This window comes from Armigeres subalbatus, chromosome 2 (genome assembly GCF_024139115.2).
Source record: "Armigeres subalbatus isolate Guangzhou_Male chromosome 2, GZ_Asu_2, whole genome shotgun sequence".
Lineage (NCBI taxonomy): Eukaryota > Metazoa > Arthropoda > Insecta > Diptera > Culicidae > Armigeres > Armigeres subalbatus.
This window is the reverse complement of record NC_085140.1, coordinates 307,524,231-307,596,319: the sequence shown is the minus strand read 5'-3', so window position 1 is coordinate 307,596,319 and position 72,089 is coordinate 307,524,231. Positions and strand designations below refer to the sequence as shown.

The 72,089-nt window shown below is 39.0% G+C and overlaps 1 protein-coding gene and 1 long non-coding RNA gene across 6 annotated transcripts; one reads left to right on the top strand and one right to left on the bottom strand.

Annotated features, from left to right (window-relative positions):
- Positions 1 to 57,667: 57,667 nt before the first annotated feature.
- LOC134209841 (uncharacterized) lies at positions 57,668 to 63,515 on the top strand. Its single transcript, XM_062685865.1, has 5 exons — positions 57,668 to 58,439; positions 58,516 to 59,097; positions 59,168 to 59,752; positions 60,208 to 62,681; positions 63,222 to 63,515. The coding sequence occupies exons 1-5, from the start codon at positions 57,668 to 57,670 to the stop codon at positions 63,513 to 63,515; spliced, it is 4,707 nt and encodes a 1,568-aa protein (XP_062541849.1).
- Positions 63,516 to 64,266: 751 nt separating this feature from the next.
- Positions 64,267 to 70,292, bottom strand: LOC134216701 (uncharacterized). 5 transcript variants are annotated; one of them, XR_009980782.1, is made up of 6 exons: positions 70,227 to 70,292; positions 70,028 to 70,073; positions 69,569 to 69,772; positions 69,279 to 69,479; positions 65,561 to 65,770; positions 64,267 to 64,471 (listed from the first exon to the last, which is right to left on the bottom strand). It is a non-coding gene; the product is annotated as an uncharacterized LOC134216701 (long non-coding RNA). The 5 variants fall into 5 exon arrangements; XR_009980780.1 differs by having other exon boundaries at positions 69,585 to 69,772; XR_009980781.1 differs by lacking the exon at positions 70,028 to 70,073 and having other exon boundaries at positions 69,585 to 69,772; positions 70,227 to 70,254.
- Between the last annotated feature and the right edge of the window lie 1,797 nt (positions 70,293 to 72,089).

Below are 72,089 nucleotides of genomic sequence, written 5' to 3'. Positions count from 1 at the left end.
CTCGCATATATGCTTTTGCATTTGCTCAAATGGATAATACTTATTTCTTACTCCATAACGGTTTATTCTTCGATTCGTGATATCCTAGAGGTACCTAGTGGGGTTGAGTTGAGATCAGGTAATTAATAAACATGTAACTAGTACTTTTTTTAACTATTGCTCTTATTTGACAGGCTAAGGCGTGTATAACACTTAACGGAGCCGAGAAGTGAGGGGGAAGGGCATGAACCAAGATACTCGTGGTGATTCAATGTTAGATTGCATAATTTCTGCGCGGACGAGGTTGGGATTTAGGTTTGAGGTATTACTACAGCTGCTCATCCGGGTATTTGATGTCATTGATGGTATGACGTAGCGTCGTGCTCGAGTTATGGTTCGTCCGGGAGCATCTTCCAGATGGCCAGAACTTCATGGTACACGGAACGATAAGAAAGAGACAAGAAAAAAACGAACAGTTGGTAATGTCTGTGACATAGACGCGGAGTGGACGTAGGACATTGGATAAAAAAATCGACAATAACAACCCAAACATTATTATTACCATGATGAATACAGTAGTAGGTTCTCCGATCTGCCAAGTTTATGGAGAGAAGAAGGTGGAGGTGAAAAATCATTTTCAGTGCAAAGCGAAAACAAACCGACTGGCTCTCCCATACTAAAAAATCAAGATGGCTGAATCGTGAATTTGGCAAATTGGAACACCTAGTGGTGTATTTATCTTGATCATTACTGTCCAATGGTATCCTTATCTTCACACCTCAGGAATTTGGTCCACGGATTTTTTCTCCATGTGTTTTTGTATATACGATGTTTTCGGGGTTTGGGCATGAACAATCAAAATCCCGGCCCCTTTAAAATGCACGGGGACCAAAATCCGGCGGAAAATTTTCCCGAGGTGTAAAGGCCACCTTAAGGCTACCTTACACCTCGGGAAAATTTTCCGCCGGATTTTTGCCCCCGTGTATTTTAAAGGGGGCCGGGATTTTGATTTTCCGTGCCCAAATCCCAAAAACATCGCATATGCAAAAATGCATGGGGAAAAAATCCGCGGACCAAATTCCCGAGGCGTGAGGCTACCTTTACACTTCAAAAATTTGGTCCGCGGATTTTTTCCCCATGCATTTTTGCATATGCGATGTTTTCGGGATTTGGGCACGAAAAATCAAAATCCCGGCCCCATTTAAAATGCACGGGGACCAAAATCCGGAGGAAAATTTTCCCGAGGTGTAAGGCAGCCTTAAGGTAGCCTTCAAGGCCGGTTTTGAGCATTAGAAGGCTAAGGCCGGTCCCAATGCTGAAGTTGCAGTTTCAGTTTGGTTCTGCTTGATGTTATAAAATTTATAACTGTCAAAATAGAACTACAACTTGGTGCCCGCTGCCGGTTGTAAACGAAATGCAACTTGGTTTTATTTTTTCATAAAACAAAAATAGAACAAACTAACATTTTTCGCGGTAGTTTTTACCTCATACCTTTACCATATAGCATACGAACAACAATGAGTTTGTCCATAATCTCAAACAAACAAACATAATTAAATAAATTTGAAACTCAGTTTCATTCAAGTTTCAAATCAGGTTTTATTTGCAACAAACCAGTCGAGCAGTTTCAAATCAGTTTCAAAAAGTGCTCGAAAAATAAAACTGCAACTCTGCGTTGCGAATTGCTAGTTTCAGTTCTAGTTTGATTTCCAAACACGCCATACAAAACCCAACAACATTGCGACCGGCCTAAGAAGAAATAGTTCTATCACTCAAAATAATTATCACTTTAATTCCACTATAAAAAGTCATGTAGATTTTAAAAATCGAAACTTTCATCGGCCTTACTGGAATCAAATAAAACTTACTCAAATCACAAGTGCATCTTCATAAGAAATGTAGTGGAATTCATTAGAAAACATAGAAAATAATATCTATATACTCTTCTAGTGAATTCTACTCAAAATGAATGCATGAAAAATATATGAGTGGGGTTCTCAGAGCGAAATGTATGTTTATTAACAATCGCTAATGAAACATTCTGCAGAATCATTATGAGAACGATTTGCAAAAAATATGTTTGAGTGTGGATTAAATTTCTACTCCATTTTTTTGTCCTCGTCCGCTTTATTGGACGGGATATCATTCATTTCATTTATTTAGTTAACATCTAAACAGATAACACTGAATCAACAATTTGACGCCACAATGCACGGTTCGAGGCCGCATCTCTCCATCCTCGGATACGCCCCACGCTCGCCAAGTCGTTCTGCACCTGGTCTGCCCATCTCGCTCGCTGCGCTCCACGCCGTCTCGTACCTGCCGGATCGGAATCGAACACCATCTTTGCAGGGTTGCTGTCCGGCATTCTTGCAACATGTCCTGCCCATCGTACCCTTCCGGCTTTAGCTACCTTCTGGATACTGGGTTCGCCGTAGAGTTGGGCGAGCTCATGGTTCATTCTTCGCCGCCACACACCGTCTTCTTGCACACCGCCAAAGATGGTCCTAAGCACCCGTCTCTCGAATACTCCGAGTGCTTGCAAGTCCTCCATTGTCCATGTTTCATGTCCGTAGAGAACTACCGGTCTTATCAGCGCCTTATACAAGACACATTTGGTGCGATGACGAATCTTTTATGACCGCAGTTTATTGTGGAGCCCGTAGTAGGCCCGACTTCCACAGATGATGCGCCTTCGTATTTCACGACTAACGGTGTTATCAGCCGTTAGCAAGGATCCGAAGACGAATTCCTCGACCACCTCGAAGGTATCCCCGTCTATCGTAAGACTGCTTCCCAGGCGGGCCCTGTCGCGCTCGGTTCCGCCCACAAGCATGTACTTTGTCTTTGACGCATTCACCACCAGTCCAACTTTTGTTGCTTCACGTTTCAGGCGGGTGTACAGTTCTGCCATCTTTGCAAATGTTCGGCCGACAATGTCCATGTCATCCGCGAAGCAAATAAATTGACTGGATCTGTTGAAAATCGTACCCCGGCTGTTACACCCGGCTCTCCGCATGACACCTTCTAGCGCAATGTTGAACAACAGGCACGAAAGTCCATCACCTTGTCTTAGTCCCCGGCGCGATTCGAACGAACTGGAGTGTTCGCCCGAAATCTTCACACAGTTTTGCACACCATCCACCGTTGCTTTGATCAGTCTGGTAAGCTTCCCAGGAAAGCTGTTCTCGTTCATACTTTTCCATAGCTCTCGCGGTCTATACTGTCGTATGCCGCCTTGAAATCAACGAACAGATGCTGCGTTGGGACCTGGTATTCACGGCATTTTTGAAGGATTTGCCGTACAGTAAAGATCTGGTCCGTTGTCGAGCGGCCGTCAACGAAGCCGGCTTGATAACTTCCCACGAACTCGTTCACTAATGGTGACAGACGACGGAAGATGATCTGGGATATCACTTTGTAGGCGGCATTAAGGATGGTGATCGCTCGAAAGTTCTCACACTCTCCCCTTCCTTCCACTCCTCCGGTAGCTGTTCGGTTTCCCAGATTCTGACTATCAGTTTGTGCAGGCAAGTGGCCAGCTTTTCCGGGCCCATCTTGATGAGCTCAGCTCCGATACCATCCTTACCAGCTGCTTTATTGGTCTTTAGCTGTTGAATGGCATCCTTAACTTCCCTCAAGGTGGGGGCTGGTTGGTTTCCATCGTCCGCTGAACTGACGTAGTCATCTCCTCCGCTGCCTTGACTTTCACTGCCTGTACTCTCAGCGCCATTCAGATGTTCCTCGTAGTGCTGCTTCCACCTTTCGATCACCACACGTTCGTCCGTCAAGATGCTCCCATCCTTATCCCGGCACATTTCGGCTCGCGGCACGAAGCCTTTGCGGGATGCGTTGAGCTTCTGATAGAACTTGCGTGTATCTTGAGAACGGCACAGCTGTTCCATCTCCTCGCACTCCGCTTCTTCCAGGCGGCGTTTCTTCTCCTGAAAAAGGCGGGTCTGCTGTCTCCGCTTCCGTCTATAACGTTCCACGTTCTGCCGGGTACCTTGCTGCAGCGCGACCGCCCGCGCTGCGTCCTTCTCCTCCAGAATCTGTCTGCACTCTTCGTCGAACCAATCGTTCCGTCGACTTCGACCCATATACCCGACGTTGTTCTCCGCTGCGTCGTTAATGGCTGCTTTAACTGTACTCCAGCAGTCCTCAAGAGGGGCCCCATCGAGCTCACCCTCTTCCGGCAACGCTGCCTCGAGATGCTGCGCGTATGCAGTGGCGACATCAGGTTGCTTCAGTCGCTCTAGGTCGTACCGCGGCGGTCGTCGGTACCGAACATTGTTGATGACGGATAGTTTTGGGCGCAGTTTAACCATCACCAGATAGTGGTCAGAGTCGATGTTAGCGCCACGATATGTCCTGACGTCGATAATGTCGGAGAAGTGCCGTCCATCAATCAGAACGTGGTCGATTTGTGATTCTGTCTGCAGTGGTGATCTCCAGGTGTACCGATACGGGAGGCTGTGTTGGAAGTAGGTGCTGCGAATGGCCATATTCTTGGAGGCGGCGAAATCAATTAGTCGTAGGCCGTTTTCGTTCGTCAACCGGTGAGCGCTGAACTTTCCAATAGTCGGTCTAAACTCCTCCTCTTGGCCAACCTGAGCGTTCAAATCTCCTATGATGATTTTGACGTCGTGGCTTGGGCAGCTGTCGTACTCACGTTCCAGCTGCGCGTAGAATGCGTCCTTATCATCATCAGTGCTTCCGGAGTGTGGGCTATGGGCGTTGATTATGCTGAAGTTGAAGAACCGGCCTTTGATCCTCAACCTGCACATTCTTTCATTGATCGGCCACCACCCGATCACGCGCCTTTGCATATCGCCCATCACTATGAAAGCTGTTCCCAGCTCGTGTGTGTTGCCGCAGCTCTGGTAGATGGTATGATTACCTCTAAACGTTCGCACCATTGATCCCTTCCAACAAACCTCCTGCAGCGCTACGATGCCGAATCCACGGTCCTTGAGCACATCGGCGAGTATGCGTGTGCTCCCGATGAAGTTGAGAGATTTGCAGTTCCACGAACCGAGTTTCCAATATCTAGTCCCTTTTCGTCGCAGTGGTCTTCGCCGATGGTTCCGGTCCGTACTCTCTTGTTGATTGTTCGTTGCTTATGATTTTTAAAGGCTGGCTTGCAGGGCCTGACACCAAACCCCCTAAATTTCCGGAGGACCATGGTGCACAGTTTCACTTAGAGTCCCTCGCTGGCACTCGGACGATGATCAGCCGCCCCTAACATGGAGAACAGACGCTGTTGTGAGCCGATCCTGACATGGAGAACAGACGCTCAATAAGATTTGCACCTCCGGAGAGGAGCAAACCCCCCCTTCCCTGTCAGCATACGACCATAGTTCCCACCGGGGTTGGTTACCCGATCTTCCCTAAGGTTGCTTGTATCCCGGCCAGCACCGCGGGGAGGTAGGAATAGGAGTTGCTGGGTAAGAGGCTAAGGACCGCGAGATGGGGTCTATTTTATTCCTTCAGGTACGCGAAGTACCAATGGTACGCTTTACCCAGCATTTGCCGTGCCACGGGATATCAACTACAGGATTATTATAGAAATAAAATTATCGAAGTTTCACTTAAAATTTAAGTACGTGGTCAAACGAAAATTCACTTAAATTTTATTTAATTTTCTAGTGAATTGAGAATAATGAGTGCCATCACTTATTAATCATTTAACTTTTACACCCGAAACTACATGAAAAATATCTGCATATGTTTTCAAGTAGCTTCTAAGTGAAAATTATTTTGAGTGTAAGAAAAAATGCCAAAAGACAAATGAGGGGGTTAGAAGCAAAGGGTTGTAAGCGACTTTTTGGACAAATTTGAGTTGACTACAACCAAAAGTGCTTTAGTTTTGGAGGTTTGCGGCAAATATTGATATAGTTTGTACGTTATTTGTAAAAATTATGAAAATTCGCAGAAAATTAGTAATTTTTTGAGCTTTCATACGGTTTGTATGGAACAAAAAATATTAGAAAACTTCGCACTCATTTTTTTCAAAACTAAGTTTTTGTCACTTACACCCCTTTGCGTTTGATCCCATCAAATGCGAAAGAGCAATAGGGTGGGATTATTGATTTCCCGTGCCAAATTCCTTTTTCATGAATATATAAGTTTGAAAAAAATCTGCGGAATATGGTTGACGCATAGGAATAAACATCAAATCTAATCAATTCACAGTACTTTTTGATCGAAATTGATTTAAATGACGCTAAAAGTAGCCTCATACCAATCTTGTCCATTGATTTTGTTCCCATGTGCTTCCGTCGCGAAAGGTAAAAAAATCTTGACCAATTTATAGACCAGATTGTATTTAATCGGACCGAGTTTCTTTTTTTTTCATAACAGAATCCCAAAAATCCTGTTCACTCACATGGGAGTGAAATTCGCAGACAAGCTCTTGATGTGTAAACTAGCCCTAAAATGCGTGGGGACCTTAAATCTATGCATTAATCCAACCAAATTTTCCCTCGGTTTGAAACTGCTTTATTAAACTCGATTTTGTTCAGTTGATTTATAAATTATTTTTTCATGATTAATTATTTTAGAGCGTCTTAGGGCCAGGGGAAATGCTACAAGGTTAAAAGACTATTATTCTTCCATTTACTTCCACTATTAACTTTTTTATGTATCAACAAGCAGATACGTATTTCGTTTCCTACTTGGAAACTTCTTCAGTGTTTGTTATCGACGTCGATAACAAACACTGAAGAAGTTTCCAAGTAGGAAACGAAATACGTATCTGCTTGTTGATACATAAAAAAGTTAATAGTGGAAGTAAATGGAAGAATAATAGTCTTTTAACCTTATTTTTTCATGCCATTTTTCATGTCTTTTTTTACAGTGGATGATTTTGAAATATTCAGAATATTTCGAAAATAATCAAATGATTGAAAAAAAAATTTAAGCAGATTTATAAAAAATGAATTATTTACATCGGAAAATTCTAACAAAAAATCCAAAATAAACGTAATTTATAAATTAGAATGTCTGTCCCTGCTCTTCATTTTATTGACGTTTATGCGTGACCTGAATTCCAGGAAATACTTGCCTACCAAGTTACTTATTTCGTTCAATCCACTGATAAAATGGGCCAAATTTTAATGCCTCCGGAATAAGCAATAAAAACATTGAAATGAAACTGTATGATAAAATTTTCCGGAGAAGCACCTGTTGTCATTAACTGTTAAAAACCTTAAGGAAAGTCGATCAATGGAAAATACAAAACAGCATGGATAGCATTCAATTAAAAGCAACACTAATAATATAACATCTCACACTATTTTTATGGGTTTCGTACACTTTTTTTATTGAGAAATGAGCCAGCCGAAGGCTGTTAATCTCTCTAATAAAGACACACAAAAACACTTTCTATGTATACGATTTTAGATTCCTGTCTAATATATTGAATTTGTTTGAATAATATTTTGGAGCTCGGAAGAATCAATGAAAAAACGGGACAAATTGAGGATTTTTTAGATCACAACGGGACAGCACAATAAGATCAAAACAACGGGACTGTCCCATAGGGCACTGCACGAAAACATCTCTTTCTCTTTCGTCCCTAATAAATTTTGACGTTTACTGGCCTTGTTGTTTTCTAACTTCTTTGCAGCGAGAAAGAGACAAAGTAGTCCGTGCAGTGCCCTATTAAATACGGTACGTATGGTCAGCCTACTTAGACCGGACTGGGAATCGAACCCAGCCACCCTCATCAGCAACTTTTGTTGGGTATATATGTTCAATATCTTTTGCCGATCAAAAGCTATATTCGTTTTTCTATCAAAATTACATTTTTTTCAAACGTTGATATCTCCGATTAGGGCAGACCAAAAAAATATGTACACGGCTTTTGAAACAGCAATTCATATTCTCAAAAAATTGGAGTTATGCTTTTTATCTCAAGTTTTACCAATTTTACTAAAGTCATATTTTCTCAAGTAAGTTGATATAACTAAATTTATATAACCTCTTCAGAAAAATATATTAAGCTCTTTTAGTGAAATGTATTCAACCGTCTAAGACGAATTAAGTACTCTCCATTTAATTCCACCAATTATTTTCGATATCTTTGCACATACGTATTTCGACCACAACTGTGTGGTCGTCTTCAGTGTCTCGTACTTGACTCGACTCGACTGACTCGACCCCCTTAATTTCTGCATCCCACACGAAGGGGTTTTTAGTTTGAAAACCACACTGGTGGTGAACGTTTGATTAATTGCAAGTGGGTAGAAGAAAATTGTATTTTGTATTTTTTTAAATGAAAATTGTTAACTTTGTTTCAATAAATTTTAGATCTGATGATGGCTGAAAAGCAGTAGGCCGAAACGTTATGCAAAATTATGCAAAGTGTGTGTTTAGTTTTCACCGAAAAATATCAACAAATTAACGATATATTACGGGAAATAATTTTCTAATTTTTTATATAATGGCCAACACTATTTTTTGATAGCACCCTAATGATTGCCTTACTATTCCGAACGATTTTGTAGAACAGCACTTTTTTCTAAAAAAATATATAGTTTTGGCGTAAAATGCATCTTTCCGCGTAAATCTGAATCCTGGACCATACTGTTCTGTTGGACAAAGTTATAGGCACTATTATAAGCTCATGAATTGATATAAGCTTGTGCAAAAAATATTGTAAAATTTAATACAAATAAATGCAAACGACATTTTACATCACAGCAGACATCAGATTTATCCATCACATTTTGAACTTTGTCTCGCCAAAAATTGATCAATTTTCTGATATATTTTTGCCTTTCTCGTATACCTTTCTAAAGGCTATAGGATCACTCCAAAACCGAACTTTTGATAGAAGGCGGGGACGTACACAATTAATCTAAAAACAAACCGGTTCTTCAAAATGTTTTTTTCTGCATTTTCATCATAACACTTTTCCTATTAATTTAGTAAACAAACGAAAATTAGCGTCATATGAATTTTTCATTATCTGATGATAATGTCAACTTAGTATTAGGGGGAATGACGGCTTTGGCAGGTTTTGTTCTATTATTGGCAGAGGGTTTTTTATGACTGACTAGACTCAAATTTGGCCTAAACATTCTTTGTATATCAAAGAATATTGTGGCCAAATTTCATAAAATTTTGTCGACAAAAACCCCCCTGCCAATAGAACAAAACCTGCCAAAGCCGTCTTTCCCCCTATATACAGATAACCAAGATTTGAAATTTTCATCCAAGAGATCGGATTTTGATTTTCACATTTTTTTAGTTTCATCGTAAATAGGAGAAAAAACGAACATAAATTAGCAAAAGTTAAACCGTCTAAGACGAATTAAGTACTGTTCATTTAATTCCACCAGTTAATTTTCGTTATCTTTGCAGATACGTATTTCGACCACAACTGTGTGGTTGTCTTCAATGTCTCGTACTTGACTCGACTCGACTCGAGTCGAGTCAAGTACGAGACATTGAAGACGACCACACAGTTGTGGTCGAAATACGTATCTGCAAAGATAACGAAAATTAACTGGTGGAATTAAATGGACAGTACTTAATTCGTCTTAGACGGTTTAATACATTCCACTAAAAGAGCTTAATATATTTTTCTTAGCAAAAGTTGTCTATTTTGGAGTGATGTGCGGTCGTACAAATGCCAACTTTGTTTTATATATACATAAGATGATATTATTATGATATTAAGGGACAATATGTTGAAAGGAGTTTTATTATTTTTTAAATATTTTACATGTTTTCACTATGATTTTACAATAATGTTGACATCTTTGTCTGCTGCAAGAGGGGATGGTTGATAACTGCTTGCATACAACGCTGCCGACGGCGTTAAACTGGCGACGTCGTTGGCATGCGCGTTGGGAGGAGGAGGAAAATTCACTTGGTTTTATTTTTGAAGAATCGGCAACACTAAATAAGCGCTATATTATGATTCGATGATTTATGAATGTGTAGATTGTGATTCAAACTTAAAATTTTATATTCTGATACTTTTTCTGGTGATCAGATAGCCAGGAGCGTGCGCACTGAAAATATACTGGAGTGTTTTCACTGGAGTAGCAGAATTTTTTGCACTATGTGAAGAACAACACTGTAGTCAGGTATGGTTTTTATATCAAAAATAAATTGCTCGATGCCTTTCTCGTGCATTTAAAATGGTTAAAAGCATGAAAGAAAAGTTAAAAATATAACGGACTAGTCGACCCGGCAGACGTTGTCCTGCATAGTAGGCGAAAATACGCGTTCTTCACTGCCCATGCAAAATTTCCATACGAATCTTGGTTTTAGTTTTCCATGATTTACTCAACTTTTCTCTCGATTTTCGCATGAGGAGATATCCTATAAACCCGTCGGAAACGATAACGAACATATTTGCTGAAGAAATGAAGAAAATCCATCCAACCGTTTTCGAGTTATGCGGATACGAACACAGACCATTTCATTTTTATATATAAGATAGGTGGATAGTTCATCTATTTATTTTATTTATTTAACAGTAAGACAGGATTCCGGCCATAACTTCTGATCCCATAGTTCGACCCGGCGAATTTTCAACCTATTGGAGGCAAATCGGTTAAGGATAAGTGCCTGAGCAATGGGTGACACTTTTTTAAGGCATATTTTGCATTCAAAAATTATATTATGGTGATAACTTTTGATCCCATAGTATTTCAATGAAAAATAATGACAATTGAAAATAATTTTCGATTAGAAATAAAACTTGTGGCGAGCAAATCATTTAAGGATAAGTGCTTAAGTGACAATTTTGTATTTTGTATTAAAAATTATATTTTGACCATAACTTCTGATCCCACAGTCAGATCCGGCCAATTTTCACTAGGAAACAATGGGACAGGGTTCCCCGTCGTCATGCAGCGAGAAAATGGGTTAGGATAAGAGCTTTAAATGTGAGCTAAACTTTTTTACGTGTTTCTGGTCTAAATAATCATATTTTGACAATAACTTCTGATCACATAGTCCGGTCCAGCCAATATTCAATAGGAACGAACATATAGCCTTTATGTATACTTACTATACGAGAAAGCCAAAAATGAAAAAAATATTCTGAAGAGCTGATTTGATTTGTAGATAAATTGTCACATATATAAAAAAAAATTATCAGAAAAAGGAACAATTTTTTAGGCGAGACAAAGTTGGCCAGGTCAGCTAGTTGTTTAATAAATTATTAATGTTAATTATCATGATTAACTGATTATGTAGTACATAATTATTATTATTTCAGGATGAAAGTTACATCCAGCATGCCAGGAGGAAACAGTTACATATACGTTGCAATCAATTAAAAGCCCCATGCTGTTCGCTGGATGGTTCATGCGGCGATCAGGGCTTGGCCCCCTCGTCTAAATATTCCAACAACGAACGCCTGCACGCAGCGCGGTCAAATTTTGAATATAAAATGCACGTTGTTATTGCCATTCCATACAGCTGCACCAACAACCGCCGTAGCTAATATAATTATTAATTAATTTTGCTGATTCTGGCAAACCGACGTCACCTCATGCCACAGTCATACATACGCTCATGTTTACCTCAAATTACATTCGGTTGAACTGTAATTGGTGGTAAAATTAATGGTACAACGCCAAACGATTTGCGAAGAGCACACGTAGCAAATAAATCCGACCGCAACCGGACCTAAATTGGAGGTGAATTAGCCAGTTTGGAGCCTGTCTTATTACTTGTATTTTGTCTTGAAATTGTCCTGCAAGATCAAATATGTGAGAAAGTGTCCTTCTGTATAAATCTATTTAGGGACAATCAGTACAACACAGCAAATAATTTGTAAAATTCAACGACGTGTAAAATTGCAGCTTATCCCATCAAACATTTATTTCGATTTAAAAGAATAGTGAAATCGATTGAATGTTACGTTTATTTGCATGCTCCAAATATGTGCGTGAAAATACATTTAAAATCACAACATATTTTTATCTGTGAAAGGCTAAAATGGTTACCACTATGGCTGCCCTAACCATCTCTTCATGTTTTTTCACGACACAATTGTTAATTTGTTGGTGATCAGCAGCAAGGATGTTTTCGATCATTTAGTAGTTTGTCAATAACTCATGCCAGTGGCTAAATTTCAAAATGTGTAACACGAACTAAATGATTGGAATTTTGTTATCATTTAGTATAAGTTACTACAACATGCGGTTCAACTCAGATATTAGTGGAATTCACACAACAAACCCTCCATATAAAGTTGTAGAAAAAATTTCGCACTAGAAGTCCACCAAAACATTTTGAAATTTAGACTCTGGAATAAGTTATTGACAAATTACTAAGTAATCGAACCCAAATTACTAAATTAGCATTAGCATTAGCATTTAGCAGTTCGCACAAATTCGTAGGTGGTACAAGCCAAGACTGTTGTATGAGAGTAGCATTACTTTCATCCGTTACCACAGATATTGATTTGGGACTAATCACTACCTCTTAGATGGAAGCAATGTACTCTCCAATAGTCGAGATCTGTCCTGGCCACGTCCTTGCGAATGCTGAGGAAGGAAGGATGGTTTGTTGGACACCTACTTAAGAAAGATGCAGAGAACTCTACGACCTAATAATTGTGCGGAACATGCGTTGAAAATTTATGTTTAATTTGACTTTATGTATCAGAGTAACTTAGAAAGAATTATCATTTTATTGAAAATAATTAAACTTATAACAACTGTATGTTGCAAACAGAAACTTGAAGTGATATTTGAAAATTGTACATTATGAAAAAGCTTAATGAATGTTGTTTCCAGCAAAGGCTAACCACTGAACGGTGTAATTTAGAAACCGTTATAAAAAGAAACGTTATTTTATTGAAAAATTGATAAACTTATAACTTATGACATTGTTGCAAACAGCAATACACTTGTACTGTTAATAGATTTCTCTGAAAATTATTCATTCATTATCAAAATGTATTAATTGGAATAATTCCAGGAATACATCCATTCAAGTTTACTTTAAAAGAAACTTAATTAGAAAACGTTAGCACGTTAATCAAGTTAACGACATGCAGCACAATTCATTTCAAAATTAATTGGACACTTTGAAACAGTCTGATCGATTTTACAAAAATACTTTTGTGTCTGGGTGAGCTACGGCACATTATAAAATGGCAGTCTGTAATTTAAATTCAAAACATAGAAGCAGAATGGCACTTTTTACAACATCGCACGGAAAAAGGCCCTTGCGAAGCTATTGGTGGCACTCTCAAACGAACAACTCTTGCCAAAGATTATGGAAATACTATCAAGACTCCTCGGGAGTTGTACGAATGGGCGAATGGGCACGTTTTCAATCAAACAAAAATATCACTGTATTACATTTTCTGTTATATCACGAATGAGCAATACCGCCACCGGGGTGGCAATGGGTCTGGGGTGAGAATGGGTCATCGCTCACCGCGAGAATGTAGTGGTCGTAGAGCAAAATTGTTCAAAAGGTCTCTTTTATTTTTGTCTTCTTGTCCTCAGATACATTCAATCCTATTCTACAAAAGCATTCTAAGTAGTTGAAACAGTGACCCATTCTCACCCCATTTGACCCATTACTGTCACCCCCAACGACGACGGTACACAACAAGAGTTTGATGAATTTTTCAAAAAAGCAAAAACTATAATTGGCACACAAAAGCTTCATTCTTTTATACCAATCGCTCATAATAAAATGCTGGCTAAAAAATATTCCAATTCAGATGAAGACCCAAAGGTCTTTTAATTGTTCGACTAAGTTTGCAAATTAATGAGTATTCAAGCAGAAATAAGAATTAAATGTAGTAACAAATAAAATTGAAGAAAAAATTTAAAAAATGCGGAAAATTTGTTATTCTTTAAATGTGCGTTTACCGTGCGAAATGTGCGAAATTACCTACCGAGCTTCATCGTTTGGAATCAAAATGTTTATCTGATAAAAAAAATCGACCTCCATTTTTTTTTTGCTAAACCAATTTTAATCTTTACATTCATTAATTTATTTTCTCGTCCATCAAAATAGTCCATCAAACATCACAATTTTGTAAATCTGGTCATTTGTGTGTAACATTGACATAAGCAAGCTAGGAAAGTATACGCCCTTTTCAAATGTTGGTCCACATTAATGTTAGATTATGCTAAATTACTTCCCAAACAAATTTGAACCTGAACCTATAATTGGCGCTGTAGGCATAAAACACGCTGATAAATTTTCACTCAATATGGACATGAAAAAAGTTTTTGTTAGAAAAACTTTTTTTCCTTAAATATGTCACAGGAACATTATTCCCAGAAAAGTTAGATAATTAAAATACCTATCTGCAGAAAAAATTTCATCGATTTCTAAGATGAGGTTTTTTTGTAATATCGATTTTAATTTTTAAAACTCATTTTTCTCAGTGTAGAAATCGGTATTTTATTTTTTGGATATCTTTCCAAAAAAACTTCTGGGAATTTCACGACAGTCCGCCATACAACACTTTTTTGTAGGTCTTGTCATTTTAGAGTTACATCGATTTATAAAAAATCCATGAAAAAAAAATTAGGCCCTCATCAAATGTTACTCTTGACAATTTTTGAAAAACTAAGTATGCAGAGTGGCTTAGAAATACCATATCTTTATGCCCACCAAGTTTCATTCGATTCTGAGATGGTGCTGCCAACCGCTGGTCGAGTTGGCGCGAAATTCGTCTTTTGGAGATTCGTGCCCCAGAAAGCATGATATAGTTTTGAGATTGAATTCTGTCGCAATTCACCTTACAGGTATTTAAAACATATTTAGGATTATTTTTGAAATTATTGCTTTTTATTACAATGATACAATGAACTCATCGATTAGGAAAGAAAGGCTAATAAGTGAATGTGTATTGCCTAAAAACGAGAAAAACCATAAGCTAATAGCTGGAACTATCTGTTTACTTTTTGTTGAATTCTGCGTAGACAGCAATAATATAACAATTTCCATTAAAAAAAAATCCCATTTGGCATCTATGTCGTGCGGGAATGTACCAAAACAAGAAAATCACAATCTGATCTGCAGAAAAATGTTATGCAAATAACCAAGAACAACAAGCACACACCCTTGTCGGACAGGACCAAGAAATTTTTCCAAATGCCAGCTGGACAACGAAAGGTGTGTAGCACCGAAAGATATCCATTGTTTGGCTCCTTGTCAAAAAATCTCGGCTTTCAGTGGAACTAACTTCCCTTTTTATGTTCTGGTTGCTAAAGGAGTTAGTTTCAATCTGGGACGGGAGAAGACAGCTGGCTTTGTATAATGTTTTGAATTCCAACCTGGGAGCATAATTCTATTCGATCCATTGAACAAACATTGAAGAACACATGTTGTTGCAATAAGTACACATATACACTATAATAGAGATTAAATACATATGTTAAATGTGAGCTAGTTTGTTTCAACTTTAATTACCTAAAAACAATACAAATGATTTTATTAAAGAATTTTGTGAAAAAATACATCAACAATTGTTATCCACAATTAAGAAATAACATGCAATGGCACCAAGCTGTGATTTGTCTTGTCTCGCCCTATTATACGTTAAAGTATTGCCGAATAAAAATAACCCACCCAAGGCTGCAGACAATGTGACAATAATTTGTTGTTGCTCGTTTTTCTATCGTCCTCCGGTTGAACGTTAAAGAGACGAAAAATAGCGCAATGATTGTTCAAGATGGAATCCGACGAAGCTATGTATATATATTAGATTAGACTATAGTGGATTTAAAGAGTGGGCGAGGAACGACGATTGAGTGAAAATTATGATTATTTGAAATGTTGCCAACGGCTATCGAGAGGAACAGATGAAATTTGGTAGACATTCATTTCAGACTATTTTCTTGTGGGTCGTTTGGATTCATTGAATTGCTATCCTGGAACCAGACATTACATTTTATCTCATTGTTTGGTTTTCAGAGTTAAAATATTTTTTATTTAGTCATTTCAGGCCATACCGAAAGGCTTCGAAAACACTTCGAAACCAGAATATTGATAGATAGCCTGTAAGACCGAAATGTACAAATATACTCAATAGTGCGGTTGAAAAACTTATCAAAACACATACAAAAATTTAAGAACTGTGAAAGTCAACATAAATTAGACAGATTGGCAATTGAAAAAAAAACAATGCGATTGAGCAGGTACAAATATGTTTAAAAAAAATCGAGTCAATCAGTACTATTTGAAGTATTTTATGTTAGTTTGAAGATTTAAAAAAATAATGGGGGGCTGTATTCGAGACGTAAAGTGTAAGCGTAAATACGTAAATTTGTAATATGTATTCAATATGTTAAGTAACGACGTAAGCTGCTGGGACCGTTACCTATGGTAAGGTTGCGAATGAATTGCAGTCATTGAGGTGAACTAGCCTAGGGCTAAAAACCTCACTAATAAAGATTAAAAAAAAAGCGTTCATCAGGCGATTGTGGCTTGCACTTCGACATAAATTCGTCTCTTAGCAACTTTCTGAAAAAAACCAAAAAAAAAATAAAAATAACCGATTGATTTTCAATAATGTGCATTTCCAATCGCTAACAGCAACAAAACCAAAATCAGAATCTTGAAAGAAAATTTCAATTCAATGCTACTGACGCCAACGTCATCCGTGCGAATCAATTTTCGCAGCGTTTCCCCCAAAGAGCGCTAGTGTTTAAGCTGTCGACAACATCTTCCTGTCTTCGTCGATCGATTATGATTTACACTTTGAAGAAAACTTGTCCCGACTCAACCATCTATTGAGTAAAATGGTGAAAACCGCAAATTGAACGTAGAATTGCGTATAGTGCGATAGCGGATACGAAATTAGATCAGAATTCAGATTCATCCATGGGATTCTCAGAAATCCTCGAAGTAGTTTCCAGAATTTCTCCAAAGAATCCCTAGATTTTCTCCAGAAAATTCCCTGAAGGAGTTTCCAGAATTCCTCCAATAAATTCCCAGAACTCCTCCATGGAATTCTCAGAATTCCTCCATTGAATTCTCAGAATTCCTACAATGAATTCCCGAAACACCTCGAAGGAATTCCCGGAATTCCTCCGAGTATTTTCCACATTTCTTTCAAGGAATTCCCCCAAGGAATTCCTAGAATTCTTCCAAAGAATTCCCAGAAAATCCCAGAATCCTTCCAAAGAATTCCCAAAGCTCCTCCATATAACGGCCAGAAATACTTTAACGATTTTTCAGAATTCCTCTCAGTAACTTCAAGAATTCCCCAAGTATCTTCAAGAATTCCTCCATAGAATTCTCTGAATTCCTTATTAGGAATTTTCAGAAATTCTCAAAGGAGTTCCCAGAATTCCTCCAAAGAATTCCCAGAATTCCTCCAATGAATTTCCGAAACTCCTCCAAGGAATTCCCAAAATTTCTAGAACTTATCCGAGTAAATTCCACAATTCTTCCAAGGAACTCCCAGAGCTCTTCTAAGAAATTCACAGAAGTGCTCCAAAGAGTTCCCATAATTACTCCGAGTAATTCCCAGAATTCCTTCATGGAATTCCCAGAATTTCTTCAAATGAACCGGTGCCAGCGAAAGTGGTACATGTTACATTAAGTAAATTTTTAAGGACACCTCACACCTCGGGAATTTGGTCCGCGGATTTTTTCCCCATGTATTTTTGCATATGCGATGTTTTCGGAAACTGGGCACGGAAAATAAAAAACCCGGCCTTCTTTAAAATACACGGGTCCAAATTCCGGCGGAAAATTTTCCCGAGGTGTAAGGCAGCCTTTAAGGCCACCTTACACCTCGGGAATTTGGTCCGCGGATTTTTTCCCCATGTATTTTTGCATATGCGATGTTTTCGGAATTTGGGCACGGAAAATAAAAATCCCGGCCCCCTTTAAAATACACGGGGACCAAATTCCGGCGGAAAATTTTCCCGAGGTGTAAGGTAGCCTTTAAGAAGACGCATTTTCCCAAAAACATCGAATAATAAATTCATATTTGCATTTTTTTGCAACTAAACTGTACCAACATGTTATGACTGATGTGCCTAAAGACAGTAGTGGAAAATAAGCGAAGTTTATGACAAATTTCAAGATGATTGGAGCAAATTGCACATGTACCACTATTAATGGGAACAAAAGGAAACAGAAATCAAAAAACGTTGACAGTAAAAGTAGTACATGTACATTTTCAAAATCATTCTAAACGGCAGAAAACTATCTTGAAATTCAAAATAGGATTAAAATCTGTTGTGAGAACAGTCATGTTGCCGAATTTTTTTTTTAAATAAGCTGATTTTAATGGGTGAAACTGTACATGTACCACTTTTTCTGGCAACGAAATGGTCATTGTGATATATACCAGAAAATAAAATGTGCATATCTCCAGATTTAGTTACCAAAAATCACTTTTTCGTTATTCCCTTACTAGATCTTTGCAAATAGAAGCCGTTCGTGTAAAAAACTCAAAATTGACAAAAATGCACCTGTCATAAGACGAGTTTATACAATCCCATTGAATTCCACCACTTAATTGTATCTCGACAGATACGTATTTCGACCTCAACAGTAAGGCCGTCTTCAGTGTCTCGTACTTGACTCGACTTCGTTCCACTAAAAAGCTCAAAATAATTTTCTTGACAAAAATGGTTTATGTACCACTTTCGCTGGCACCAGTTCAAATAAAAGGCCAGAATTCCTTCAACGAATTTTAAGAATTCCTCTGAGTAACTTTCAGAATTCCTCCTCCTTCCTTATAGGAATTCTCAGAAATCTTCAAGGTGTTTCCGGAATTCCTATAAAGAATTCTCAGATACCCTCCAAGGAAATCTCAGATTACCAAGAACTCCTAAAAAGAAATTCTCGGAATTTCTCCAATGATTTGCTAGAAATCTTTCAAGGAATTCCTAGAATTCCTCCACGGAGTTCTTAGAATTCCTTCAAGAAACTACCAGAATTTTTCCAAGAAGGTTCAATAATTCCTCTGCGAAACTTCCAAAAATCCTCCTATTAACTTCCAGCTCCTCGATTGTATTTCCAGAATTTCTCCAAGGCACTTGCATAATTACTCCAACGAACTTCCAGAGTTCTTCCAAGGAGCTTCGAGAATTCCTCCAATGAATTTCCAGAATTCCTTCTCATATGAATTCTCAGAAATCCTCAAAATAATTGATTACCAGGATTTTTCCAAGGAATTCCCAGAACTCCTTAAAATAATTTCCAGAATTCCACCAAAAAAAAACAGAATTCATTCAAGGTATTCCCAGAATAACTCCAAGAATTTGCCAGAGTTCCTTAAAAAAATCAGAACTCCTCTGAGTCACTTCCTGGATTCTCCAAGTATCTTCCAGAATTCCTTCAAGGAACTTCAAGAATACCTCCAAGAAGTTCCCAGAATTAGACCTGTGCGCCGCCGCCGCCGACACTTATTGACGTACGCCGACGCCGGTCAAGGTATCGGCGGCGCGCCATACGCCGATTGGCTCCACGCCGCCGAATTTCGTATTTCACGCCGATGATTGGCCAACACAAAAATCACAGTATGCAGTGCGTTTGCACCTACCGGACCAAGGCAACCTATCCGGGATTAATTAAATAGCTATTATACCTTTAGCAGATTTGTTTTTATCTCTGTCACTTTTACCGGCATTGGCGTATTAAATGCTAGGTCATCCAAGAACTTCTTGGCTACATACCTACAAATCAACGAGCGTAGCGATGAGCTTCTAATCTCATATGTAACTTCATGTGGAATCTTTTTAAAGGTTTGAACACAGACAAACAGACGTAGCACTAGAGTAATTACCATCGATCATGACTTCAACGTTCAATCTGAATTTGATTGATTGCGCGATTCACAGCTAGAAGCGCTAGCGTCGTAATCCTTCGAGTTTGACATTTCACTCCAGCGCCTTTTGGTGACAATGTTATACGAATCATTGTTTCGTGTAACATGCTCGCAAGATGGTGGTAGAGAAGTTGAGCGATGGATTTTTCAGAAAAATATTCAAGCTGTTACGTCTGTTTGTCTGTGGTTTGAATGTTACATTTATTAATTGGTCTAGTGCTTATATTCGCGGCTACTTGTCAACACTATAAAAGTTGGATTTGGATTCTCAGTCTGGTAGGATTTTTTAAACTTCCCTGAGCATGGAGTATCATTGTGATAGCCTCGTGACATGCGAATGCAAAAATGGTAGCTTGCCTTCTGGGGCTGGAGCACGATGGGACACGTGACCCATCAAATTGAACATTTTCTTCACTCCTCCTTATACTTGAATTGCCAGAATTGTTCTAAAAAAAACGGGTTTCATTTATTTTGATAAAATATTCCCAAAGAAATTTCTTTGTTCACCTGACATAATGTCCAAAGGACATCCTGGAGGAAGTTCTGAAGGAATAACCAAAGAAAATTCTTAGAGTTTTGAGGAATTTTTAGATTTATCCCCGCAGTGATTTCTGGATGGTTTTCTGACGGAATCCCCAGAAAAAATTCTGAGGAATTCTTGGAGGAATGTCCAACAAATTTCTTAAAGAAATTTAAGAATGTCGGCAATTTCTTCAGGAATTTTCTTGGAAATTGCTCTAGGGATTGGTACGGAGATATCCGAAATTTCGTCCTAGAGTTTTGGAAGCAAATGGCGGAAAAAATTCCGAAGGAAATACTAGATGAATATCCGAGGCAGAGTAGAGACACTTACGCGAAGCCCTTCAGAACTTCAGAGAGAATCTCCTTTCAACAGTGTAATCCAACAGACTTATAAATAAATACGCAATACTTTATTTTGATAAACAATACCCAAATAAATTTCTGGGTTTTCTTGAAATATTTTCCGAAGGAAGTCCTGGAGAAAGTTCTGAAGGAGTACCTGAAGATATTTCTTAGAGTCTTGAGAAATTTCTGGATCTATCTTCGTAGTAATTTTTGGAGGATTTTCTGAAGGAATAGCTGGAGAAAATTCAGAAGGAATTCATGGAGGAATGTCCAAAAAAATTCTTGGAGGAATTTAGGAATGTCGGTAATTCCTTTGGAATTTATATCTGATATCTGAAAATTCGTCCTAGAATTTTGGATGAAAATGGCGGAGGAAATTCCGAAAGAAATACTAGATGAATTTCGAGGGAATGGAATGTCTTATGGAATACCTGGAAAAGTTTCAGAGGAATTGTTAAAATAATTTCCGAAGGAATTTTTCAAAAGTATGTGTGTATGTACAGCTATTCATCATTCTGGTTTAAATCTTGCTCTGCATACGGCTCCACCCAACATTACAGTCGAATTTAAATACCATTCTGCTTTCAATGCACTGCTGAATGAGACAGTTACGCGAAGCCCGCGGGATAGAAAAAAATCTCCTCTCAACAGTGTAATCCAACAGACTAATTCATAGATTCGCAATCCTTTTTAAGCTTTTTGAGGGGTGGCTTCTTTGAGGAAGGGTGCATCAAATCCATTACAACTGTGGGGAGGGTGTACCCATCTACATGGGTAGAAATTTTTATTTCCAATTTCAAAATGAATTTCTGAAGGAATTCCTATTTATTTGAAGGAATTCCTGAAGAAATTCCCGATGGAATTCCTGACAGAATTTTTGAAGGTATACTGAACGAGTTTCTTGACGTCTTACCGAATTAATTCCTGAATATATTTTCTAGGGAAATATTTAAGGTACACTGGATTCTGTTTTTACACGATTTATATTTTCTCAATTTTCCACTCATCCTAAATGTTTAACGTATAACAATTATCATGTGATTTTGTGATTTATCATTTGATTTATCCTGGATTTTTTTAAACATGTTGCGAAGAGTTTGGTGGTAAATTGAAGTCACACGATCAAAAACACGAGCGAAAAAAAATCGTGTAAAAACAAAATCCTGTGTATTTACGAAAAACTCTGTAGAAATTTTTGAGGGAACTCCTGCAGTAGATTCTCAAGGAATTCTCGAGAATATCCGCAATCTCGATATGTTGGGAGTTTTTCTTGGCATGTAGTCTTGATTCTAGAGTCAAAATTTAGTTTGTTTCACTACTGTCCAGATTTTCGAAGAAAATTGTTAAAGAAATATAGGATTTTCTATTTATATTCCAAAATCTATTTGTTTGGAAAATCCACTAAAAAATCCTTCATTCTAAATTCTGTTCGAAATTATGTTCAGCTTCTCTTTTGGTTATTCATTCAAGAATAGAGTTCCTGCAGGAATTTCTTCTCTTTTGATAAGCCACAGGAATTAATTTGAACACTCATCCTTCAGAAAACCTTCCGGAAAGGCCTTTTTTTTTCAGAAACTCTATTGGACCTTCCTCTAGGAAGTCCTTAAAAAATTCCATTATTAAACTATATAAAATTTCTGCAGGAAAAATTCCGGAACGAATCATAATATGGAGGAATTTTTAAAGAAATTTTCGAAGAAACTCCTGAGGGAATTTGAGTGTTATACTTATTTTCAATAAAAAAAAAACACGTTAACAACGATTTAAAAAAAATAAGGAATTTACAAACAAAATTTCCGAAGATTTTCCAAAAGAATTTCAGAAGAGATTCCCGATTTTAAAAGAAATTTTCGGAGATCTACAGGAATTTCTGGAAGAGTTGCTAAAGGAATTTCCGGAGGAATGTCCATAGGGAAATTTCGAAAGAATAGCAAAAATATCTTCCTAGAGTATCAAAAAAATGTTGAGGAATTACTGGAAGAATTTTTATTAGAAATTACAAAAACAAATTCCTGGAGGAATTTCTAAAAAAAAATCGTAAATCAAATTCCAAAGGTTTTTCCCAAAAGGGATTTCCGAATGTATTCCTAAAACAGTGTCCGTAGGTATTCCTATAGAAGTTCTTAAAAGATTTCCCATGGGAATTTTCTAATGAATTCTTAAAGGAATTTTCAAAGGAACTTTTAAAAAGTTTTCGAATGAATTTCTAAAGAAATTCCAAAAAAGACAGGAACACCGTGTTCGACCAGAGGTCGCACAGACTGAGCACTTAAAACCTAGACAACGGACAGGACACATAACTCCCAGTGGACCGGTGGAGAATTTTTCGACCAAGAAAAGTTTTCTCCTTACCGGGGCGGGAATCGAACCCACGCTCCATAACCCATGCGTCTAGACGAATGACGTTGCTAACCGCACGGCCACGAAGCCAAAAAGACTCCTTAAAGGAATTTCCGAAGCAATTCCTAAAGTAATTTCTAAGGAAATTCCTGAAGAAACTTTTGAAGAAATTTCGGAACGAATTTCCGAAGAAATACCCAAATAAATTTTCAAGGGAATTCTTAGAGGAAGTTCTAAAGGAATTCATTAGGGAACTTCTTAATTAATTCTTAGAATTTCTTTTTTGAATTTTCTGAGGAATTTCCAAACGAATTTCTGGATTTGTATCCAAATTACTTTCCAATGAATTATGTGCTGTGATGCGGCAATGTCCTAGTGGAGGATGTGATGTAAACTTTTTCTATGGACATACATAGGATGTTCACCTCATCAGTCTGCCTGTAGCTAGTAATTGTACAAAACATAATAAAAAGCATCATATGGCTTGCTGCGTGAAACTTTTTTTCTCAGCTCAAAATTCTTCACGCCGATTCGCGCCGCCGCCGCCGCCGCCGAACATTGCTTACGGCGTGACGCCGCCGACGCCGCCGCCGCCGGTATAAAAATGGCCTTACGCCGCCGCCGTTCACAAATACTTCGGCGCACAGGTCTACCCAGAATCCCTTCAAGAAGTTTGCAGAATTCCTCAAAATAATTTCAAGAATTTCCCCAAAAAAATCTTCAATTCCTGAAAAGAGTTCATAAAATTTATCCAAATAATTTTCATATAATTTCATCCAAGACTTTATTCTGCGAGATCTCAGGGTTCTTCCAGGGAATTTCCAAAGAACTTGCTGGTGGATATACCCCTGGAAGATCTGGTGAAATTTGTGGCGTAAACCTTCGAGGAATACCGCTACTTCTATTTCTACTTTCAAGAACTCCTGCTAGGAGCCACAATAGTATATTCAGGGGAACATTTTTGCACGATATTTCTTGGGTGTTGTGGAACGCTTGTCGAACTCTCTGGGGCATAACTTGTAGTCTTGTCTTGTGCAACTGGACTTCCTAGTAAAAATGTTGAATGAATTTCTGGTTGGGCTCCTGAAGCAGGTGAAATTCTTGAAGAAATCATTGGAATAACATCTGTTGGAGTTCCATGGAAGGATACCTGGAGAATCCCTGTAGGCATTTCAGTCGGAATTGCAGGAAGAGTTGCTGGTTGAAACCCGGAACAAACCGGTGAAAAAACACTAAAGGAATTTTTGTTGCTATTCCCCAGGCTATTCCTTGTCGTTTCCTGAAGAAATTTATGTTGGTGTTCCAGGTGAATTCCTGCTAAGTTTCAGTTTTGAGGAATACTAAGGTGAATTTTTGAAGTAACTTCTGATCCTGAGAAACTTGATTCCTCTGCTATGGGTCTGATTTCGGCGACTTCCAACATATTTTTTTCTTCGATTTTGCCACGAAATATGAAACAAACAAACAAGAAACGTCATCGTTAGTTATTTATGTTTTCACCATTCTCGCACGCACACTCCCTTACTACACTGCAACGTGAAAATTAGCTGCGTGCTTAATACAGATTTGGAGCTTACCGAACGAGGTACTAAATTTAAACCAGGCTTTTTGAAAATCCAGATTGAATCTAGTATTATCCTCGTTGATGCTTACCGCCATTAATGCATGTTCATGCCAGATGACTAATAGCCGAAATGTAGGCAATTTACTTCTAAAGTGCAATTTCAACATTGGTCATCAAAATTGAATTTTTCAATAGTTAAATGCATTGAATCAATTGTTTACAATAGTTGTATAGAATCTTAGAAAGTACACTGATCGATGCATACCAAAATCTCCAGAATCCGTTAAAAAACGGCTGATTTATTGGTTCGTACTTCCCCCCTGTCGTAACCTTACAAATCCTCGCTCTTCAATCAGTGGAAAATTTATTGGAAAGTATTCTAAAATTGGAAAGCGTACTTACGCTCCAAGAAATGAACACTGAATGACCATCGTTTATTTTCATTCGATCAATTTAGAATTCCCTGTCAGCCTACTGAGATTGAATTTCAAATGTCTTCTCATTAGCTTCTTAGTATGCTACGGTTGAATTTCAAATACGTTATCATTTTTTTATTATTGTCATTTTAAAATAGTTATGTTTATTTCATTATTTTTATCGTGAATCCAAAAATACGAATCCTTTTTCCCGACTCACTTTATTCCCCACACCCCCTATCTTACCGAAAGACGTAATTCTACGTCAAAAACCAATTTATTTTCAACAATGTGACTTTGCAAACACTAATGCTAATGCTACGTTTAGACACGGCAAGTGAATTGAGCAAGCCGCTTGAATCGAACGCGAATGGAACGTGTAAACATCTTAAATCAATTAACTTGAACGAAAAGAAAGTTGAACATGTTCAACTTATGGCTAATCAATTGAATTCAACTGAGTTGTTCATTTCACTTGCCCTCGGAAAAAAATATTTAAAGCTCTTTTTAGTGGAATGTATTCAACCGTTTAAGACGAGTTTAGTACTTTCCATTTAATTTCACTACGTTTTGTTATCTTTGCAGATACGTATTCTAGTGTCTCGTTCTCGTACTTGACTCAACTTGAAGTCTTAGACGGTTCACTTGCCCTGTCAAAACATGACATAATAGCATTGTTGAGAGAAAATTGCAAATCAAACTTTTAAACTTTTTCTTTTTAATTAAATGTTGGTCCGGACCTTGCGTTAAAACTTTACTTGACGGCTGCTGCTGTCCGAAAGCCACTCGATGATTTTCCGCTAAGACGCATCCGTTCACCCTCCTTAGCCGTGCGGTAAGACGCGCTGCTACCAAGCAAGACCATGCTGAGGGTGGCTGGGTTCGATTCCCGGTGCCGGTCTAGGCAATTTTCGGATTGGAAATTGTCTCGACTTCCCTGGGCATAAAAGTATCATCGTGTTAGCCTCATGATATACGAATGCAGAAATGGTAACTTGGCTTAGAAACCTCGCAGTTAATAACTGTGGAAGTGCTTAATGAACACTAAGCTGCGAGGCGGCAATGTCCCAGTGGGGGATGTAATGCCAACGAAGAAGAAGAAGAAGAAGAAGCATCCGTTCACAATAATCTTTCAGCTTCACCACTACTGATGTCGTGGGACCACAATCGACGTCATTTTTGCGATCAACTTAAGTGTTGCTGCTGTCGGTGTCATTATTGCGTCAGCTGCTGTACAGTCCTCGAGTCCGCTCTCCGTGAAAGCTTGATTGAACTGAGGATTAGAGCCCAGCCCATAAGTTGCATGATTTTGATGTCTGTGCTTGTAGCGCACTTGCGGGATTCATTGGCTTGCCAATTTTAACAGTGCCTGGCGAAATACAATTTTTCAAAAATTTAGTGGCTTCAATCCTTTGCTTTTAATAGTTGGGAGAAATCCTTAAGAGTTAGCCGATCGATTGCTACCAAAATCTCCGAAATCGTTTGAAAGACGGCTGATTTATTGGCTCATACTTTCTTACCACTTTTCGTGACGGTCTCAAGTTTGTATCTGCAGGATGACCCTCCTATCTTCCCGCAGGATATAATCTTACGTCAGAAAGAGAACAACTTGTTTCTATTCTTATTCATATTTGGATTCTTCTCTTCAAGAAAAAAAAATTGTGCTGAATATTGACTTAAGCGATTACTTCGACACACCTTTTGCGATATCTGTCGACTTTTCAGATCAAATCTATCCAAAGCACAACCCGCGGAAGGATCCGGTCTGAAGCTTTAAATTCGATGCTCTGACAGCATCCGGTTCCAAGCGACATTGAATTTTATTTTCAAGAATGCTTTCGTTTAAGTAAATTCCATGAAATTTATTCTACCTCATGCATTGATTGAGACAGTTCAATTAATGAAAACACATTCTGAAATGAATACTCAAACAACGGTTATCTGACTTTTTCTGTGCTGCAGCAGTAATCAAAATAATAATTTTGTTGTAGCAGTTGGCACAATAAACAAAGACCTCGGTACTAATCAATATCGAACCGTAAGGATGAATATAAAAACCTCGTCCATACTGAGTAATATGTCTGCATTACTAAATATATCAACATGAAGTGCTTATTAACGCAATTTTGTCTTTCACAATCCTCTTAAAATAAGTGCAACATTAACTATAAACATTCAAATAGTGTATGGAGACATCACATTCTGCATTGCATGCTCCATTGATCATGACTCTTTGCAGCATAACCATCCAAAAGTGCGTTTCCGTTTTTTTTTACCTTCGGCATGTCTAAAAACATTTCCATGAACCAAAATATTGTGTAAGCCTCATCAATTAAATTGTTCCACGAAATTACCTCAACCATGAGCGCATCTAATGATAGCTGATGACAGCAGCTATAATCTGTACCCGCTCATATTGGTTGGAAGGTCGTTCCGGCATCGTTTGGATCCGAATAATGCGCTTGGAAAGGTTTCATGATCCCAATTCTATTGTTTATGACTATAATATATAGGCGAATAAAATGCACTACCAACATATATTAAGTCTCTGCTGGAAGAGTGTCAATGTTTCACATACCATATAGTCGCAAATGAACTGAGGTGTGTCATATATTTTGTAAAATAAAAATATTTCAAAAGGTTCAAACGAAATAATGTGAAATCCGCTTGAAATAATCTTTCAATGAAGAAAATTATTTTGAGCTTTTTAGTGGAATGTCTCCACTTGTCATAAGACGAGTTTGTATAAAATCCCATTTCAAGACAAAATTTTCAAAACGACTTATCTGCTTTTGTAAACAAAGATTCAAACGACGATTTGACGAATCTGATAGCTCTCCCACGCAAACCAACATCACCGATACGTAGGTTAAGGTTTCCACTACCTGTTGATGAAGTTGGTTTGCGTGGGAGAGCTATCAGATTCGTCAAATCCTCGTTTGAATCTTTGTTTACAAAAGCAGATAGGTCGTTTTGAAAATTTTGTCTTGATTAAATTCCACCACTTAATTGTACCTTGACAGATACGTATTTCGACCTCAACAGTAAGGTCGTCTTCAGTGTCTCGTACTTGACTCGACTTGTGGGATTGTACAAACTCGTCTTATGACAAATCTTTCAATGTTTCAATAACACTGCATAAAGCGATGTAATTTGTCTTTTTTTATTCTTCTTTTTATTCTTCTTTTTATTCTTCAATTTCTTCTTACTGTGGCATTGCCGAATCGCAGCTCAATGTTCATTCATTATTAACTGCGAGGCTTCTATGCCAAGTTACCATTTTCATATTCGTATATCATGAGGCTAGCACGATGATACTTTCATGACCAGGGTAGTCGAAAATAATTTAAACCCGAATCATTGTAGCATCTTACCGCACGACTAAGGTAGGCCTTGTTGCTTTATTCTTTCTACTTCCTTTATTTCTAAAGTATAACATTCATAAATCAACGAATAAATCTAAACAACCGAACACACCCTAATAAGCATCGCCACTATACTGACTGAACCACTGATGCTAGCAATGCAAGTAAAACCTTATGCATATGTGCCGTGCGCTTTTCCAAGCTAAGTTCGATTTTAATGCCGCAGGATATATCGACTTTTGCCACTTTTCAGGCTACTGTACACACTAAATATGCGTTTCAAAATCTCAAATTTAATTTGCTCATTATTCCGGCAAAACTGAAGGCAAAATAGAACTATGTAAAACCAATCTATAATATATTATTTTCATTAGCTTTTCAGAGAAATTTTCGCCGATTGTCTAGCTAAAAAAATATTGGTGTGTAGTCACGGTCTAGTTTTTGGCAAATCGCAACACAATGACGTTCTACAGGGTTTTGGTTGAGGCTTTTATTGCACGATAAGCGGAATCGAATTTTAAATTGGTGGGTCATTAAAATTATTACCATCCGGCGTTTTGGAATCGATTTTGGGCCAACAAATTTCCAGCACTAGACGAGCGGTGATTTCGGAAAAGAAAGCCATTCTGTACCGTTATTCGCATTGGAAGCGGATTCTACTGATCGGAGGTTTGGATTATGGAGACTATAGCTTTAACATCTATTGAGAGGTTGTTAAAATACAATGCTGTTAATGGCTTATATTTCAGTATCGTTAGTGTTATCTCAAGCAGACGATAATAACTACATCACAGGAGTAATTCGAATTCATAGTTTGAAAAATAAAATATGGTCTTGTATAATACCTATAAAAATGAACTATTTTTTAAGTTTACTACTTTTTATCGGTGCAAGTTTTTTTTTTAAGATTGACTTTCTAAAACAGCCAATAAACAATTATATCCAGAGGATGATTTTAATACAATTGCAAATACAATGCAGATTTTAAAAGTTTGCTTTTACAGAGCAAAAAACGGACAATAATGGACTAAATCTGTAGCTCTATTGGCATAACAACTCAGCAGGCTGTAACATATGTATGTATATTATGGGAATACTGGAAGTCGTTTCATGTACAAAAAAAAACTTCAAGTCCTTGTGAATGCTTTTTCTAGTTTTCCGAACTAAAAGGAATTGCCTTCTTAGTCACCGGATTTGAATTGAATTTATCATTCGGTATGGTCGATCTTGAAAACAACAGCCAGCAAAACACCGAATATATTACCGAGACATTTTAAATCATGTCATAATCGTCAAAATGTCTGAAAAGTATGAAACGCGCGGCCTTTGTGATTTTTCTCCGACACGGTCTAAGGCGTATACAGGGGTCATTTTGAAGTGAACAAATTCAGCTTGGATCTTGTACTCCTATTACTCCCCTCTTAAAAGGCACGTTTCAGTTGAAAATAATTATAAAAGCACCACTTTCATGTGGAGCTCCATACAAGTGGAGTGACTTCATAATTATTTCCAACTGAAACGCGCCTTTTCAGTAAATAAGCAAATAAACAATTAAATTTTAGGAGGTCACTCAGAACATGATACAGAATCAGATTGGCGTTGTAGAGCAAAATCGATTTTCTGAACCACCGTAGTGCACATTTTCCAACGAAGTCACACTCGCAGTTAATCCGAAGTTAATATGCCATGTGTCTCCATCGGTTCATAGGAACAATCGTCACGTGACGTAACATTTTAAGCTTTATAACGCTCTTGAAGACCATAATTTACACTTCAAGAGTATTATAAAACCAGCATAAAACTAAAATGTTACTAAGGGAGTGGTTGTGCCTCTGCTGACATATCGCTGCAAAATTTTGTTGTGCCTCGTTCATCTTTTTTCGAATTATGCTGTTTGAAAATAAAAAAAACTAATCTAATACCTAATGCCTTTTCAATTTAATATTGATTATGGTTGTTTCAAACTAATGTTTTAGCTGTTTCAAAAGAAAGACGATTTGTATTTACTTATCCTCCTTCAACACCAATATATATATTTGGTTGGTTCAACTAAGAAAGCATGTTGATTCAATCCAACATTATGTTGGAAGAGATATTAATCATTGAATTAGTTTGAAATTCGCTGGAAATTTAGATTGTTATATTTTCACCCTCCCAAAGCCCTACGAAGCACAAAACGGACATAGAGGCCACAAAACAAATGAAAGATTCGACTATGTAAAACATTATCAATTATTGTGATTTAAATGAAACAATGATATTTAATAAAATTAAATACTACTTAACGGAATTTATCCTAAATTCATTATAAATTTGGAAAATTAAGATGGAGAGAGTGTTATAGTGGTAAAATGTCGATGCAAAAACAACATACACATTGGTTGATTAAAACATGAATTTTTTGTTGGTTCAAACTAGAATTTGTTTAGTATAACCTAACCCTAGCAGCACATATGTTCCATCTAGATTTCTGCAACTCATATGTGACCAGATTCAGTCACAATCAAGCTGCTGCAACTATTTTTGTCTGGCTTGTGCTGCTTGGGAAAGTGACCAGACGTCCCGGATTCAGCTTACTTGTCCCGCATTGCCAGGTGTCCCGGAAAACGTCCCGCATTTCATGATGAATCTGTGGAGCCTGGAAAATCTATGGAACCTGCAAATAATGGGATGTCTAGAAAATCTGTAACAGATCCGAATAATAAAAAACAAGGAAAACTGCGGCAGACCACTTATAATCCAAATGACAATTGATGTCTGTACGGAAAGAACTTAACCTAACAGGAACGATCAGCAGCGGTACGAAAAATAGGGCATCCGTAGACTGAACACGCCCGAAGAATCATCAGAATAAAATAGGTTGAAAGTATGTTTAATTGGTGGCTAATTGAACGAGTGGGCGAGCAGAATCTGTGCTTAGTAAACTCGTACAGTTTTAGCTAATTTGGAAGAGTGGGACAGTCGATATGTCCTGTAAGTCCTTTCCCTGCAAAAGCGGCTTGAGTAAGTGTTCACCTCACCTGAAACAGTTCTATTTGCAGACGGCGGAATCGAATGTTGCCAAAATCGAATGGGGTCTGTAATACCAACTCTGTTCGCCTTATATCCGGCAAATGTGTTCATATAAAGAAGGCATTATCAGCTCTATTTGCCTTTTATTGTGCAAATGCGTTCATTAAAAGAAGGGATTATCATCTCTTTTCGCCTTAAACCGGGCAAATGCGTTCATTTGAAAAAGGCATTACCTCCTATGTTTGCCTTATACTGGGCAAATGCGTTTATTCTAAGAAGGCATTACCTCTTATGTTTGCCGTAAATCGTTACCGTTCATTAAAAGAATGAAATTTTTCCACTGTATACCTATGTTAATAGAACGAAGGTGTTATCTCCTCACTTACACCATTTCGTAGAATAGAACTTTTCCAGATAATAATGGCGTAGAATGATAATTTTAAAATAGGTAATTAGACACAAAGTCAAACATGTTTGTTAAACAGAAGCTTTATTGCGTTTCTCTAAGTAACTCTAAGTAGTATAAACTTTTATTCTAAACAAATTCTTTTCAAATATTGTCATTTTACGATTCATCGGTATCTGTTGGTGTTTAAAATAGTAATAGTAGAAAACTACAGATTCAAAGTGTATTCGGGTAATGGACTTTCGGGGTATTGGATCTTGGGGTAGTGTCCCGTTCGGGGTACAGGGGTGGAGCCAAATGCCGGGCAAATGCATTTTCTGAATGAAGGGATCATATATTCTCTGCCTCTAACCGAGTAAATGCTTGAATAGAAAAAAGGAACCATATTATCTTTTGCCTTCTACTGGACCTTCTGCCATCCTCTGAAAGAAGGTATCATATCTTTCCTCGCATTAAAGCGAGCAAATGCCCGATTTAGAAGTAGGAAGCATATCGTAATTTGCCATCTGCCGGGCAAATATATCCTTTTAAAAATGGAACCATATCTTATCTTATGCAACTGTCGGGAGGATGCATCCTTTGAAAGAAGGGATCATATCCTCCTTTGCCTTAACCCGAGAAAATGACTTAATTAAACAAATGAATAAAATCTTCCCTTGCCTTCGCCGAGAAAATACATCCTTTGAAAGAAGGAATTATATCTTCCCTTTCCTTGAGCTAAATATTGCATACATTGAGAATAGGAACCATACACATTCTCTGTGTTATAAAAACAGTATTTTGGCCATAACTTTTGAGCCCATAGTCCGATATGACCAATTTTCAATAGGAAACAATGGAACAAGATTTTGCGTCGAATGAAACGGGCAAATCGGTTGAGAGTAAGTGCCTAAAAAATGAGTGAGAATTTTTCTTGTAAGAAAATGTATTTTTGCCATAACTTCGAATCCCATGGTGCGATTCCACCAATTTTCAATACGAAACAATGGTACAGAATTCTGCGTCGAATTACCAAATCGGTTAAGGATAAGTGCCTAAAAAATAAGTGAGATTAGCTTGCGCACACACATACACAAACACAGACATCACTCGAATTCGTCGAGCTGAGTCGATCGGTATATAACACTATGGGTCTCCGGACCTCCTATTAAAAGTTCGTTTTTGGAGCGAACATATGGCCTTCACGTATACTTTGTATACAAGAAAGGCAAAAAAGGAATACATCCTTTGAAAATAGAAGCACATACTTTTTAGACTTATGAACGACAAAGTGACAATCGTTATGAATAATTAAATATATCTTCTTCTTCTTCTATCTTCTTCTTCTTCTTCTATATACATAAAAATGAATTTCTGTCTGTCTGAACCTTATAGACTCGGAAACTACTAAACCGATCGGCGTAAAAAATTGTATGTAGAGGTTTTTGGGGCCGAGGAAGGTTCTTAAGATGGTTCGAGACCCCTCCCCGCTTGGGAAAGGGGGGCTCCCATACAAATGAAACAGAAATTTCTGCTTAACTTGAGATCTAATCAGAGAATAAATCAATTTTAGGCGTAACGAAGTTTGTCGGGTCTGCTAGTAATACATAAGTTTCGAAATTGACGATTACAAAACTATTATGCCAAATGACCATTATGCCAAACGACCTTTATGCCAAATGACCTACCACCCGCAGAGCGTATTAATTCATTTTAATTGAAATCGGGATTGGTGGTCATATGGCTACCACTTCTGCTTCATTCGCAGAAGGTCATGGGTTCAATCCCGGGTCCGTTCTATCCTCCTACTTCGCATCTTTCCATATTTTTCTCATGTTCTTGCAATCGCTAGAACTGGAAATGGGCTATTCATACCGTTTCCATCTTCTACCCTAGAGCTACAACTTGACCAGTTTCTAGCAGGCAATTCGTAATGAGAAAAACCGCTCGTTTCAGCATCCAATTAGAATATAACCACCCTTTTATTACTATCACATGGGCAACCTGTTAACCAAGACGAGCCTCTACCATAGAACCTAACCTCCAGATTTCAATAAAATTTCGTGGGCGAGTGATTGCATAATCAATTCCTTCCCATCCCGATAGACCGTGAGGACGTGGCCAGCACAGTTATCGACCATTTAACCCTTTCAGACCGACGGGGTCATATATGACCCCAACAGAAAAATTGATATATAAAATCGCACGATGGATAAAAGTGAACACTCTCTTCAGCAAAATTGCGTGAAATTAACTTCCCTTCCAGGGAAAAATGTCAAGCATGGACGATCAAGACCCTACGACAACCTAGAATGTCATGAACACGGTGAAGTTACGAAAGAGAAAATTTTAGGTGTATTGACAGCGGATTGTATTGTTTCAAAATAAGATTTTTATTCAAACGTATCCGTAGAGTTACTGTGATGTACAATGAACTATTTTTTTAAGTTCCTTGGACGTCCTAGGCCATCCAAACATTCCTTGAGTTTAGGACTTGAAATCTACAGCTGCAAGAAAATCGTTTTCCAGTACTGAAAGCTTCAATATGCATTCAATTATCTTTAAGATCGGTATTTGAGATCTATAGCTGCAAAAAAATCGTTTGAAATGTAGGTACCGATAAATTGAGGCTTTGAGTTACGGAAACCTAAAGTAACCATTAGCACTATATTTTGCCTTTTCGTCAATATAAAGCGATATAAGTCAGGCTCTATAAGTCAGTATCGCAGTATCTGTAGATCGCATGTTTTGAACTCAAAGACGGTTCTGATGACCCAGGATATCCCAAAACCATATTAACATGTCCCTTGATTTACAGGAATGTATCATGGATATGGATGAATAATTATCCAAACTGGAAGCGACGAAAAAAGCTAGAGTGGTGGCTGTAGATAGCAAGTTCAGAACTCAAGGACGGTTTAGATAACCCACGATATCCCAAAACCAACTTACCATGTCTCTTGGTCTCCTGGAATATGTTATGGACATGCTTGAATACATATTCAAGTTTCTAGTGTCGAGAAAAGGTAGTTTCGTAGCTGTATATCGCAAGTTCGGAACTCAAGCACAGTTTGGAAGACCCAGGATATCCCAAAACCATCTAACCATGTCTCCTGATCTTCATGAATATGGTATGTATATGGTTGAATACATATCCAAGCTTGGAGCGACGAAATAAAATACATATCCAAGCTTGAAGCAACGAAAAAAGCTAAAGTGGGGGCTGTAGATCGCAAGTTCTGAACTCAAGGACGGTTTGGATAACCCAGGATGTCCCAAAACCATCTTACCTTGTCTTCTGGTCTTCTGGAATATGTTATGGACATAGTTGAATACATATCCAAGCTTGGAGCGACGAAAAAAGTTAGAGTGGTGGTTGTAGATCGCAAGTTCTGACTTCAAGGATAGTTTGGATGACCCAGGATATCCCAAAACCATCTAACCATGTCTCATGGTCTTCTGGAGTATGTTATGGACATGATTGAATACATATCCAAGCTTCTAGTGGCGAAAAAATCTAGTTTCGTGGCTGTAGATCGCAAGTTCTGTACTCAAGGACAGTTTGAATGACCCAGGATATCCCAAAACCATCTGACCATGTCTTTTGATCTTTCGGAATATGTTATGGACATGATTGAAGCTTAGAGTGACGATAAGAGTCGCATTGTAACTGTAAATCGCAAGTTCCAGACTCAAGAATAGTTTGGATGATCTAGCACATCCCAAAAAAATGTTTTTCAACTTGTTTTGTCAGTTCTCTATTATAAATCACGAAAACAAATGGAACATATCAAATTTACTGCGTAATATCGCTTAGAAAAAAATTGGCCTGAATGGGTTAAAATAGTAGTTATGCTCATGCTCATACTTTTTTTTTGTCTTTATTGGCGAGACTTTCAGACCAAATAGGGGAACTGTTCCGATCTCCATCTCACTGCACATATATCCATCTCATCGCTAAACAAAGAAATACGGGACCAAATTCGTCGCTTCTTTTTGTCAACATGCGTGCTCACTTCTGAAAAACATTACAAAAATAATAAACAAATCAAATTCCTTTCCATTGCTTTGTTTTTTATGAGATGGAAATAGGAGCTATGAGATGAAGTGGCAAACCGTTCCCCTACTTAATTAGCTAATTAAATATGAGCGATTATTAAAGCATATTCAAATAAAATTGCACCAACCGATTAGCATGGCGATCGGAGGCTGGCACCTGTTTGTCCCCTATTTGTAGCACACATATGTGCCATAATGAGTTCAGCTTTTATGACAAACACTTTAAACGTAAATGTGGTACAGGAACGAATGGATTTTATGAACGCAAACGAAACACGACACATGATCAAAAATTAAAACAAACTTCGAAATTTATTCGTATAAAGCAAAATTAACGAAAAAGGTTATAAGGTACCCAAAACGTCCATCGACACCTGCGGCATTTGTCGGGCCATTGAGTGAAAATAATTGCTCATGTGAATCATGACTATTAGGCATATTTAAAAGTTTTAATGTACCCCTAGCCCTATGAGTTAAAACTATTCAAAGGGATTAATTTATTGTCAATGTAGTCATGTATTTTAGCCTTTAGCCTTTTTTGCCCTAATCATCAAGTGATAAAATATTAATAAATGATGTTAAAGTCGCTGCGAGGTTTCTAAGCCAAGGTACTATTTTTGCATTCGTATATCATGAGGCTAACACGATGATACTTTTATGGAATACTACAAGGAATTCAAGACAATTTCCAACCCAGAAATTGCCTAGACCGGCACTAGGAATTGATCTCAGCCATACTCAGCATGGTATTGCTTTGTAGCTGCGCGTCTTACCGGTAGGCTAAGGAGGCCCCCTAAATGTACTTGCCATTATAATGGCAAATTTGTAGAAAGAGAAAGTGTATTAAACGCATTAAACGACAAGAAAGCTTATGTGCTGCTTCTTTTTCAGTTGAAAGGCGAGTGGCATACACGTCGTTTCAAATCACTCAAATACTGAGTGAAATTGAAAGTAGTAGTTATACTTTTTACGAAAAATGAATGAGATTTCGGTGAGAAAAAAAGAGAGAGCAATACAATTTTACACAGTCTCTGAGTTAAAAGACTATTATTCTTCCATTTACTTCCATTATTCACTTTTTATGTATCAACAAACAGATACGTATTTCGTTCCCTACTTGGAAACTTCTTCAGTGTTTGTTATCGACTGACACTGAAGAAGTTTCCAAGTAGGAAACGAAATACGTATCTGTTTGTTGATACATAAAAAGTGAATAGTGGAAGTAAATGGAAGAATAATAGTCTTTTAGCCTTGTAGCATTTCCCCTAAGACGCTCTAAAATAATTATTCAGTCTCTGAGTGATTTGAAACGGGCGTGTATACCATAAACGATATGAATACAACATGTTCACTTACTCTCTTGCTGATTTCCCTGATTGCCCTAAGAATTCCCTGACACTTCCCTGATTTTTCCAGGTTGACAATGCATAGGACTATCAGCAGCAGCTGCGAAATCAAGCTGATAATGCCGGGTATATACAGCTAGTGAAAGGATATAATTCGAATGTCTAAATGAAGGCGACAACGAATTTAACAGTTCTAATAATATCCGGTCTGTCTAATAAGCCTAGGTGTCTCGAATTTGTTTTTTTCATTACGACTACTGTTCAAGCTTCCCTTATCATAAAATTGCATAGCTTATTCCATTTAATCATTTACATGAAATTATCAAATTATGTTGTTTGTGTCCAGCAAATAACGGCACGACACTACCGGAATAAAAAGAAACCAAGCTTTTTAAATCCCATAATCGGCAAACTCAATTAGAAGCGGGCATGCAATCTCGAACGTGGGCTCTTCTGCCCAGGAATTCAAGTAGAAAGTAGAACAAAACGACCGTAACGTCCATCGAATCTCATCAGAAGAGAAACGGGAAAGTCCACTGAAAGCTGCTGGTCCGCAATTCATGGACCTCTTTGCGAGGGACGGGCAGTTAGAAATAAGAAACCATTAAGCTGCCACGCTGAATATGGGCTCATGGTTGTTCGTTCGTCGGTTGAAAAATGAAAACGGAAGAAACTCCACAGGAATACGGCGGCGGCGTGGTGGACAGTTGGGGAAAATGCTAATTCTATTTGAGACTTTCGCTCCAGTTCCTGCCACTTTTTTGTCTTGCGCTGCTTGACTTTTTAACCGTGTCCTCCGTGGACGGAGAAATCTTTCCAGCGGACGAAGGATTCTTTTGCTCGTTTCCTTGCTTCTGACCACTAATAGCTTCCGAATGAATATGACGTGCTAATGGTGAGTCTGAGGAAGCCGCACTACACGCACGGAATGCCCTACACTATCGACTGTCCATATTAGCTGAATAATGAACTCACCTATTCAAATTATGTTTGGAAACTTTGCTTATTTGACTTTCATATCATTAGTATCCCTTGTTTGAAAGTTTGTCACCCACAGAGTGCTAATTGACATTAAAAATTTATAAGATTGAAACAGGGCTTGCCAACACAATGGCCAAGTCCATAATTAAGGGAGCAGGGACAGGGACAACAGCCACAAAATCCTGCATAATCCTTTTAAATTTATTAGAATGGTCACGTCATCTGATAAAACAAAACAAAAAACGCAATAGATTTCTAGCAATTCCCTTGTCTTGTATTTGTATAAATAAGTAAATAAAATGCATGGTATATTGTAGGCTAATTAACAAAAACGTTAAACGTTTCAACGGAATATGGAAAATTTCAATTTGCCATATCTTCGCGACAGCTACTCCAACTAATATGACAGCAATATGACAAATATGATGCGTGAAGCACAGAAAGCATCATGCCCCGGGGTGACGCTGCCTGTTTTCATCCCCACTCTGAGCTAGATTTGTTCCCTTCCATAAGTTGAAATATAGGCTTCGTTTTACAAGTTATACATTTTCTGACTATTTTTCCATTATGAAATTCTGTTCTACCATTCACTACCACTATGATGAGTGTTGTATCAACAGATAGGCGTTGGCAGGGTGCGACTATTGTTAGCAACCCTAGAAATATTTGCATAATTTAACAAAAAAAAATCAACTTATGTACGTAGCTTAGATGCAAACATACTTATATTTTTATATTTGTTTAGGCTGAAATTGAATATTTGAAAAATTATAGCCAAAGCACTTGTGGACCTCCGGAATCCTTGCCATTAACAGAAAACAGCACACGAATAGTAAACTTGTACTTATTGTTTTGGGGCTCTCCTTGGCCGTGCGGTAAGATGCGCGGCTACAAAGCAAGACCATGCTGAGGGTGGCTGGGTTCGATTCCCGGTGCTGGTCTAGGTAATTTTCGGATTGGAAATTGTCTCGACTTCCCTGGGCATTAAAGTATCATCGTGTTAGCCTCATGATATACGAATGCAAAAATGGTAACCTGGCTTAGAAACCTCGCAGTGAATAACTATGGAAGTGCTTTATGAACACTGAGCTGCGAGGCGGCTCTGTCCCAGTGTGGGGATGTAATGCCAATAAGAAGAAGAAGAAGACTTATTGTTTTGGACCATCCATTTTTCCTCTTTATGTTGTACGACACAACTAATTTAAAATGTTCACCACTGTAAAAATATGTTCGCTACTTGAGGATCACTAAAAATTGCAAATAAGAAAATAATCTTATAATTGTGTAAAATTTCACCTAATAGGCTCTAAAATAATGTAATCATCACTTCTGTTAAATAATAGGGGAAGAGGCCTCAAAACACACCTGGAGACACCCAAATGGCGATAGGGTAACCGGCGGTAATGTTGGCCCTGGCTGGATGTAACATTGGCTCATCACGCAAATTAATCAATATTTCAGCGATAATCAGTCGATTTGTAGGGATATCTCGCTTAACTTTTCAAAAGGACCTAAGTAACATTTTTTTCGTGAATTAATTTGAGTACTGCTATCAAAAGCTTTCATGTTTTTCTGTTGATTGCGCTATTCAAATTAATTCATGAAAAAAATGTTACTTAGGTCCTTTTGAAAAGTTAAGCGAGATATTAACCACTGCTTTTTTAGAATAGTGTATCAAACATATATCTGCTTCATAACTCTAGATTTATACACTTCTTGCTCTACACTTGCAATTATCTTGCGTGAAAAATCACTTTGACTCGGTTTTATAGCAGCCATGTTTCGTTGACTTATGCAGGCTAGAAATACTACAATAAGAGATCGGCGAAGACGCCATCTTGTTTCCAATCGAACCGTCAAAAGCGGTTCCATCTCGATTTGTTTACTTTTTGCATCCATAAGAAGCAAGCAAAAAGTTCAAGTGATGCCAGTATTATTTTTACGATTTCATGCATTTTCATACGTTGCCATTTCGACAGTTTTTCACTCCGCCGGTCTCTGGTTATAGGGTGGCTAATGCAGGCTGGCTGTACTAGATTTTTTCTTTTGCCCAATAAAAGAGTTTTCTGAATGAACATACCTGCTTTCGCACATCAGATGAATGGATAACAACCACACTATGTCAGCTATCATTTTTATTTCACAATCTCCATTAGTATAGCGACATAATTAAACAAAACTTTTTTGGACAATACGATTTGTAGCACTACGTTAGTATAGGAGAAACTCTGAAATCAAAACATTCTCACCAATAACCCGTACTGGAGAAAATAACCGAAAGCTGCAGATATAATATCCGATGCTTGCGATTAGGTTGCTAAGAATTTTTTTAAAAACAGGTTAATCCACTCAGTGGTTAAGTTTCATTCGCAAATTACATAACGCTAAACTAAACCACACCAAGCCTCTAGTAATGCTTCATGTATGGTAGGGTTCTGAAATTTATAAAGTCCTTAACGCTCAGACAAGTACCTTCCTACAACCTAAAACGTCATTTAGTTTGTAAATGGGCCCTCATGATGCTTTTCTCGAATCACGATATAATCGCTTTCATTCGCAGAACATACCAAAAATTACGGCTTCCAAACACGATTCAAGCATCAACCTTTCGTGGTTCGATACACCATTTTCTTCATAATTTCGCAAATAAATTATTCAATTAGTGTAAGAATATTTAGTTTTATCATCTTTCGCGCGAATCCTACAAACATTTTCTCATTTAATAATGGAAAGATACAATGGATCGTATGTTTCATTAGATAAACTTTCAACGTAATTTCATGGGAAAAATTTCAAGTAAAATTATTTGACAAATACCTTTATCATAATTGAGATTTATTATTACTTGCAAAAAGTATTTTGATCTGTAAAATGATACCGAAAAAGTATTTTTTCAACTCGGGAAGTTGAAACACGTGAGAGTTTTGAGAGGATTCACTACAGCTGATCGATATAGAGAGGAGTGGAATCAAACGCACGTACCAATCATGAAACTTCAATGCAGGCAGAGTTAAAAACAGGCATCCAATAATTGTATTTATGAATAATTGTGTAATAATATCAGGTAGTATGTACAGTACAAAGCAAGGAATTGCCTAGAATAAGTTTTACAATTGGCTTTCTTCGGTAGTGCGTTATGCATCATCCCCACCTAAAGCATTGTTCACGTTTTGGAAAAAAGTTTCTTTGAGAGTATCGCGAGAGCCAGAGCAACACAACTGCTATGGTTTCACTTGCAAATATGGTAAATATTTGGGAAATAAATGATTCATATAATAGTATTTTCGTTAGCATTGTGGGATCCGCTGGGTGAGTCCTCGTGACCTTCCATTTCTTGGTGGAATTCGATGACCGCTAAGACATCCGTCTTCCGCAAAGATAGGGTTGGGTGGTGCATATGGTACTCTGTTCACTTTTGTCTTTCTGCGCGATATCTTTCTGCAATAAAACAAATTCGTTTTTTTTTTGTTATAGATATCTACTTATTTGATCATAATGTCTATTCGCATATCCACTCAGATTTTTTTTTTTTTTTTTTTTTTTTTTTTTTGTATGAGGTTGTTCTTTTCTTTTGCGGCGCCATTTTTCTTTGCGGTAGCACTAGCTTTTTTTTTTTTTTGTGCTTTACTTGGCTTTACTTTCCTTTTTTTTGCGTATTCTATATTTTGGATTTTCTGAATCTATGTTAAGCCACACGTACTTTTTTTTTCGTTGCGCCATTTCAGCGGTAGCACTAGCTTTTATTTTGTGCTTTACTTGGCCTGAGCATCCGTTTTTTTTTTTTTTTTTTTTGGAGCCATTTTCTTTTAGCGGTAGCACTTGCTTTTATTTTGTGCTAAGGCGTGCCTAAGCAACCGTCTTTTTTTGCATTGCTTTGAAACGTTTTCTTTTGCTCCCATTTTCCGTGTTTCCTGCCGTTCAATGGTTTTTTTCATTTTCGTTTCCATTCCTTTTGCTAAAATGGTTCGTATGAACGCTATACATTTCTCCTGCCATTTTCTCGTACTTAACTCTTCGTTTCGACGAAATGCTATACATTTTGTTTAACTCTAAACTATACTCACCCTTGGGAAAGTTTCTCTGCGCCATTGTGGGATCCGCTGGGTGAGTCCTCGTGACCTTCCATTTCTTGGTGGAATTCGATGACCGCTAAGACATCCGTCTTCCGCAAAGATAGTCTAAAGAATGCCTCTGGTTTTCGCCTGCATGGCGTGTGTGCTGAATGAGCACATATACATTTATATTTTGTTCTCACATATACACTCATACCGATTTGTATGAATTTCCAAAATGTTCAAATGTTTGCGTTCAGCGGCGTTACGCTTCCGGTAAAAGATAACGCTGCTGTAATATGACAGTGATGCCAAAATGTCTTAACGATCCTGTTATTGTGGATATTAAATAACAGGATACAACTCAGTTCATTTTTTTTTTGCATTTGTGCTGCGTAATGAATAATTGATTCTATCCCATTTACTACAAGCATGTCCTTGGTAAGCGTGCTATTGGGATAATCTGAAGCGCACTCTCACAATCAGTATGGTAGTATTTTACATGCAACCAATTGAATTCACGCTCAATAAGATGATTTGATTTTCTCTATTTGCTTGCATGCTGCCTTTATTCAACGCAAGCAAAATTACTGGTACTATAAACAGCAACCCATCTTTATCTCTCGTATGTTCGAAATCAACAATCACTCATCCCAAGTGGGCTGAAAAATTATCCACCTGATAGGGACAAGGATGCCGACATTTTGTCCATTTCTCTCGAGACTTTCGCTGGTTTTAATGAGATATTGCGGACATTCATCGTCGTTTTTTGCTATTTGGCGTCAAAACCAAATGTAAGCAAGCCGGCTGGTGGAATAATTCTGGTTGGAAATGCAATATATAAATATTTATAACGATAAATGTGCTCAACCGTAGCATAATGGGCCAAGGTTTGAGCCGTTACCCCTACATGTTCCCAAATCGATCATGTTTTGGTGGACGGTCGACATTTCTCATATGTATATGTCACAGATGTGAGGACCTTCTGAGAATCAAATATCGACTCTGATCACTATCTGGTGATATGAGATATTGTTTTATATTGTTTTTATATTGTTTTATATTTATCTAACGCAAGGTAGAATAATCAATATCTTATATAGCGATATACTTGTTTCTTTGTACATTTGATTGATTCTTTTCCTCTTTTCCTTGTTTTTCGAAATTTCATACCTATAGTAAACAATTTGTGATCTGAGTTAACGTGTGTCTAATTTCCAGTTATATATGTGATTCTGTAGTCGGTCATAATGGGTGTTAAAACATGATCTATCTGACTTTGTCTGCTGCCACTTCTCCATGTGATTGTAGCACCTTTTCCTTTCTTTGAAGATACATTTTTTCAGTCTAGCAGTAGTGTGAATGAAGGTTTTAAAAATCTCTCCATTGTCATTACAATTATTATGACCTAGGAGTTTACCTATCCATTTCATATCTTCCTGGTTCAGATCTTTTGATCCTAACTGAGTATTAAAGTCTCCAAGTACTATGAGATGCTTTCGGTCTTTGCTGTTAGCTATCCATTCACTTAATTTACTAAGAAAAGTACTCTGTTTTACATTTGGCCAATTTATATTGATAATAATCAGGATATAATGGTTAATTCTGATTGTACACCACAGAATTCTTTTTCTAATTTATTCCATACTCAGTATTTTAATATTTGTATTTTTTTTCCTCCTCCAATTCTCTAGTTTTGTTCAAATGATTGTCGCTCACTTTCCATATATAATTTGTTGAATCAAACTCGTCTCCTGATATATCAACAATGTGGACATTGAGTATTTTTTTTCATTTTTCTAAATTTCTACAACCTTTCGGTTTTCTACTGAATTGATAATATCTACTTCAACTGGTTGATCTAGAATTTAGTGTCGAACCAGAAAATGAAATATAATTGGAACGAACTTACAGTTTTGGCTGTTAATGCATCCATATTCCCGTCTCTTGCTTACGCTCCTAAGCCATCAATAAAGGAACGAGTAATCAGCAATAGTACTTTATCCAAACTGGTAAAGAACTTGAAGTTTTAGCCCTACGGAAAGAACTATTTCCACAACATAATGGAAAACATGAATGACACCAACACACCAAATCCCTCCACTTAGTCACAATTTACATTAATATATTTGTAAAAAAATTATCCTAAGTTTGGACGGTAATGAAAACAAAGAACGAAATTGAAAAACTTGACGGTAAAATTATCCAAAACCGCGTAAATCCCAAAAAAACGCGTAAAAAACGACTTCACTTAAAATCGATTTTTCGTGGTTTTCACGTGTTTCCTAACCTATTTGAAAACCGCATAAAAAAGACTTTTGAAAAAATTCGCGTAGAAATCCGCGTAAATCCCGAAAATCGCGTAAAAAACGACTTTTAATAAAAATCGGTTTTTCGCTATTTTTACGCGTAACCAAAGGTCTATCACCCTGTTTCAAATGTGGTGCATGCTCCTTGTGCTACATAGAATAGAAGGTGTACAAAGCATAACTTCACGGCCAACCAAGAAATGATCTACATGCGTAATAAAAGGTCTGTCGACCTATTTCAAATATGGTGCATGCTCTTTGTGGTACATATAATAGAATGTGTATGAAGAATAGCTTCTTAGCCATCCAAGAAATTCCTGCATTGGAATTGGAATTGGAAATTGCCTCGACTTCCCTGGGCATAAAAGTATCAGCCTCATGATACACGAATGCAAAAAATGGTATCTTGGCTTAGAAACCTAGCAGTTAATAACTGTGGAAGTTCTGAATGAACACTAAGCTGCGAGGCGGCTCTGTCCAAAGTATGGGGATGTAATGCCAATAAGAAGAAAAAGAAGGTCTTTAGATCTACACGTGTAACCAAAGGTCCGACGACCTGTTTCAAATATGGTGCATGCTCTTTGTGCTACATATAATAGAATTGGTACGAAATATATCTTTTTGGCCATACAAGGAATTACAGGAGTAGAGCATTTTGATTTACACGCGTAACCAAAGGTTTATCGATCTCTTTCAAATATGCTCCTTGTGGAACATAGATTAGAACATATACACAGCATCCAGCATTTTACGAGCGCTAATGGCCGCCACAATCCAACTCAGTTTTTGGTAGGGTGGAAACAGTTTGAAGTTTGGCTTGTGTCGTATGACACAAAAACGATAAGTTTTCATCATCATGATGATGATGATCGCTGCGGTGTCATACACGGTTAGATAAAAGTGCCTAATATTAGGTACTTTTCAATCAAATCTAGGGTTCAGTGTGGGAACCCAAAATTAAGTATTTTTTTCTTGAAATTAAGTAAAATTCACTTAATATTAAGTAAAATATATTTAATTTTAAATAGTAACTAACCAAAAGTTAGGTAAATTTCACTCAACTTTTGTAAACATGAAATTACTCAACGTTGAGTTCACACACTTTTATGCCCTTGTTGAGTGGTTTTGCTCTTCATTTTATGACAACAAAGGGAAGAGGCAGGGAGATGCAAGAGAAAAAAAGTACCTAAAATTAGGTACTTTTTTCTAACCGTGTACGACACAAGCCAAACGTCAAATCGAATGCATCCTACCAAAATGTGAGTTAAATTGTGGCGGCCATTACCAAAAGATATTTTAGTTACTAGATAAAGATTGTCGCTGTCGTCGCTGTCCGGAACATCTTTTGCTGGCGAGGATAGGGGAGCTAAATGTCAAAGAAGGAAAATCCATACGATTTGACAGGTATGTACCACACATGTTTCGGACAGCAGAACAAAGGGAACCGAAGCGACAATCTTTATCTAGTAACTAAAATATCTTTTCCATTACCGCACGTAAAATGCTGGATAACTTCTTGGCTATCCAAAAACGAGCAATGGGTAATGTTTTCAACATAACCGCGAGTAGACGTAGGACTTGTATAAACGTAACGTATTTACATTTAACTTTTAACTTTTGGATCTATGGAGTTTGATTATAGGTATTGATATTGGAAACGACAACTTCCATGCTGTGTAGAATTATTAGCAATTTGTTTATTCAAAACTTCTGGAAATAAAACTAATAATTAAATACATAACTAGAATTGCTTTGTTTCTAACTATTAAGCCCTTATTTACTCAAGCAAATGTAGGGCATTTATAGATTTCTTATTGATGATAGTATTTGAAGTTTATAAATTCTATTTATAAAATTTTCAGTCTTGGGCAAAATGTGCCATTTTAGGGGAACTGTCCCGTTTTCCAAACAAAGAAATACAGCACCAATTTCGTTACTTCTCTTTGCTAACATGCGTGCTTACTGCTGAAAAAAATACAACAATAAGAAACAAGTCAAGGAGCAGTAACCCTACTGAAATAGAGGAGGTACTGCTAATACGTCAACGAAAACTTATTTAATGTTTTGATTCCAAACTCCAAGTTTACGTCAAGTTCAATAATACAATTTTTCTGAAAATTAAAAACAAAGAATAAGATAAAGTTTATTCAAATATTCTTCTGGAAATTATTTTTTGCGGACTTTTTTAAAACATTTACATGTAATACAGCGAAATTTTCTAATCTAAAATGGATATTAACACTATTGCTGATTGTGCATCTTTAATTGCTAATGCCTTCTGCAAATAAATGAAAGTAATTATTTCAATCAAATTTTCATTTTCATCCAAGAAGTTGATTTTTTTTTTGCTGGGGAATCAGAACTGTTATAGTATAACCATGTTTTAATGTACGTGTCGTTTAGTACCAAGCACAGCTTAACATATGGTCAGTCATATGACATGACTCGTACCCATACTGGGATCATGTGGATTATGAAACCAATCACCTGGATGAGCAGACCAAATCTCTCTAATTTTATTCTTCTTCATTCACTCATCGGCCTCTAGTCGTGAACTCCGAGCGATGCGATGGGCGATTGCATCCATCGCAACCGACACCCCTGCATCCGACCATCATCAATCACAGAATGACAAAAAAATGCGCCCACTTCTTTCATACATATTCGCAGACCCACCGGCAGTTCTACCGCTGTTGACTGCATGCTGTCGCTGTGTAGGTAAACACAGCGAAGGAAACGAAAAATGCGCGAAACGTCAGTACGCGCTGCTGTCACAAATTGTAATGACTCGCACACGACAGCCACTGCTTCTTTTATACACAAAGAAAATCTTGCGGTAGACCCGAAGGCCCGTGACATACCGCATTCTGATGTCCGTGTTAGAAATGCACGGGATTGGTTACATACAAATTTTTTACTGGTTTTGACATAAATTGAAATTTTCAATAGCTTATCGTAAATAATCTAAAGTTTCATTGAAATAGGCAAAATGGTGGTAAGTGTCCGAGTCGATTCATATATGAATCTTAAAAATCCATCGAAAGAAAAAGGCGCTAGTAACGTCCAAAATCTTCCCTTCCAGCGTAACGCTCTCGATTTCCAAAAATCTAAATGACACCCAGTATAGTAAAGAAAGACGTAAGTCCTACGTCAAAAAAATCTTTGAGTAAGGCCTTTAGATCTACACGCGTAGCCAAAGGTCTGTTGCCCTATTCAAAATGTGGTGCATGCTCCTTATTGTAGATGAAACAGAATGTATTCACAACATAACTTCTTGGCTATCCAAAAAAAATCCTTGAGTAAGGCCCCAAACACAATACAACAGAACGGCGACGGAAACGGAAAATTTGACAGTTAGCCCATATATTTTCTGTCAAATTTGCCGTTTCCGTCGCCGTTCCGTTATATTGCGTTTGGGGCTTAAGGCTTTTAGATCTACACGCGTAACCAAAGGTCTGTCGACCTGTTTCAATTCCTGCAGCAAGACCTTTCGATCTACAAGCATAAGCAAAGGTCTGTCGACCTATTTCAAATATATTGCATGGTCCTTGTGGTTCATGGAATAAATTCCGAGATGCGCGTGAATATAGTCACGTAAATAACAACCTGAGTCAGGGACGTTGTACGGGTTGGACAGGACAGGTTTTCCTCTCTGATGGGAGACGGAGGTCCACCCATAACGTGATTACATGCCTGCTTTTTGCTGGTCCAGATGGACACTTTGGTGTCTTATCGCTTCCCTGCGCCTTGTGCCCTTCCACAATGACGACACAGGTTGCTACGGTCTGGGCCCGTAAAGTCTAATGGACGACCTTTGTACCGCACTGCTCTCTGACGGCAGAGACGACGTCGTACGCGTTCGTGACCACGTCACCTCACCTCACCTCACCTCGGCGCCGTCCCCTAAGATATCCTCCCGAGCAGCAGTCAGACAGAAATGGTTGCAGCAATTTGATTGTGTCTAAATCTGGTCACATATGAGTTGCAGCAACCTATGTGAAGCTTGTGTGCTGCTAGGGTTGGGCCAGTCGTCCCGCTAGCTTGCGCTCCACGTTTTAGCACCAAGATCATTTCACCAGTCTTGGTGCGTCTGACGCTTCGCGCGTCCTGTTCCAGCGCCGAAAGCTTTTCGGTCGCCTGCATCGACGTCGGCGTACTTATGCTTATCAGTTTTCACCAACAAGGCCTCTACTCTGTCCTTAACTTTCTTTGCGGGTCGAGATGCGCTCGACTTCCGCTTTGAGCTACTGACCAGCTGCCAGGGATTTTCGGTCGCTTGTGCCGATGGCACTGGCCGGCAGGTACCCTCTTGCGGCCCGGCGACTTGCGTCTGGTTGGTGCCTTTCGCCTTTTTGGGCCGAGAAGTCGTTTTCTCGGGTCAACGCCCTTCGGGCTCCACTACACCCCGATCTGCTCCGTCAAGACAACGTTTGGCCTACTGTTGCCTACTGTTTGGCTTTGCTCTGAGCATCTTTGCCGGTCTGCTATAAATGTAAATGTATTCGTAAGGATGGTGTCTGTAGCGTTTAGCAACCTAATATTTACATGATGCAACAATTATCGTTGCACCAAAAGGTTTTTTGTAGTTTACGTCGGTCGACCGTGTCTTCCGTTTTCTATTATTCATGCTGGCAGTAATGTTATGATTCAACTTTTTTCCAAGTACTAACTTGTAGAATAAAACCTTATTTTTATTTAGTTAGAAGCAATTTGAGGAACAAATCTCGAAATGCCGGAGATTGATAATCTACCTACTTACTGTAAAACTTTACATATAATTGCTATTAGTTGTAAGGAAATTTGGCTTTGACTTCGCGAATAGAGTGTGCTTGATGTCATCATTGAAACACAGTAAAAAATGGGATCACGACATCCTGGCTCAATTTGGCAATAAGCTATGAAAAACCCAACTTAATTCACCGAGTGGTGATACTGCCTTTCTCGCATTTAGCCAAGACACCAACCTTATATGGCACTTATATAGTTCGATTCCATTTTCTTAATAACTTTTGACGCATTCTTAATCCATTTTCTTAATAACTTTTGAACGCAATGGTTTATCGTTATCAAATTCAATAGTGATCAACAAGGCTTTGTCCCATGTCGAATGCAACTTGTTGCGAAAAAGTGGCTAATATTTTTCGGTTTTCGTGTGCACACACACACACATACACACGGACAGAAAGACATTTGTTCAGCTCGACGAGCTAAGTCGATTGGTATATAACATCATGGGTCTCCGAGACTTCTATAAATAGTTCGATTTTGGAGTGAAATGATAACCTTTCGGTACAACTTTGTTGTACGAGAAAGGCAACAATGGGGGTGTCAGTAAACTGGTTTTGCAAATACTGTAACCCACAGATCGGCGAAGACATAACACATAATATTATAATGTTTATGCCCTAACAGCTATCAAACGATACTCCAAACGAGAATAACATCACAATCTCAATAGAATATAGATACTTAACCAATAATAATACTCTTAATGCTTAATACTCTTCAACATTAAACTACTGGACAAGATATTCGCTACTCCATGCATTCCATTGTCTACAGGTTTGGTATTACAACTGACTAAATAATGGCAATGGAATGGAAATTGGTTGCGTGAGTTCGAACAGCTAGCGATGAGAACCGACCGGAAAGTTACTATTGCACCGGTTCCGATTCTACTTCAAATCTCCATCGAATGTGCACTGAATAAAGCGCAGATGGCACCTACAAGCGTTCGTCCTTAATGGCAATATATGCTCCGATGCTAACAACCGTTTGGGTGCATTGGTTTATTCGGTATTGTTTACACGGTTATGGCAGTGAACAAGCGCGTTCTGGGTATCCCCAGTTCAATCTTGTTGATGGATCCGTATCGGAGATATGGGAGATCGTCTAGCGTGCCGCGTTGTTATTGGAGACCGACTGCAGCAGTACGTTGCTGGTCGTCGTCTTCGTCGTATTCCAATTATATGTGATACAGTGTCAGCAGCACCGAGCTGCGAGCTATATTTAACATGGTACATAGATAGGATGATGCATGGTACCACAACATTGAATCAACAGTTTTATTATGTGTGCATTTACGATTTTCCATCATGCAAGAACTTATGCGATAGTGGGTGTGCTGGTAATTCTCCGAAATGTTATGGATTGGGAGGCAACAAAACTCATCCCGGGACTGCGACATTGCCGCCTCGCAGTTTAGTGTTCTTTAAGCACTTCCACAGTTATAAACTGCGAGGTTTCTAAGCCATGTTACCATTTTTGCATAATTGAATATCATGAGGCTAACACGATGATACTTTTATGCCCAGGAAAGTCGAGAAAATGTCCAACCCGAAAATTGCCTTGACCGGACCGGTAATCGAACCTTCGGCATGGTCTTGCTTTGTAACCACGCATCTCACCGAACGACAAAGGAAGGCCCACTCAGGAAAGGTAACGGGGGCAAAAAGCTTTGAACTCTAAAGTATGTATGTTGTAATAAATGAGTACCTTACTCACTCTGCCTGGAATATCTCACGATACCTTGAATGAAGGATTGAATCGACGTGCTTTAGACCTGAAGTATATTTGGATTATATTTTAACTGTAAGTAAATGGGATACGATTTGATTCATTGACTCATTCGATATATAAAAAGTAGAAACACAAGGGCGGTGGTAAAAAATTTCGAAATTCTTCAAGTAAAGCATAGGGCTTCGCTTTAAAATTTCCGGCATAATCAGTCAAGCGATAAATTAATTTAAAAAAATATAAGGCAATTTCAAATTCATTCCCTCGGAAATTTCTCCAGTAATTCTTCCGGAATTTCCAGGAAAAATCTCTTCCACAAATCTAGGACGAAAATTCAGCAATTTGCTTGGGAGTTTACGAGCGAATTGCTAAATGATGTATCAACGGAACTCCTAAAGGCATTTCCGACATTAAATTTGTCCAAACATATCTTTTTTTTTTTTTGGGGCGTAGAACCACTGCGTCCATTGAGTTGAACTTTTGTGGTATACCCCTGATTACTATTAACTATTCGCATCTTCTAGGTTGATCACCATTTGTCAAGTAAACAACCTAAGACGCGTATTTTCCCAGTCCGGTATAATTGAGTTAATAAAACCCACTACTGTTCCGATCAACACCACTGGGCTGACCACAACATCCCTGCAGAAGTATGTGACGTTGGTTCGAGAGACTGCGAAATTGATAACTCCAAACAATGAAGAGGCATGATATATTTGCAGACCCAAAGCAAAACAAAGCATATATAGGCATTCAAGGAACGTGGAAGTGTGTCGCAAAATTAAAATACGTCGAAAAGTTAAATTATATCCGATATTTAATACTACTTTATTAAGAATTTATTATATTCGTTACTATACAAGTAAGTTGCATTGAATTTGATAAAGATTTCTACTTAAAACTAACTTTTATCAAGTCGATGATAAAGTGGTGACCGGAGTAGTTCAGTTCTGCCGTGCAGTGATTAAAATAAATTAATTGAGTGTGAAAGTGATATAGTGCCGCATGAAAAAGATTTTCTTTGCGCGCCCATTAGTGCAGTGTAACGAAATAATCAAAAGACAAGTTTCGTCTGCTGGTTATTTTCGTTCAATTTTGGTTTTTACAGCCCCAGCCGCTGCTGGCGGCAGGTAACATTTTGAGCGTTTTTATTGTTTCTTTGTGTTTAGTGCTGTCTGCATGGTACCGTTTGTTTGCTGCGTAAGGCACAAGCGAGATGGTTGAGTGTAGTGAGTGTGGTATGGGGGTTCTGCCCAGTGATTTACCAATGAGTTGTTCTGGTTGTGGTTGCGCTAAAGTGTACCACTACAAGTGCACGTCCATAACCAAATCATTGGCGAAGCTGGTCACAGAGAACGTGAATGTTGTTTCCAAGTGTGATCATTGTTTGTCAAGCCAGTGTTGTGGCGAGCAGAATGTTTTGCTCTCGAATGTCCATAACCTCGAAGAAGAGATGAAGAAAATATCTTCGCTTTCCGATTCGATCAGTGGCATTCGAGATCACATTACTGCTCAGATGAACATCGCGTTGAAAGACGGATGGATCAATTGGGGAAAAGGGTACAAAACGCCCTCGATGATGCAATTGGTGGATTTCGGGATTTAATTGGAAGTGAGTTGGAAAATATGAAAGGTTCATTTTTTCAATTTAATGCGAACAATAAATTAGCTGCAATTAATGTTATGCAAGGTTCATCAAGCTCGACTTCGGAGTCGACAAAAAATCCCAGAGGCAAGAAGCGTAAAGTTCAGGAATATGCCGACGAGGCATCTGATGATGTAATTGAAGAAAAAATTAGTTTCGCGGAGGTTTTGAAGAAAAACACTGGGAATAGAAACAAAAATAGTAAGATCAGAAAAGAAAGTACAACCAATAATGAAGTAAAGGTTGCTCGTAAGACTCGCCCTGTCATAGTGATTAAGCCGAAAGAGTCCAATCAGGATAGCGATGTTACTCGCAGCTTTTTGAATTCTAAACTGGATCCTAAAACACACAAAATCAGTAACTTTAGGAACGGGAAAGACGGCTCTATAATTGCTGAGTGTGCAACAGGCTACAATATTGAAGTTGTGAAAATGACATTCAAAGCAAGTAAGGAGAAAGCTATAGTGCTGATGCTCCAACATCGGTGCCTAGATTGAAAGTGATGGGTATGAGTGATACATTTTCTTCGGATGACTTCATTCAGATCTTGAAAGATCAGAATGAAGACATCGCTATTAATGATGTCAAGGTCGTTAGGATGTATGAAAATCCACGTTTCAAGTACAACAAGTACAACGTGATAATTGAAGTCGATAAAGAGACTCACAGTTGTTTGTTGACCGCGAAAACGGTAAATATAAGGTTTGATCGGTGCCTTGTAGTTCCGGAAATTAGTATCTTGAGATGTTTTCAATGTGGAGAATTTGGGCACATGAGCACGGATTGCAAAAATAGCACTGCGTGCTCCAAGTGCAGCGAAAGTCACAGAACGTCCGATTGCACGTCAACTGTATTGAAATGTATTAATTGTGTAAAAATAAATAAAGAACGTAAAACTAACTTGGACGTTAACCATGGTGCATTTAGTACTGATTGTAAAGTTTTCAAACGGTTATTTGATCGAAAAAAGAGCAGCCTACGTTTCAATGAATAGCAACCAAGTTCCAGTAGCAATGTGAACCAATTCGATAGTTTGTACTTGAATATTGCTGGGTTATCCACAAACTACGTTGCTTTACGTAAGATTGTGGAAGATAAACGTCCATTTCTAGTATTCTTATCTGAAACGCATATTGTTGACATGGAAGCTTTTGATCAGTATAGTATTCCGGGATACAGTGTGGCTGCTTGCTTATCACATTCGAGACACACTGGCGGTGTTGCTATTTATGTCAAAGAATCAGTTCAGTTTCAGCTTCAATTAAACGAAGTCTGTGACGGAAACTGGTTCTTGGGCATTACAGTTGTTCGTGGCATGAAGACTGGTAATTATGCTGTTTTATACCATTCTCCCAGTTCAAGTGACCAGCGTTTTGTTGAAATTTTAGAGAACTGGTTGGAGATGTTCATTGACCCTAGTAAATTAAATATACTCGCTGGTGATTTTAATATCAATTGGTGTGACATCCATGATTCGAATCATTTGAAACGATTAGCAGATTTTTTCAATTTAAAGCAAAAAGTTGTTGAACATACGCGTATTTCCCGGCACAGTAGGACATTAATTGACCATGTTTATTCTAACTTTGATTCTATTAGTATAGAAAAAAATTGGAATTGAAAATAACCGATCATGAAACACTAGTGATTAACGTTGATGACAATAGTAGTAATTATAGCAATGTAATAAAATTAAAGTGCTGGAGGAAATATTCGAAACAAGCTGTTTCGGGCCTTGTCGAAAGAAGCGTGGATTTTCATTCAAATGCCGGTTCTTACTGATGTTCTTACTGATGTTTTAAAAACCTGTACCAATCAATTAGTTAAACACAAGTATGTATCTTTAAATAACTCGAACAGCTGGTACAATTTAAATCTATTGCGTCTGAGGCGTAAAAGAGATAAATTGTACAAAAAGTTTTGTAGAAGTAATAGTGATAATCATTGGAATAGGTATCAGGTGGCGCGGAACAAATATTCGCAAAATTTGAAAAGCACACGTTGCGAATACATTCAGAGGAAAATTGATCAACATCAAAACAACAGCAAAGAGTTATGGAAAATTTTAAAATCTTTAATGAAACCTAGTTCTTGTAAACCGCGGTCCATAACCTTTAATGGCACATTAGAGCAATCAGAAGACGTAATTGCAGATAGTTTTAATAAATATTTCGTAGAAAGTGTTTCATCAATTAACCAATCTATCGCATTAGTTGATGAATCCGACGAAATAAAGCAGCCGATTAATGTTAATTGCAGATTTGAAGGCTTTCACCCAATAACCATGGAAGAACTTAGGGAAATTTGTTTTAATATGGGAAAAACGGCTGGAGTAGATAATGTAAACGCAAATGTTATACAAGATTGCTTTGAAGTCATCGGACACAACTTGCTGGACCTTATTAATGAATCATTGCAAACTGGGCACGTGCCACAAGTTTGGAAGGAATCTCTTGTGATTCCTATACAAAAGTTGCTGGAACGATTAAAGCCGAAGAGTTTCGTCCCATCAACATGTTGCACACATTAGAGAAAATTTTAGAACTAGTTGTTAAAGGCCAGCTATTAACTTATTTGAATACCAATAGCTTGCTGATACCGGAACAATCGGGATATCGAGAAGGTCATTCTTGTGAAACCGCATTGAATTTGGTATTGGCAAAATGGAAAGAACAAATGGAGCGTAAAGATACGATTGTTGCTGTGTTTTTGGATCTGAAACGCGCTTTTGAGACAATTTCTCGGCCCTTGTTGTTGAAAACAATCAAGCGCTTTGGAATTTCGGGTTCTGCATACAAGTGGTTTGAAAGCTATTTGGCTGACAGAACTCAACGGACTGCCTTTAATGATTTTGTTTCGAGTCCCGTGGAGAACACTCTCGGCGTGCCACAGGGAAGTGTATTAGGGCCCATTTTATTTATTATGTACATCAATGACATGCGGCGAGTTTTACGATTTTGTGACATAAATCTTTTTGCTGATGATACCGTTATATTCATTGCAGCTAAGAATTTAGATGACGCCGTCCAACACTTGAATGAAGATTTACGTTCTCTAAGTAGATGGTTGAAATACAAACAGTTGAAATTAAATATTAGTAAAACCAAGTTCATGGTAATTTCACGGAATCGATTAAATGCAGACGTCTCTGTTGTAATGGATGATGATACGATTGATCGCGTGCGGGAAATTAAATATCTTGGCGTGATTATTGATGACAAGCTAAAATTTGGTACCCATATTGACAATGTCATCAAGAAAATTGCCAAGAAGTGCGGAATATTATGCCGATTGAAAAAAGATTTAACGATTGCTAGTAAAATATATTTGTATAAATCAATCATCTCCCCTCATCTCGACTTTTGCCCTTCCATCCTTTTTCTGGCTAGTGAAACACAAATATCGAGATTACAGCGTTTGCAAAATAAAATAATGCGTTTGATTTTGAGATGCAATAGGTTCACTTCCTCAACATTTTTGTTGGACGCCTTGCAGTGGCTATCAGTGAAGCAAAGAATTGTATATTTAACTATGGTGTTCATTTTTAAAGTAATTAATGGTTTGCTGCCTCGATATTTGTGTGATCGAATTGAAAGAGGAAGTGACATACATAGGTATAATACAAGACACGCGGATGAAGTAAGAACGCCTTTCTTTTTACATGGTGCTTCACAAAATTCATTGTTTTTCAAGGGTATAAATGTATTCAATTCGATGCCTACACAGATCAAACGTGCAGCAACACTAACACAGTTTAAGAGACAATGTATTTCACACATCAAAGCTGCTTTTTGAACGGCTGCTCGACAAGTTTTTATAATTGACTAACTTTAAATCTTGACGAAGTTGTGACCAACGGATGTTTAGGTGTAATCTGAATTATTTCTTATTTATTGAGGCATTAATTGACTACAACGATCGCCTCGATGATGATGATGGATTTTATATTGTTGACGTAATTTTAAATTGAATCTTTTTTTGTGTAGTCTACAAAAGTTTGAGCCTCGCGCGCACAAAACAGATATAAGTTATTTATAATTTATTCCAATCATTGACATTTTTGAGCTGTTTGCGTGATGGATGAAAGTGAATTTTGAATGACTAGTAATGAGTGGAAATAATGATTGGCCTTGGCTACCTGGTAGATTGTCTTTGTACGCGATAGAAGACGAACTTTTGATATCGACGGAGAGGTATCACAAGTTTAGGCGTTTTGTTGTCGAAACTCAAAATAAATGCTGAAAGATACTTCCGAGATGTAGAACGCGGTTTTGTTGATAAGACGTAAAGCGGTTCCTGGCGAAGCTTTTGAAATCTGTGCGAGAGGTATCACAAGTTTTGCATTTCTGTAGACCTCGAGGTATCACTACCGGTGTTTGCTAAGTGATGAATCAAAACTGCAGTTCATTTTTTTAAATTTAGTTTTTTGCTGTATAGCGATGGACAGTATTACAATTTATATCTGTAAAATAATCGGATCGTTTTTTTTTTGTTATTGGCAAATCTGATTAAATTGATCTTAATTAATTATCTAAAAGATAACTCGTCTAGCTCAAACCTTTGTAGGGGTATGTGGCGGGACCATCATCATCATCATCATCATCATCATCATCAACTAAATTGTGAAAAATAGGTACGACTCGAAATTCAGGTTAGGCTATATGCAAAGTACACAGCATTGGTCTGAGGTTTGCTATAGTGAATTCATAGTAAGTTACTCTTAAAATATCCTTATTCCTACGCCTATATACAATAAGTGGAAACTATTTATAATTTCAATAACTTATTACCTATGAACAATTAATTTCGAATTATGTAAAATAGGTATTTGCTTATTGCCAGTATCGACCTAGCGAGACCCGTCCGCAAGAGGATAACGGATAGGAAACTAAATTGTGAGTAGCAAATCTTCAATTGACATTTGAACTATTGGTAATAAATACTCGTTTTAGCTTTGATCAGACGTAGACGGTGATTCCGAAGACAATTTCCTAAAATTATTCCGAACATTAAATCAAAGAATTTAACCTCAAAGGATGGACTCGACTGTGGGTGACTACATGAAGTGCCGTAAGTCAAACAAAATATGCGACATGGTGCAGTGTGACACTTGCCAGTCATGGGCGCATTTCTCGTGTGTCGGAGTTACGGCAGCAATCAAAGATTCGGATTGGAGCTGTGACAAGTGCAGCGACGAACTGCAAGTCCCAAAGCTAACAAAGAGGAGTTCAAGCAAGAAGGGGAGCTCGAAGTCCAAGAGTGAAAGAGGATCGATCCAACCCTCCATCCCTGAGGGAACAGCAGGTCTGAACGAAGAACTGCGTAAGTTAGAAGCCGAACAACGTGCTATGGAAAAAGCCTTAGAGGAGGAGATGATCATTCGAGAAAAGCGTCTCGATATGGAGCGTGTCCTTCAAGAAAAACGTTGTCGAAAGGAGAAAGAATTTCATGAAAAGCAGATGCAGCAAGATAGAGATCTAAAGGAGCGCCAATTGAGGGAGGAACGGGAGATGTTGGAAAGGCAATTGAAAGAAGAAGCTAGATTTGCTAGCGAACGTAAAAAGCTGCACGAGCATTTTCAAGATACGAAGAAAGCAATTTCGAAGAGTATTTCCGAAGAAACAGAAGGTGCTATTGGAGGCGAGAAGCTAAAGAACGACAACGAATTATCATTCGATAAGAACGTCCAGTTCTGGCTGAAGCAGCGGAATCAAGGTAGAAATGGAGTGAAATCCAAACTATCCTGCTCGATAGCGGATAGTGAAGACTACGGTGAAATCGAAGAGGATGATGCACCTGAGGAAAAAGGTAACTCAGAATACTACACCACCGCAAGATCGGCCACAACGGCATACAGTGAAATTATCCCAGGAACAATTGGCAGCTCGCCAAGCCGTATCGAAAAACCTACCTGTCTTCAAGGGTGAGGCAGAGAAGTGGCCAATGTTCATAAGTTGCTTTGAATATACCACTAAGGCCTGCGGTTTCTCTAACTTAGATAATCTGAAACGACTCCAAGATTGTCTTCAAGGAGATGCTCTCGAAGCTGTCCGGAGCCGGTTAGTCCTTCCGGAGTCGGTACCGGATGTCATCAACGACCTTCGTCGTATATTTGGCAGACCAGAGAAACTGCTGAAGACCCTTCTCACGAAAGTGCGGAATGCACAAGCGCCAAGGGCCGATCGCTTGGAAACCTTCATGCAATTTGGAATAACAGTGAAGCAGTTGTGCGATCACTTGGAGGCGGCTAAGCTAGCGGATCACCTTAATAACCCAATGCTTGTCCAGGAATTGGTGGAGAAACTACCGTCGAATTACAAAATGGACTGGGTCCGTTTCAAAAGGAGCAGGATAGGATCTCCTTTGAGAATATTCACCGATTTTATGAACGACATCGTAGCAGATGCATCCGAAGTATCAGAGTTCTCGACACTCTTTTTGAGTGACACCCGAGAAGCATCGCACTGCGGGAAAGGGAAACCAAAACGAAAGGAGTATAATAAACATTCACCATTCTTCTTCTGGCCTACCGGCAGTTCCACCCCCCTCGAAGGAAACCAAGCCCTGTCTTGTCTGTAGAAGGTCGGATCACAAACTGCGCTTCTGCGACGATTTTAAAAGGTTCAGTTTTGCGAACAGATTAAAGGTCGTGGAGCAACACAAACTCTGTGCCCTGTGTTTGAACAACCACGGGAAAAGTCGTTGTACCTTCAGGATTCGCTGCAATATCAATGGATGTCAAGGTGGCCATCACCCTCTATTGCATCATGCTGAGGGATCCGTGCAGCTTATGGACATTGCGTGCAACGCGCACGGCGCACTGAACCGCGGAGTGATCTTTTGGATGGTGCCCGTAACTCTATATTTCGGGGACCATGCACTGGATATTCTGGCATTCTTGGATGAAGGTTCGTCATCCACTCTGGTTGAAGATGCCGTAGCTAGAGAGTTGGATGCCCGAGGGCTCGCGGAACCGCTGGTAGTAACATGGACAGGCAATGTGAAGAGATTCGAAACTACGTCCAAAAGAGTCAACCTTATGATTTCAGCGCGTGAATCGGATGAAAAGTTGCCGTTGAAAGACGTTCGCACTGTTGCCGAACTAAAACTTCCAAAACAGAGTCAGTGTTGTAAAATGTCATTTGCATTCGTTTGTATAATTTTCTCAGAACTTTTTTCAGAAGGTAGATATCAATTCATGATGTATGACAAACTTATAGTGCTTAAATGTGCCTACAACTTTGTCTAACAAGACATTGCTGTAGATACGTAATCTGGGGCGTGGGAGGCAAAATGTCATTCAAATGACATTATGTCAAATGACACGTGACATTTTGGAGAGTTTTCACTCTCCAGCCTCAGATGTTATATTTAGAGCAATGTACCCTTGGACAAAAATATAGCCCTACTCAAGCGTTATGAGTACATCTAAAATTATGGAATGAATTTGGCTTCTAAAGAAAGTTATGAACAAATTAGTCAAATGACATGCAGATGACATTTTACAAGCCTGAACAGAGTCTCCAGTATACAAAATTAGCTGACCGATACCCACATCTCGACAATATTCCCGTAGCGAGCTACGAGATTGAAGAGCCTAGAATCATCCTTGGACTGGATAACCTAAATGTGTTTGCTCCACTCGAATCACGAGTTGGATCACCTGGCGAGCCGATCGGTGTGAAATCCAAGCTAGGGTGGACGGTTTACGGCCCGCAACCGAGCGGAACCGTAGTATCAGAAGTAAGAGTCATCCTTCACTCGTTGGAACCAATGACCAACCAGGAGCTACACGACGCCATGCGTTCTCAGTTTTTGTTGGACGATCCCTCGGTAGCCTCTGTGGCAGAATCAAACGAAGATGCGCGGGCTCGGAACATAATGCAGACCACAACAATGCGAGTTGGAGACCGGTACGAAAACGGATTACTGTGGCGACGAGATGAGCAGAGATTCCCAGATAGCTACCCAATGGCTATCTCACGATTGAAAGCGTTAGAGAGAAAGCTGGAGCGAGATCCGGAGCTTGGTTCGAAGGTTCATCAGTTAATAGCTGAGTACCTGATAAAAGGCTATGCGCATAAAGCTACCGTCGATGAACTGGCAGATATGGCGAAGGGAAATGTCTGGTATATTCCTCTGAACGTTGTTATCAACCCTCAAAAACTAGCGAAGATTCGTCTCGTGTGGGATACGAGAGCACCTGTCAATGGGATATCACTAAACTCGGAGCTCTTAACCGGCCCTGATCAGCTGGTGCCTTTGCAGACCGTAATCAGCAAGTTTCGGGAAAGACGCGTGGCGTTTGGCGGGGACATCCAGGAGATTTACCACCAGTTCCGTATAAGAAGGGCAGGCAGAAAGTTCCAAAGCTTTCTCTTCAGACGAGATCCGGGCAGCTCTCCTGAAACCTATGTGATGGACGTCGGAACATTTGGGGCGAAGTGTTCTCCATGCTCTGCCCAATTTATAAAAAACTTGAATGCGGCGCAATTCGAGCAACAATTTCCGGAAGCATCAGCAGCAATAATCAACAAACACTATGTTGATGATTATTATGATAGTGTAGATACCGTTGACGAAGCCATCAAGATAGCTACCGATGTGAAATTGATCCATTCTCGTAGAGGATTTCACATCAGAAATTGGGTGTCGAATACTCCAAATTTCCTGGAAGCGATGGGAGAACAGCCGATAACCTCTACTGTGCGCTTTCATCAAGACAAGGAAACGTTGACTGAACGCGTCCTTGGAATAGTCTGGAACCCAGTGGATGATGTTCTTTCTTTTTCCACGGCTACACGTCCTGAATATCATTTAATGCTTCATGGGGATTCTGTTCCTTCCAAAAGGATCGTTTTGAGCTCAGTAATGTCAATGTTTGACCCCCTTGGGCTATTATCACCATTCACGGTGTATGGACGAATATTGATACAAGACTTGTGGAGAACTGGCTGCAGCTGGGACGAGCCCATCGATGGTCAGTCGTTCGAAAAATGGACTCGATGGACGAAAGCACTTCCGAGTATCGAGGCCATTCGCATACCCCGGAGCTACTTCGGGCAAGCAAGTTCGGCGGACATTCAAGACCTTCAACTCCACATCATTACTGATGCCAGTAAAGGTGCATACGGATGCTCGGCATATTTTCGGGCAGTTGTTAACGGAAGGATACAGTGTGTGTTGGTATCGAGCCGTGTCAAAGTAGCACCGTTGAAACCAATGTCTGTGCCATGGTTGGAACTGCAGGCAGCAGTATTAGGAGCAAGGTTAGCGGTAGCAGTACGAAGTAATCACACGTTCAACATAGCGCAACAGGTTTTCTGGACCGACTCTACAACCGTATTGTCCTGGATTACCTCCGACGTACGAAGATACAAGGAGTTCGTTGGATTACGGATCGGCGAGATGCTGACGCTTTCCAAGCTTTGCGAATGGCGTTGGGTTCCTACCAGGCTGAACGTGGCGGACCAACTAACAAAGTGGACCCGCGATCCAAATTTAAATTCAGACAGCGAGTGGTTCATAGGGCCTAAATTTCTCTATCGAGAGGAGGAAGACTGGCCAAAACAGAAAAGGTATGAATCCACGCAGGAAGAAGCAAAAGTACATCTACTTGCTCATGATATTCAGCTACTCGCACCGATCATCGATGTTCATCGATTTTCGAAATGGACCGTTTTGGTACGAACTATGGCTACTGTCTTTAGATTTGTATCCAACTGTCGTAGAAAGATAAACGGATTGTCGATCGAAGTGCTAAAAGCTACAGATAGGCAAGCGAAAACAATCAAGAAAAACTATTCGATAGAACAATACCCTTTAAAGCAATTGGAATACGAGAAGGCGGAACGGATTCTGATAAAAGTAGCACAAGCTGAATCGTTTGGTAACGAGGTGAAGGTATTGATGAGGAACGCAAATGTGTCCGTAGCGGATAGGCAGCAGATCGAGAAGTCAAGCTTCCTTTACAAACTGACGCCCCTTATTGATGGCGACGGAATTCTACGGATGGAAAGTCGCGTGGAACGTGCAGAGTTCCTATCGTTTGTAAGTGTTGGTTAGGTTATGTCGAGAGTGTTACCGAGAAATCCGTGTTTAGTGTAGTGTATTTCGTGGAATAAATGTTGTAAATGCAGGTAATACTCGTGTCTCAGTGTAGGTTTTTCCCAGTCAGCTCCCTGTAGTAGGCTAGACCTTAAATTGAGCTCTACCACCACCCTACGCAGCCAACCACCCACTGAAGTACAGTGTCCCACCACCAGAGGACCAAGGAAAAGCCCTTTGGACGGCCATGAAGGGGTGGCGTAATGTGGCCATTTGGTTGGAAATGAGGTCACTACCCGAGGGACGAGGTCATAGACCTCAATGCATGGTATTACCGTCTCCCTGTCCACAGAACTCTTCACTAACGAAAAAGTCGTCGACCAAGAAAGTTTGAGTTGGAAAATTAGGAGCTAGCAATTCGAAAGTATTACATAGTGAAAGAGAAAGTGGACAGTGGAATAAAAGTCGGTGCAGTGGACATCAGGTAAACGGTAGTTACCTCGTAGTAGCAAAACCTGAACGCATTATTCCTCCAATTATCAGAACCCCGCCGTTTTTTGGACAAAAACCAGAAGGCCGCCGTTTAGAGTCCCGAAGAAAGCCGTGGTGTACCGTCCTCGACCAATACCGGCATCGTATCCGCCGAAGGCCAATCCGTCACCATATTGGCAGGTCGAGAGTGCGCGTCTCCGTCCTGAAACTACAACGGACGCCCAAGCCACCCTGAAAGACATTGGGACGCCATCGCTAGTCGCCGGCGTTCCTGGATTAGCCGCCATTGAAGAACAGGAAGCAGGAAAGGAAGGGAAGGTGTGGTGGAACTGTGGAAGGAAGTAGGGGCCCCTAGTAAGGTTAGATTAGCGAATAAGGAAGTGGGAAGGAGAGATTAGAAGGAAAGAGGTTAGAAAAGAGAAGCCGAATAAAGTGTGTCCTGTTAAAATACTGTGGTTTTCCTATTTGGAGTGCGAGAATTACCTGTCCGCGAGTTTCTGGAGGTGAGCGTGCCGACCCTGAGGCCGTTTGATTCAGGGAGTCTCTGTGTTGCTCGAGGTATACTTACCAGTAATTACACTTTGGCGCCAAACATAAAGTTGACTTACCATCAATTTCTTGTTGGCAGCTCGGAAAATCGCACTTGAAATAGCTGGTCACTACAGAGGTCTCTGGGAAAACTTCCAGGCCTTCACGAAACAGTTGACATTAGACAGTATTTAGGAAGTGAATCTGTGACTTAACTGGTTCGGCTTCTAACCGTATTCGGAGGGTTTTGATAGTCCAAAAGAGTGAAAATAACGATTGTTTGAAAAACAAGTCGGCAATTATTTAAATAATATCGGAGCACATTTGTTCATGCGTGTGTGATTGCGGACTTTGTCAATAAAACACAAAAGAAAAGTGGTTTATTCCCGATTTCTTAAACTAGGATTTTTTTAAATTATTAGAATATACAATTTTTCATTTTTTAACGTGCAAAACCGTTCAACATAAAACTAGGTAGTTCTTTTCTAATTTTTCAATTTTTTAACGTGCAAAACCGTTCAACATAAAACTAGGTAGTTCTTTTCTAATTTTCAATTTTTAACGTGCAAAACCGTTCAGCATTTAACTAGGTAGTATTTTCAATTATCCAATTTGCATTATGGAGCTAGCCCATTTGCAGGTGCAGTACCACTCGCTGGATGCTGCACACCTCGCGGATGATGAACTTCATCATGAATTACTCATTCGTAACATCGACATGAGAGATGAATCGCGCAGCAAGCTGGAACGAAAATTGAGAACGAAGATGAAGGCTGAAAGAGAGAATAAAGAATGCATAAAGTACAAATACGACGATATTGACTCGATGAATGAACTAACTGAATGCGACGCGAAGCTACAGACAGTGAAAGTGGTGTTAGAGGGTAGAAAAGTGCTGAAAGCACCAGAAAGAAAGTTTAAATCTAAATTGCTACACGTTCTGTTTAGAATGCAGCGATTGAAATCACGTGTGGATTCCGAAGAAGAGTTGAACAGCATAGCAATGATAGCAGGAGAATGTATTAGATTAGTGAACACGTTTTACTCTATTACTTCGCCAATAACAGCAGTGAGAGAGGCTGAGATGAAAATTTTAAATGATAGTTTGAAACAAATTCGTGAGCAATCAGATAAGCAAACTTTAGGAAAGGAGTCAGTTACGGTAGAAAACGCGAATGAGGATACCAACAAAAACACCGAAAATACCCAAATACGCGAAGATAGACAGACTACTGAAGTTGCAGGCGCGGTAGGATTTACGGTTGAAACAAACGATAAGGAAAAAATGGAAGAGCTTTCGCAGGAAAATGTAAAACTGAAGGAAATTGTGAATCAGCTGATTCAGCGGATTCAAGCTTTGGAAACTCCGGCAGTTCCAAAGCCTCGCGAGATAGAACAAGCCAAGCAAAGCTCTAGTACGCCAATGGAAAGACGGTCGGTTCAAAATGAGAATGTTGTAGAAGAGAAAGCTAATAATGAGCATGATTTTTATGAATGGGTAAAAACAAAATATGGTTCGATGGAGAGTATATCTGAGAGAAGCAGGCATTCTCAATCTATCAATTTAGATATTAATGAGAACGCACATCCGAGAGAAGTAGAAAGGCCAAGAAACAATCGATTACCAGTCCATAAATGGTCGGTTAGGTACGATGGAATGGACAACGGGAGAAAACTTAACGAATTCCTAAAAGAAGTGGAATTTAACGCGCGGTCGGAAGGTTTCTCGGATGCGGAACTGTTTGTTTCTGCGCATCATCTTTTTACGCGTAAAGCTAGGTCGTGGTTTATGGAGGTCAACGGTAATAACGAATTGCGAACATGGGCTAGTCTAGTTAAAGAATTGAAGAGTGAGTTCCTACCTGTTGATATCGATTACCAATACGAACGCTTAGCCAATGCGCGAAGACAAGGTCCGCGGGAGAAATTTCAGGACTACTATCTGGATATGGTTCGAATCTTTCGTAGTATGTCCAGACAGTGGGATGATGACAGGAAATTCGACGTCTTGTTCCGAAACACCAGGATCGATTGTAGAACAGCAATGTTAGCTGCAAACGTGACTACCATTCCTAGAATGAGAGAGTTTGGTAAAAAGTTTGACTCTATCAACTGGCAAATGTACGCTAGAAAAGACGTTCGTTTTGAAAGGCCTAAAACAGAAATAGAAGAAGTTAATCAATCACAGTACAGAGGACGGAATGAGTCAGATAATAGGTTCCAATCTAATTACAAAGGAGGGTACCAAGGACGGAATTACAACCATAATTACAAGAAAACAGGCAGCCAATATGAACCCACAAAATATAGAAAAGAAGAAGTTAGTATTCAGCAGAAATTTCAACCCAAACCTAAATCAACTCCGGTAAATTTTCAACCGCAAGAAAGAAGGCAGGATGAACAAAAACCCAGTTCCAGCGGAACTAGCGCGTTACAAAGGATTGTTAAGGCATACACTCCTATCAAGCGTGGTTTATGTTTAAATTGCCATGATGATGGACATAGTTTTCGGGAATGTCCTGCGGAAAGACACGATTTTTGCGAAAAATGTGGATTTCCCGGTTTTCCCACACACCAATGCCCGTTCTGTCAGTCAAAAAACTTGAAAAAGACTGGTCAGTGAGGCAGAACAGTCTTTTAAATTCGGAAAGTCCTCAGTCTAAATTGTCAAATGATCCAACTGCTATTCTACGTCAGTTAGGCTATTCTAGGATGGATGGCATTCCCGAAAAGCAAGACGAGATTGCCACTTTGCTTGTCAAACTAAGTGGAGACGCCAGGCCATTTACAAGAATAGATATGATGGGAATTGAGCTAATTGGTCTCCTTGACAGTGGAGCTGCACGGACTGTTCTAGGGATAGGTGCGAAGAGAATTATAAAACAATTAAATCTTAAAATGGAACCCACTTCGGTCACTCTGCAGACAGCCTCTGGAGATGACTTAGAAGTCCTTGGATGTGCTTATATACCAATCACATTCAATGGTACTACAAAAATCTTGCCGGTAATAATTGCTCCGAGACTTAACCGTCGGTGTGTACTTGGGTACGACTTTTGGCAAAAGTTTGGCATTAGACCAACAATCCAGGATCTACCAATTGATGCACTAGACGACGGTGTACAAAATGAGTTGGATATTGAGGAAGAATTAACAGACAGTCAAAAGGAGGAATTAGAAAAGGTTAAAAAGGAGTTTCTAGTAGCGATACCAGGCGATTTTGGAAAAACGAGCTTAATAGAACACACGATAGAGATGAAAGAAGAGTTTGAGAAGGCAGATCCAATTAGGAAGAACCCGTATCCCTGGAGTCCAGAGATCCAACGGAAGATACATCTGGCGTTGGACAACATGATTCGTGACGGTATTGTAGAGGAATCAGATTCTGACTGGGCGCTACCTGTGGTTCCAGTCAAGAAAAGAGAAAGCGAAGACGTTAGGCTGTGCTTAGATGCCAGAAAATTGAATGAACGCACAAAAAGGGACGCGTACCCATTGCCACATCAGAACAGAATACTGAGTCAATTGGGAAGAGTTAGGTTTCTTACTACCATTGACCTATCCCAGGCCTTTTTACAAATTCCTTTGTGTCGTGGGTCAAGAAGGTACACAGCATTCTCAATCCCAGGTAGAGGGCTATTCCAATTCACTCGGCTACCGTTTGGATTGGTAAATAGTCCTGCTACGCTGAGCAAATTGATGGATCGTGTGCTGAGCCACGGTGCGCTCGAACCTGCAATATTCGTGTATTTGGACGATATTGTAATCGTGAGCCAAACATTCGAAGAGCACATACAAAAACTGAGAGACCTAGCGAAGCGTTTGAGGGAAGCCAATCTGTGCATTAATTTACAAAAATCAAAATTTTGCTGCCAAGAATTGCCGTACCTTGGGTACATTTTGTCCCAAGAAGGATTGCGGCTTAATCCAGATCGCGTTCAAGCGATCCTTGGATATCAGGTTCCTAAATCGGTAAGACAGCTTCGTCGATTCCTCGGTATGATAAATTATTACCGTAGGTTCATCGCAAACTATAGCGAAATCACGGCACCTCTCACTGACCTATTGAAAAATAAGCCAAAGAGGGTGCAATGGAACGCGGCAGCCGAAAATGCATTTCAGATCATCAAAGAGAAGCTTATCTCTGCTCCTGTGATGACCAACCCAAATTTTATGCTCCCTTTTACGGTCCAAACGGACGCAAGCGACAGCGCTATCGCTGGTGTGCTCACCCAGATACACGACGGAGAGGAAAAGGTCATAGCTTACCACTCCGAGAAGCTCAAAGGAGCGGAATTAAACTACCATGCGGCAGAAAAGGAGGGACTCGCTGCACTGCGCTGCATAGAAAAGTTCCGGGGTTATATAGAGGGAACCAAATTCACTTTGGTAACGGACTCTTCTGCCCTTACTTTTATTATGCGAGCGAAGTGGCGGTCATCCTCCAGGCTGAGTCGATGGAGCATCGAACTGCAGCAGTATGACATGGAGATTCGCCATCGTAAGGGAAAAGAGAACATAGTGGCAGATGCGCTCTCCCGATCGATCGAATCGCTTGATGAGGAGCCCGAAGACGGGTGGTACAAAAATTTATTTGATGCTGTAGAAGAGAATCCGGAAAACTATATGGACTTCAAAATAGTAGACGGTCTGCTCTATAAGTTTGTATCGGCCAGATCCGACCTACTGGACTACCATTTCGAATGGAAACAATGTGTGCCGCTTCAAAACGAACCCACATTATGAAGCAAGAACACGACCAAAATCTCCACATTGGATTTGTTAAATGTGTCGAGAAAATCAAACGCCGGTATTATTGGCCTCACATGAGTGCCGATATAAAAAGGTACATTTCCAAATGCGTATCATGCAAGGAAAATAAGCATTCGACTGTGTCTACCGCTCCCGAAATGGGGAAACAAAGAATTGCCACACGACCATTCCAGCTAATTTGCATGGATTACATTCAATCACTTCCCAGGAGCAAGATGGGCAACACTCACTTATTAGTGGTCATGGACCTGTTTTCTAAGTATTGCCTACTTGCACCTGTGAAAAAGATTTCTAGTGTATCCCTATGCAAAATACTGGAAGAGCAGTGGTTCAGAAAGTTCTGTACTCCGCAAATCGTTATCACCGATAACGCGACCACATTTTTGTCGAAAGACTTTAAAAATTTACTTGAACGATATGAAGTTCAGCACTGGGCCAATGCGCGACATAGAAGCCAAGCAAATCCCGCTGAACGACTTAACCGAACGATCAATGCTATGATACGATCGTATGTAAAGCAAGATCAAAAGCTTTGGGACACCAGGATCTCTGAGATGGAATTTGTGTTGAATAACACATTCCACTCGACAATTAAATTCAGTCCACATTGCGTTATATTCGGTACAGAAATAATCAGCAAAGGTTCTGAGCATAAGCTACACGAAACCGCTGACATATCAGTAGAGCAGAGAGTGGATAAGTTGAGAGGAGTGAGCAAAAGGATTAGTGAGTTGGTAAAAGATCATCTCCAAAAGGCTCACGTAGATACAAAAAGACGTTACGATCTCCGACATAAACGTTACTCACCGACGTTTGACGTGGGTCAACGAGTCTTCAAGCGGAGCTTCCGCCAATCGTCGGCAGGCAATCAGTTTAATGCCAAGCTCGGACCGCAATACTCGCCTTGCGTCATCCTGCGCAAAATTGGCACCAGTTCGTATGAGGTAGGAGATTCACAGGGGAAATCATTGGGCGTTTTCTCCGCCGCCGATTTAAAAGCTTAGGTACCTAAAACGAATGAAAGTTAAAGTTCTAATCGTCGATAATTTTGGATAGGGAACGAGGAAGAGATTTTGATAAAAATCATCTCGAAATACTCAGCCTTCTTGTCACCTGCCAGAAGTCGACAGACAGTCGAATCCCGGGTAGTAGAAATAAATATGTACGTAGATGTCGTCAGTTGAGATGTCCAGTGTACGATCATAATTAGTTGCAACGTTGCTCAATAGCTCAATAGTAGTCAGTAGTATTTTCGTCATAGTCATTTAGTCGTCGTAATTGTCGAAATGCATGTTTTTTTTCTGTAAACTTAGGAAGTTTTTTTTTTTAATTAGCATGTTGTAGCAGTAGTTTAGGTCTTGTTTTAAAAATGTTTATTTGGAAAAGTTAGTTGGTCTCGTACGAAATATTGCAAGCAAGTTTTCGTTTGTAATGTATTTGAGCGAAAATTGTGTGTAGGAGATTGTAAAAATGTGAGTAAATTGTGCAGAAGTAATTCCAAAGTGTCGCTGCGTCACTGTATCACAAAAACAAAAGCAAACACTATTCATACCCACCATTCAATACCACGTGGTGCACCATAGAGAAGCAACTGATGAGCTTCTAGCAAGAAATCAATTATGATCAACTAGCGAAAAACCAAAACCAATGGATAGATCAATTGGCCAATATAGATTAATCAACTACCCACGATATTAAGGTTTTTCGTAGCCGGCAGATCATAAAAATTTCATGCTAAAACCACATCGTACTTACCACATGATAACAGCATATTGTCCGTTCCACATTGAACATCTTTTTGACAGTTTTGACAGAACCGAATCACGCACACAAGAGTAAATGATAACGTTATCTCGAAGAACGTACTAGAATAAAGTCCGACAACACAAATGAAATAATTCATTATACATTTTGTTTGAATTTATTATTATACAATGCTCCAATTTATTTATTATTAGTTTTTATTACATTTTATTTTTTATGCATGTTGTATTTAAGTTTTTTTAAGGTGTTTTCCAAGCAATCGGTGAATAATTGGTAAAAATTGCACAGAGGTTGCCAGGTTTAAAAACCTAGGAATTTGTACGCAGGAGACCGGAGTCACAGACGGTGATGGTCAGTAATAACAAATGTTTATGAAACTGAGTTGAGTTGATAATTTCAACAATGATAACTTATGACCCCGTAACTCAATTGCAATATTGCCCAAATTCACACAATTTTTACTGTTATTTGTTCTATTTTAATCTAGTACGTCATGGGTGAAAAGTTTCACAGTCTACAGTCAGAGAAGTTAATACTGTATCTATGTTGGTTTTTCGTGTTGTGCAGGTTCAGAGGTACGTGTGATCAGTGAAAGCTAGTGAGGTTTGCAGATAAAAAAAATATTCAATATGTAAGTGTTTTTTTACCCGAGCTGGGGGAGAGTGTAAGTGTTGGTTAGGTTATGTCGAGAGTGTTACCGAGAAATCCGTGTTTAGTGTAGTGTATTTCGTGGAATAAATGTTGTAAATGCAGGTAATACTCGTGTCTCAGTGTAGGTTTTTCCCAGTCAGCCTCATGTAGTAGGCTAGACCTTAAATTGAGCTCTACCACCACCCTACGCAGCCAACCACCCACTGAAGTACAGTGTCCCACCACCAGAGGACCAAGGAAAAGCCCTTTGGACGGCCATGAAGGGGTGGCGTAATGTGGCCATTTGGTTGGAAATGAGGTCACTACCGAGGGACGAGGTCATAGACCTCAATGCATGGTATTACCGTCTCCCTGTCCACAGAACTCTTCACTAACGAAAAAGTCGTCGACCAAGAAAGTTTGAGTTGGAAAATTAGGAGCTAGCAATTCGAAAGTATTACATAGTGAAAGAGAAAGTGGACAGTGGAATAAAAGTCGGTGCAGTGGACATCAGGTAAACGGTAGTTACCTCGTAGTAGCAAAACCTGAACGCATTATTCCTCCAATTATCAGAACCCCGCCGTTTTTTGGACAAAAACCAGAAGGCCGCCGTTTAGAGTCCCGAAGAAAGCCGTGGTGTACCGTCCTCGACCAATACCGGCATCGTATCCGCCGAAGGCCAATCCGTCACCATATTGGCAGGTCGAGAGTGCGCGTCTCCGTCCCGGAAACTACAACGGACGCCCAAGCCACCCCGAAAGACATTGGGACGCCATCGCTAGTCGCCGGCGTTCCTGGATTAGCCGCCATTGAAGAACAGGAAGCAGGAAAGGAAGGGAAGGTGTGGTGGAACTGTGGAAGGAAGTAGGGGCCCTGAAGTAAGGTTAGATTAGCGAATAAGGAAGTGGGAAGGAGAGATTAGAAGGGAAAGAGGTTAGAAAAGAGAAGCCGAATAAAGTGTGTCCTGTTAAAATACTGTGGTTTTCCTATTTGGAGTGCGAGAATTACCTGTCCGCGAGTTTCTGGAGGTGAGCGTGCCGACCCTGAGGCCGTTTGATTCAGGGAGTCTCTGTGTTGCTCGAGGTATACTTACCAGTAATTACACGTTTGACCTTCGTTTTCCCATAGTTTTGCCAAAAGAGCACGGGGTTACAATGAAGATCGTTCAACACTACCACGAACGATTTGGTCATGGATATAGGGAGACGGTGAAGAATGAATTAC

Excerpts from the sequence above, each read along its gene's own strand:
- LOC134209841 (XM_062685865.1), top strand. The coding sequence starts at position 57,668 with ATGGACTCGACTGTGGGTGACTACATGAAGTGCCGTAAGTCAAACAAA. Across the intron at positions 58,440-58,515 it reads TGATGCACCTGAGGAAAAAG|CTCGCCAAGCCGTATCGAAA; the intron begins GTAACTCAGAAT and ends AACAATTGGCAG. Across the intron at positions 59,753-60,207 it reads ACTAAAACTTCCAAAACAGA|CGAGCTACGAGATTGAAGAG; the intron begins GTCAGTGTTGTA and ends ATATTCCCGTAG.